At 41.8% G+C, this 72,089-nt stretch overlaps 1 protein-coding gene and 1 long non-coding RNA gene across 2 annotated transcripts; one reads left to right on the forward strand and one right to left on the reverse strand.

Moving 5' to 3' along the window:
* The first annotated feature begins 426 nt into the window (after positions 1-426).
* On the forward strand, positions 427-9,610 carry NPY (neuropeptide Y). Its single transcript, XM_064412517.1, has 4 exons — positions 427-585; positions 753-940; positions 6,081-6,161; positions 9,326-9,610. Exons 2-4 carry the CDS (start codon positions 753-755, stop codon positions 9,348-9,350), a joined length of 294 nt encoding a protein of 97 aa, XP_064268587.1. The 5' UTR covers positions 427-585; the 3' UTR covers positions 9,351-9,610.
* Positions 9,611-10,879: 1,269 nt separating this feature from the next.
* Positions 10,880-31,040, reverse strand: LOC135296316 (uncharacterized). Its single transcript, XR_010358391.1, has 3 exons — positions 30,348-31,040; positions 29,365-29,496; positions 10,880-16,348 (listed from the first exon to the last, which is right to left on the reverse strand). It is a non-coding gene; the product is annotated as an uncharacterized LOC135296316 (long non-coding RNA).
* Positions 31,041-72,089: the final 41,049 nt, after the last annotated feature.

Genomic DNA, 72,089 nt, shown 5'->3' on the forward strand with positions numbered 1-72,089 from the left:
TTTAAGATCTCTTCCAACACAAACCGTTGTGTGAATCTTTAATTTACCCATTTACCGGGTACGATGTCTGAGCCTGTGGCATTGATTTGGTCAAGCAGTCCTGCTTTCTGGGCTTTATGTCCGGCAGCACCACTGCTACACAGCCCAAGCTCGGGCGGCTCCCGTGCCATAGGAGCGGGGCCAGCCCTTTCCCCAGCGCTCCCTTCCCGCGGGGATCGCGGGCACCGGGCAGCGCGGCGGCTCCACGGCTCCACACACCCGGCTCCCGCGGGGGGGATGCCGATCCCGGGATGCACGTTTGGGGGCAGCCCGTGGGTGGGGTTCCGGGGGCGGTGCGGGGGCTGCGCGGGGCTCGGCACCGCCCGGCCCCGCCCGGCCGCGGCCGCCGTGCCCCTCCCGGGGCAGGGGCAGGCGGAGCGGGGCGGGGGGGACCGGAGCCGGCGAGGCGTGATCGCCCGAGGCCCCTCCTGCCTGCCGGGAAGCCTTAAAGCAGCCCGGCGAGGCGCGGAGCCCGCACTCGGGAGCCCCGACGCCCGGGCAGACGCGTCCCGCCGAGCCGAGAGCCGCTCCGCTGCAGCCGCCGCCGTGAGTGCCGCGACGGGGCGGGAACGGGAACGGGGACGGGAAAGGGGACAGCGATGGGGACGGGGGCTGTCCCGGCCGGTCGGGGGCTGCGCCGGGGCGGCCGCGCTGCTGCCGCCGTCAGGGCAGGCGCTGACGGCAGCTCTCGTCCATCCCGCCCCGCCGTGCAGATGCAGGGCACCGTGAGGCTGTGGGTGTCGGTGCTGACTTTCGCCCTGTCGCTGCTGGTCTGCCTGGGGACGCTGGCAGAGGCGTACCCCTCCAAACCGGACAGCCCCGGCGAGGACGCCCCCGCAGAGGACATGGCCAGATACTACTCGGCGCTGAGGCACTACATCAACCTCATCACCAGGCAGAGGTAGGCAGAGCGGGACGGCAAACATCTCCCTTTCCCGCTCCCCGGGCTGATTTTTTCCTCAGGGGAGGAAGGTGGGGTGCCCCTCACACTGGGTGTCTCTCGTTGCCTTCCCCAAGAAGAAAGACATAGTGCAGAGATTCCTTTTAGAGAGTAGTGCCCGTGAAACCCTGAGCTGCCAACAGGTCCTGAGCTGAATTTCCACCGCCCAAGTTGGCAGAAGGGGCAGGGGTGTCCATGGTGCTCTCTCAGCCTCTTCTAGCTCTGGCACAGACAGGCTGGCAGGTAGGAGCATGAACCCAGGGAGGGACCCCAGAAAGGAAGGATAACTAACCTGGGAGCTGGAGACAGCTGGACAGGGCGTGAGGAGCAGTTTCCCACTTCTGTTGCTGCCACTGAGTCCAGTGAAGATTTTGGTGAGAAAAGGTGCCCATTGTGGAGATGTAGTAGTCCAGATGTTTTGTGGTTTGTAGGCTACTTCGTGCACTTGTGAGTGTCAAAAAACCCCTAGTCCTAACAAAAACCTCCCAACATCAAGAACTCAAGCCCAATCTAAGAGAGAAAGAGTGTGAACCCAAGCCTCCCTGGCTCTAAATTGGCTTTCTGGGTTGATCGTGCTTTTTAAAGTATGAGTAAATGCTCAGCCTGAAAAAAAACAGCAAGTTATTATAAAAAATCATCTTTAATAAAACATGGTCTGTCTAGCTAGGCTGTGTGATGGATAGATGTTTGCCCTGAGGTCACACAATAGTGTGTGACACAGAAGAGCTTTGACATATTTATCTATTGTTTAATATCAAGACCAGATGAGAGGTCTAAAATTAGGCTTTCATTTGTCCCTCTAGAAGTCTGAATAATTAAATTAGAAGGATGGCTATCGTGCAACTGAGAGCTTTCCCAGCAAGTCCCTAACATTGTCTGCCACTGCCCTAAGAGCGTAAGATGCTGATAGTTCTTCGGTTCTGAACTTTTAAAGCAATATTCACAACTTTCACATGGAGGCATGCTTCTGTGTGGCAGTCTGCACTCAAACAACCTTTTGTCAGATTACTGTTAAAATAATCCAATCCTCAAATTCTGCCTCTGCTGCCGTTTTCTCTTGCATGCGGTGGGATCTCCAGGCTGTGTCTCATCCCTTCTTTTCTTTCTTTCCTCTCCCTTTTCAAAGGTAGCTCGTGTCCAAAGCCAAGTCATCGTTCAAAACAAAAAATCCCAAATCCAAATGATCACCCCCCCACCCCATCTCTGTTCAGCCTTCACTTCTGGTGTGTGTCCTGTGTGCTTGCTTTAATATTGACTCTGTAGCTTTTATTCCAATTCTATTGATTGTAAGTACACAGCTCTGAGATGGAAATCAGTTTCATTCTTTTGTGTGGATTTGGAAATGAACTGAAATAGTTATTGTTTCTGATGGATAAAATTTAAATTTTTTCTTTATATTTTCCTCACATTTCCTACCCACCCTTGTATTTAAAGGAGCAGAGTTGACCTGGAAGTACAAGAAAGTTGGCAGAAAAAAGCACTACAAAGACAACTTGGTGATACACATTCAAAAGCTGACTGCACAGGTTAACTAAAAAAACTAAAGATGTGCTGTATTTACGCTGTGGGGAATTAACAGTCCAGAAATAAAGCCATTGCCACCTCCATTTTGAAAGCTTAACTGAGCTGCTGGAGGTTTCTTGTTTTGGCAGTGACGCAGTCACTTGCAAAATGAATTAATAACTTCTGGAGCATTTTGGACTGGTCTAAGGATGATTGGTCTGTTTCAGTAGATGTGCTCAAAGTTTTATCTCTTCTTACAGATTTTTATCTCTGCTTTTTTTGTGCATGGTACTGCCTGGTTACCTGTGACAGGGGGAAGATGAGGTCCAGGGGCTCAGCCTGCTCCTTCTGTGGGTGGGTGAGCAACCTGTGCTCAGCATCTCACCTGACCTGGTGCCTGTAGCTGGTGAGGTGGAGCAGTAAGAACATGTTGGCAAAGGAGGAGATGAGGAGATAATTTTTTTTTTTTCCTTCAGGTTCATCTGCCCTGCCTTGATGTTTTTGTGATTATGAATACCACCACCCCTCCCTCCCCACCACCTCCTGGCTCATCTTTCTGCCTTCTGCTTTTGGCCTGACTCAGGCATTTGAGTGCCATTCCCCTCGGTGCTACTGTGACCCACAGAGTCTTCACCTGAGCTCAATGAGCTTCTTCCTTTCAGACCATCCTTCTCTTCTTGTATTTAGACCTCATCCCTCTGGCTGTTTGCTCCCTCCCTCCTTTGAAATTATTTTTCAGATCCATCTCAGCTTTAGACATTGGTGTCTGTCAGCTTTAATACCCCTTTGACGTTACCTGAGGGAAACAGGTGCTTGTATGGTGCAGGTCATGAGACCACTTTCAGGCCTCTTGTTTCTGATGAGATCCCTGTTCCTTATGTGCCAGGTTTTTATAACCTAAAGAGAGCCCAGCACAGATGCAGACTGCTGCTCTACAGATGTCTGTGTGTCTTTGGATTAGTTCCACCTTCATTTCCTGAGCTGTTGTGTGGTCCTTGCCTCATACCTCTCTACCACACTGTTCAGGAGGCTTTTTTCAGAGTCCATCTTTACTCCTCTTCCTGCTATTTGCTGCTGCCTGTGGTTCCTCTTGCTAACAAACTATTTTCTTTCTTTTGTCGCTTGCAGTTTCTCAATGAATCTGTGGTTCTTCTGTGCTGTAGCAAAGCAGTCAGGCCATTCCTGCTGGAAATGGCTTGAACTCTAGGCAGGGCAGAGAGTATATTAAAGTGTGTATGACTTGGGCAGCACTGCTGCTCCTGCTTCATGTCAACACCCTTTAATGGGCACGGGAGCAGATCTCCCTTTGCTTTGGTTTCTTGACAATTTTCTGAATCAGACTCATCCAATTTTCTGAATTGGACTATGATGGGATTTGAATCCTAATACCAAATTTTCCATAGGAAGCTTTGAGATTTTGCTGAGCCCGACACACTGTGTCCTTATTCAGACTAAGTATGTTTGCTCCTTAAAATCTCTTTGACTTCAGCTGGAGCTGTGGCTTATCAGCATGCCCCAAACTAGCCCTTGATGCCTCAAATGGAGTATAAAAGCTGACCAGGTGTTTTCACCTGGCTTGGAATCCTGATATTTTAAGTCTTTTAAAGCAGCCATGTTTTTTGACAAACATGTATCTCAGAGCAAGGAGCATGGCATGAAGCAGCTGGAGCAAAGACGTCTCCAGGCGTTTGCATCAGGAAAAAGAGATTGACTCTGTTTGTGACCCCTGTTTAGTAAGTCAGTAGCATGGATGCTTCCCAGGGACAAAATGACAGCGTAGACAGGAGACTGACAAAGCAGGAGTGGATGTTCTTTGGGCAGCCCATTTGGTTGCAGTCAGTGAACACCTTTTGTGCAGCTTTGCTGTGTGAGGACCTGGTGGGTCTGTCCATCACAGGTAGTGGCATGGAGTGGCCAAGATGCTGAAGGAACTTATGTACAATATGTTTGTCCCCAACACAGTGGTCCTCGTTGTTTGAGTGAATCTCTGCACTCTGGGTGGTTGCTCCCTATTTCTTATTCAGGCAAAACATCCTGAGAGATTAGTAGGAGTTTTGTCCAAGTGTGAAGTGCTAGAGGAAGTTTTGGTTTGTTAAATCAATTTCTTTAACATAATAGAAAATTAGCTTCCTCCTCAGTTGAAGTCCAGGTCACATCCATATTAATTGGAACAGGGAACTAGAAAGAAATCCCTTGGTGGTGATGGAGTGCAAGGTGTTTGATTCAGCACCATGCCTGATTGCACTATTGTAATGGCATTTTACTGTGTCTGGTTCTTTTCGAATACCTGCTTTCAGTCAGCTCAGATTAAGAAATTTAATTTTCTGAAACGAATGCTTTGTCTTTCTGGAGCACAGGTGATGCACTAAAATGATTAAAGCAATGTAAAAACATAAAGGGTGGAAGAAAAGGATTGAAAAGTAAGATGATTCTCCTTTTAAGTGCAATCAATGCACTCAACAGTTAAAACCATTAGTTTTTTAAAATGTAGTTTGGAAGGTTCATTTTTTTTGTCTTTTTTTAATTTTTTTAAATTTTTTTTTGTTTTGTTTGGTTTGTTTTTTGTGGTTTTTTATTTTTATTTTATTTTTTTGCTAATCTAAACCACTGGGATGACTGGAGTCACTGGAGAAGCATCATGATAATAATGGAAAAATGCAAGTCCTTAACTACACCTTTGATTTTTCTGAAATCAGAACATCACGCAAGCAGCATTCACAAAAGCTGATAATGTACTTTGTGACACAGAATGAAATTGCACATACAAGTTAAAACTGCGATCTTAATTCTTTCCAACCAAGGGAGTGTTTGCTCATAGGTATCACTCCTGGGCTAATGAATCCTTGTTGTGATGTTAGCAGGCTGCTTATTGCTACCTCTGTTTTCCCAGGAAAAGAGATCAAATTCCTTCCCAAGTAATGGAAATTGCAGTACTTTTAACTGTTAAGTGATGTACTGTATTCAGGATTAAAAAAAAAAAAAGGCAAATAGCCAGCTGCTGTGTAAATAAAGGACAAAGGTAGCCCCTGATATCTGGTCTAGTTGAAGAACTCTGAAAGAGCAAGTTTTCATTCTCATAGCCACATAGCTCAAGATAGCTCAGTGTTTGCAAACTAATGAGCTATGTGTTGGGTAGCCCCAAATGTGTTGGCTGTCTTAAAAAATCTTGCAAAATTTCTGATGACGGATAAGTAAAATCTAAACCAATGAGAAAGTTCATGGGGTGATGGAACTGGGTTTGCAGGCAAGAACATGCTTGGAAGTCACATCATGCACAGCTTCTTCCCTCTTCCTCCATTCTCTCGTCAGTAAGGTGCAGGGTCCTAGATTATCCAGGAGCAGCCATCAAATTGAGAAATACTCAGTTTCTCAATATAACAATGTAAAATAATTATGGAAAAAATGTAGCAAAATATGGAAATAAAACAAGAATTAACATTTGCTCTCATGGCTAAGCCAAATTAAAATTATTGGAAGGTGGTATTTATATCTGCTCAATTTTTTTTCCTGAAAAGAAAATCACTAATGGTTCTGTGCTCAGTCTTCATTTGTAAAAGTGAGATATACAAAAATGTAACTTTTAAAAATTTTTCCTCAGATATGGAAAGAGATCAAGCCCAGATACACTGATCTCAGACCTCTTGTTGAGGGAAAGCACAGAAAACATTCCTAGATCCAGGTATGTATGAAGAGCTCATTTTGATTTAACGGTTTCATTTGTTATCAATAAACATGATTCATAGGGAGAAAACATGGCACCAAAAGCTGGTTAATCATGTCCTTACAAAACCCAAACCTTTAATTCCTTTTTTTTCCCAAGAACTAGCACCATCTATGAATGCAAGAAGTGCCTTACCAAACTCCTCATTTGCTGATTTTGGGAGCAGGCTATACCTGTTATTCACAGTGAGGGAAGCACTCCCACAATGCTTGCCTCATTCTGAGCATTTTTACATACAATTGTAATAATGTCTGATGATGATTCCTTACATATTGGAGCTCCAAAGATGACATATTGCTGCTTGTTTGCTGCTCACTTGAGTTTATTTTTTTCCTCTAAAGATGTATAAGTGATAAATATGCACCTATATTAACTCATACACAAACGCACAGCAGTGACTTTTCTTTAAAATACAGTATTTCACACTGATTTTGTATCTAATGTTTTACAAAGGGGAAAAAAGGCCTTTTTATTTCCATTTGCACTAGGCTAAAGTAACAGTAGTGTTTCAAACAACACTGGGGTTGCAAATGTACATAATGTATTTATCTAGTTAGGTAATGACAATTTAGCCATAATGTAAGATACTGTAGTAGTGACTACAATTTACACAGCTGAAAATTATGTTGAAAAGGTAAGATGCAGGAGTAGTTTTGGCTCACAAAGGAAAATACTGGTTTTACTTACAATCCAGCATGACTGAGCTGAGTTTAAGCCTGTACTGATTGTCTGAAGTTTGCTGACAATACTTCTACTGCAGAAATAAATGTTTTATGCAGTTGTCTTTTCAGGAGTCTTCAAACAAGTGCTCTGCAAAGGCTCAACTAGACTAGTTGAGTACTTAAACATAATAGCCTGCAGCATTGAATTTAGGGCATGGTCACTGAAAGGTGACCCAAAATTCCTACTGCCATCCAGGGAGGTTGCTCATGAGACCTGCAGTTCTTCATGTAGGGAAGAGTCTTGTCTGATGGTTTGATGACTAACCACAGCTGTGGGGATGCAATTTTCTCTGCAGATGCTTATCTGAAAAACTGCATGGAGTGCAGTGAAATGTATTAGATTATTTTGTGTTTGGTAATGACAAGGGAGAGCCCTCACATAATGGGAAATTTCCACTGTCTTGAATTTGAGGCAACACACAGGGTAGTTAGTACTCATACTCTCTAATATATCTCCCTAATAGTCTAATACTCTCAGTAATTTTCACCCCTTCATCACAAAACTTTATGATTATTATTATTGTTTCAATAATGCTATTTATAACACACCAGGGAGCAAAAATTCATGAGCAAAATAACCAACTAGTCTGCAGTTAAGATCGAGAATTGATGAGAAGCAGATTTTTATTTCTTACCCCCTGTAACAGCACTTTAAACTGAGTATGGTATTTTTCACTCACTACTGACAGTTATGGGAGTACTGGGAACAATGATGCCTAGTTTCCTATGGATATGTTTTCTAGGATAAAACTCTGTATGGATTCTGGAGCCCACTCCAACTTTTTCTTCCATGCGAGGACACAATTAAATTTTCTTTCTATCCAGTCCTGTATTTCATGGCACATCAGGAGCTAAATATCTCTAAAATCAGTGTACTTCTCCTTGACTGTACCTCTCCTTAAAATTGTCCAAAGGGTGTGAAAGCTGGGGAGGAAGTAAGGAGAGGCACACAGGGCTGGACAGCTGGACACACAGCACGGCTGCCTAAGCCTTCTTGCTGGAGGGAGCCAGGCTGAATGAATGAAAGGCAGGCTGCTATTATTCCAAACTTAATTTAAGTAAATGTTTTAGAAATAGTTGCACAAAAAGCTAGTTATGGAGCAAATGTAATTTGCACTCAGTGAATCAGTGACACAGAGAGATATCTCATGAGTTTGTGGGAACTGAACTTTGTAACTAAGCACTGAGATAATGATAAATAACTTAATTGTATTCAGTCTGACAGGCCTGGTTTGACATTTCACTTTTGCTGACTAAAATACGCCCCAAAGGATGTTGTAGTCTGGGTGAATGTCTGACCATATGAAGAAAGTTTAGAGAGGTTCTTTAGAGAGAAACTAATTGCAGAATAGGAAATTAAAGATTAAAAAAAGGAGGTTCTTTGACCTGAGTGCCAGTAAGTTCTTATTACAGAAATGTGTGATATGACATGTTTCTGATTTTGTCTGTCTTGTGGAGTGATGAGAAAATGTTTAATACTCACTAACAGGCTGGATATCTCCTGATGCTGCCTCTTTAAAAATTAGGTATTTAGTATGAAGTACTTATCTAGGTTGCCTCTGCAGTCAGTCAGAGGGATGGGTAACTCCAGAATGAACTTTCATTCATTTCGTGCCTAAAATGGGCACAGTCTCAGTTGCCCTCTAAGGTGCCCCTCTCTCTCCAGTGACTGTGGAGGCAGATTAGATATTTAATCAAGACCTGATGTGCTACTTTTAGATGGGAAAAATGATGGCAAATGAGTTCTCCTGGTCTTTTCCCATGTTCTCCTACTTGTTACCTTTCCTCCTGTGTAGACAAAACCTCTGTTTGTAAAGCAGAGGATCTCGGGATAAAATCCTGCCTTCAACATCCCTTTCAATACATTTCAAGTGCTTGATATTGAGCAGTGGAATACCACAATATTATTTTAGGATGGTGGCTTTGAACTTGGGTTTTGTTTAAAGGTGCTTACAGCATGATGTGATTTTGTCTCAGTGAGCTCTCTTTGGAAGTTGTTTACTCTCACTAACTGAATTAGTGTGGAAAATATATCTTTAAGAAATTTGTGTCTCAACATGTCATAGTTTTCTATCTTAATTTCAATTTCGCTAAGTGCCATTTAATGGTGCAAGGCAGCTTTGTAGTTAGTCTCAACCATGTAAAATGTGGACCAGGGTAGCAGGATGTGCAGGCAAGTTCTGGTACCAATTTTTACAATCAAGTACAGATTTTTGGCAATTCATAATGCATCTGTTTTTGTTGGAGTCACATATACAATTTTCAACTGCAAATATGTGTATATATTTCTCATTGCTGCTATTAATGAATGCTTTAGGCAGTTTTAACATTGAATGTTTTCAGTGGGGGCTTTAATATGTGTTTAATGTGTTTTTTTAAAATTTATAATATGTGTTGCAGGTTTGAAGACCCTTCGATGTGGTGATGGGATTCTCAGCACACCTTCAGAACTTTTCCTAGTTTTCAGTTCCACACCTCTGAAGCAAATCATAGCGTCATCCCCAGTGCATGCAGCCATTGTACCAAATTCTGTAGAGTTTCTCTCCTTCGTCATATTTGTATATACCTTTATTTAAATAAATTATTTGTGCATTCCAAAATATAACATACTAAATGAAAACAAACAACCATGTCATTGGTATAACAAAGCATTGTTTTAAACTATTAAAACTGAATTATAACCTCCCTGTAGTGTGGACAACAGTGGTGTCACAGTTCTTACAGTTATTACTGTGAAAAGTAAGATAAAGACATTTATTGTGGCCTCAGACTCGGCTCACAACTGTTTAAAATAATTTATCACAGACTTCATAACTTGGGAAAAGAGTGTTCTGAGAGGTGACTTTTTCAGAATGGCCATTCTTAAAACTTTAGTGCTTACATTGACAAATGTAATAAAATTAACGGCATTTTTGAAATGCAAAGAAATAAGTCACTGCTTAATTCTGCTAACTCCTCAAAACTGGTTTGATGCTTGGCTATAAGCCTCAACTAGTAATTTTAAATGAAACAGATGTAACATCTTTGTTTGGCAATATACGAAATAGCAGAAAATAACATCTAAAGTAACTTATAAACCAAGACAAGACTGCAATTATTTGTGCCAGAAAAGAGACATCTAACATTGCCTAAGGCCTTGTAAAGGAGTAGTGATAAATCCCAACCCTTGCTACTTGCCTTCTGAGCCTCTCTCATTTGGGGTTATTAATGGTTTGTACCATAAGATCCACAGAACAGGGACAAGGTGAACTGTCTCCAGCTTTATATTTTCTTATTTTTGGATTTTGAGTGTTTAGTCACTAGCCTAATAGGGGTCTTAGACACACTTGAAGATTTTACTCAAAGTAAAACTCAAAGTATAAGAATGGCAGCACCTTCGCCTTGTTCTTAAGTGGTTCTAGTTCACAGATGTGTATCTTGCTGTACGGTCAGGTCCCAGACTGTGCATTACACAAATGCTGGTCTCTGGTTCCTGATGTACCACTTCCTTTCTTTAGACACTGTGACTAACCAATGCATAATAAAACACATAAAGGATTTCTAAACTGGAAAAGAATCAGTGTGAAGGTTTAATCTATTTAGATGGCCTTCCCACTGTTCAAATGTTTCCACATGGCTGTTGCCCCCAGGAGAGATGCATCAGTGCAACCAAGTTCCAGGATTCTGGATGTGTTTGCAAAGAGTTACCAGCTTACCAGGACTGGTCAGCTTTTGTGGTCCACTTTTGTGGTCTTCAGCAAAGCACAACACAGTTTTCCTTTCCATAAAACACTCCGGTGTCACTGGAATTGGCAAACTTAGCTTTCAGCAGCAATGCATTAACTTACAGATGTGGTGATGATTCTATAGCACTACACATGGAATTGTGATGTTTAAGAGCAATCTAGGGTCACAAAAATGGTTGGGGCCCCTGGGGTGTACAAGTTTGAAACCAAAACAGTGGGAAGTTCCAAGTCAGAACTACAATTTAATAGAAAAATTACGAAAAAGGCAATAATTACAGAAACACTGCCTTAAACTGACAGAGTCAGAATATGAGCTGACACTCTGTGATGGTAGCAGTCGATTAAATGGCAGCTACAGTCCTGTTGGAGTGATGGATGTGGTTTTGTCGAAGCAGTGATCTTGTAGAAAGATCTGATCTTTCTCTGGAGGTCCAGTGGTGGGTGTCAAGTTCTTGTCCTCTGGGAATCCAGTGGTAGTGCTCCTGTGGTGTTCCAAGTCTCAGATTATATCCAGGTAGGAATGCTTGATTCCTCCCCCTGGGCGGGGCATCTCAGAATGAGATGATGTAATTCTGTGAGACGTGCTGGGAGACCTTCATGGCCCATTAGCAGAGATAGCCTCCCAGAGGGAGTTATCAGGGATGAGCCATGGAAGAGATAAGGAACACTGCCCCACCTGTTTTAACAGCTTATGAAGATGATCACAGAATACATACTTTGGTTACACTTTTTCATTGTAACCCAAGACACAGGGTAAACCATTGCCAGCCAGGCAACTACACAACAATCTTCAGAGGGACCTCAGGATGGCCACCAGTTGCTGGAGTGAGCAGGTATTCTTCAGCCTCAGGCCAGGACCTGCTGTGGCAGATTACAGAGAGTAGTCTGCTTTGAGTAATTATTAAAATGGAAATTGAAAGTTACTAAGGTGTATGATACACAATATCTTTAATTCCTGCTAATTTTTAGTATTCCTCTCTATATACTAATGACCATGTAAATTGCAGTATCAGTAGTGATAGAAATGATAAACTAATCTTATGTTACTTGTACTGTCATTACAAATGTACCTTAGGGGAGAAAAGGAGAGTTAAAAAATTAGCACACGCTAAAGACTTGTACTGAGTTTTGACTGTACCACTCAATTACCTGAGTTTTCCTGAACTTCGAGAACACTCATCTGTATAGAAAAGCTGTTACCTGATGAGCTCTTAAAGACAGAAGCAAGGCAAAGCATTCATGCAATATTTATAATATCTGCAATATTATTTTTGTTCTAAAATCTTCCTCTGTTCTCTGGGGCAGACACAACATTGCCATAGAATTCCAGTGTGCTTAGTTCTTAGCTTCCTTGTGTACTTCATATACCACTCTTGACAGGCTAGGACACTGAAAATGTTGTATCAGCTCTACAAATCAGAGGATAGACTTAAAAAATGAGCTGTGAAATGAAGATAAATACAAGTTTCTTTGTGGTGACTCCTGCATTTTGACTTCAGGGTTAAGTTTTTCATCTTTTTCTCTCTAACCATGAGAAACAGTGCCTTGTTTTAAAACAAAGACTGAAATTTATGTTAGAATCTGTGGAAGTGCCAGGAAAAACAAGAAGTAATAACCACAAAAGTAGGTAATAATATTTTCTCCTTTATTTATTGTGGGTTTGAAATAATGACAAATGTAAGTAAATAGATGTCAAACATTTAAAAGACTGTCCGCCTTTACCTTTGGCAATTTCTGTGACATACATCACAGATACGCCCAACTTTGATTTAACCAAAGAGGAGATCTAGATGATCCTAGACCTATCTTGTCTTCCAGGACAGGAAATTCTCTCTATCTTATTCTCTTTCCATCCCTACAAACCTAGCCTACTGCACTACTTTCAGCCCTGAGATTCTCTGTGCCAAAAGACCCTCCATCTTAGTGCTCCAGTGTGGGCAGTGCTCCCTAAATGTTGTTTTGGGGTGAGGTGGGATTTACCTGGTAGCTGGCAAATAAATACCAAGTTTCAGGTGCAGCATCAAGTGTTTTCCATAGTTGTTTGTGCCACCTTCTGGTGCTCTGCTGGCCCCTCACCTTGGTGCTTAGGGTGAGGTGCACAGGAGCACTTGGCTTATGTGTGAAGGGTATTTTTAAGCAGAACTGACCATTCCTCTGTGTTTCCCATGGAATTATATGTCTTGCCTGGCCACATGACCTTCAGGGGTGCCTGTATAAATCCAACACTGGACCTTTTTTGGTATTGCCACCCTTGTGTTATCACCTGATCACCATTAGCCACTAAAAGTCAACAAGCATAAAAAGAAATCAGCAGAATCAATCACAAAAATCAATCATAGAGTACCAGGTTGGAAGGGAGCGTCAAGGATCCCCTGATCAAACCTTTCTTGGCAAAAGCATGGTATAGACAAGATGGTCCAGCAGCCTGTCCAGCTGAATCTCATAAATGTCCAACATTGGGGAATCCCCCATTTCCCTGTGGAGATTCTTCTCCTTGTAATAAATGAGTGGCTGATTGTTATTATGAAAATTTCCTCTTGTGTCCACTCAGAATCTCCCCAAGATTAACCTGTACCCATTATGCCTTGTCCCTTTCTTGAGAGTGCTTGTAAAAAATGAAATCTCCCTCTTCTTAGTAGCCACACTTTAAATACTGGATCATGGTAATAAGGTCCTCCAAAGCAGTCTTTTCTCAAGGGTGAACCAAGCCTTTTGTCTCAGCCTTTCCTCATATGTCAGGCTGCCCAGTCACTTGATTATCTTTGTGGGCCTTCTTTGGACCTCTCCAGCCTCTCCACATCTTCTCTTGTACAGCAGGGTCCAGAATTGAAGACAGTATTCCAGGTGTGACAAGCATTGAGTTCAGTAAAGAAAACAAAAAGTTTTCAGATGGATTTCAGTGAAGGTAGAAAACTAAATGCAAACAAAACATAACGTAACATACAGTAATGAAAAAAACTCTTGCTTTGTTTTGGTGAGTTAGTACCCTGAGTAAGAAAGTGCTACTGAGTGGAAATTGCCTAACTAATGCAGTAATTCATATCAGGTCAGTGTATTTTATTTATCTGGATGTATTGTTAGCAGTCATTTATTTATCTGTATTACAGCAGCACCTGGAGACTCCAGATATGGGGCTCATTGTGCTCCAGTCTGTAAGACCACAATTAAAAAAAAAAAAAAAAAAAGAATCTAGACTACTGAGATATTCCATCCACGTGCAAAGAGAGAAAGTGGTAATTCAGGCTCATAAATAAAATGGTTAGTAAGTTATAGTGGTCCTACTGCACCTGCAGCCTTGCCCTTGTAGACTCTTGGTCTACAGCAATTAAGGATGTGCTATAAAACAAGTAGTGCAACATTATCTTGTTTCCAGTTAATATGTGTGTTTGCTAAGCTCTCCCTTATCTAAGTTATTTGCTTTTCTCTAATGACCCAGGCTTTGCCAGGCCCAGAGACCTTCCAATCTATATTTAGCTACAAGGAGCTCCCACCTGCCTGTAATGAACACCCAGCTCAGAAGATTTCAGGCTTCTTTCTTTATCTCATTTTCCTGTGCATTCAATAGAAGGTCCTGGGCTGTGGGCTGCCAAGCACATGTCTCAAAGTGTGTAAGTTCTATGGAAATGTATCTGGAGTCATTCCACCTTTGAAGAAGCAGAATTGATGGGAGCAGGACAGCCATGAGGTGCTCTTGCTGACAGAACTGATGGTGGCTAAAACTGAACACAATTATAACTGGCTTCCCACAGCAGCTTTCCCAGTAAGCTGTAAAATGGGAGCAGGGTGCCCTTGCAGACAGAGTTGATGGTGACTAATACTGAACACAGCTATAACAGCCTTCCCACAGTAACTTTCCTGGTAAGCTGCAAATTGGCAGCCTCTCCCAGAGGTACTAAGAGTGTGAAATGCTCTTTGTCAAATAAATGTTTGTATCAATTAAGGGCTAGACAACTGTGTGCTAAATAGGTGACAGGCTCTTTAACAGATCTTTCTTGCTAGTTTTTCCACAAGTTCCTATGTTCTGTTTTCATAGAATCATAGAATGGTTTAGATTGGAAGGGAACTTAAAAATCACCTAGTTCCAACCCCCTGCCATAGGCAGGCACACCTTCCACTAGACCAGGTTGCTCAGAACCCTGTTCAGCCTGGACTTGATTGCTGACAGGAATGGGTTTTCCACAACTTCTCTGGGCAATCTTTTCCAGTGCCTCACCACCCTCACAGTAAAGAATTTCTTTCCTTTTTCAAACTTCCTTTCCTTTGAAAAACATCTTTTTATGTTCTGTTCTTGTTTCACTTCCTTTTGTATGGAAGACAAGGATTGCAATTTGAAGTTGTTCTGCATTTAGGATGCAGACTGTTCTGCCAGGGATGATTTTCTTGACTGTACCCATTCATTCACTCTGCCATGTTTCTGATGATTACTCTGGTTCAGCTATCACCCCCACTGAAAATACTGCCTTTCCAGATGTCTTTTCCATATCCTTTTCCATATCCTGTTCCATCAGTAGTGGCAAAGATTTATATTTTTAAACAATTGTTCCAGTACTTGTTCAGTTGCATTATAAGTCTTGAAAGTGGATTCTAATTAAGTCACCTAAACCAGGAAATAAATTCTATCAATTGAATATTAATAATTCAGAGGTTCAAACACATTTTGTTATGGTCAGCTTTTTCCAAGAAGGCAGAGTTCAAGTTAAACAATCAGATCAATCAGAAATGTTGACTTGCATTCACATTTGAAACATTTAAACTTTGACATCATTTGTTTGCTTCAGCAGCCATTTCAAATCAGTAATCAGAAAATTATTGACTTCTGGTGTGAAGTTTTGTGTTGCTACACCAGGGCCTTAACTTAAATCTGCCTTTAAAAGATGAAATGCATTTAGAGCTGCTTAAACCACATCTTAAGCTGGCTGCCTTATCTGTGTTAGCCAGCAGTACATTTTACATTTCTCCACAGGCACACTGACAGTGGTACCCAGGCCCACCGCAGCTCGGCACACGTCACAGTGTCTGTGCTTCAGTGCTTGTCGTGACTGTCACAATAGCCTGAGAGGATTAAAATATATTTCCTGTTCTGTGAGTCAGACCTGGGGAATTAATAATAAGCTCCATTTAAATGAGAAGAAATAATTTTTTCATTTCGTATATCAGGTCTGATTTACCATCTTCTTAAAAAAACCCAACAAGCCCAACCCTCCTGAAAATCACCTGCAACAAAAAAAGGTCCAGCCTAATGTTCTGTCAAGGAAATGGGCTAAGACAATTTGCTGCCATATTTAAATTTTCTTGAGCATGTTTATTTTTCTTACTCCAAGCACTCAGTTGATATCACCATGTCATCCTCCTCTCTCCTTAGGTTGCTAACACTCTTTTTGTCCTTGATAGCATTTCATAGAGAGCCTACCCCAAACTTCAAAGCTTTCAAAAGGACATTGGCTGTCCCCAGGCCAAGTTCTACAGAGAAATGTCTGCTACCCTACAGCACAGCAACCAAATGTGCAAAATTACAAGCTCTTCCTCTTCAAGTGCACCTGAGGGTCTACAGGTACACTTCTAGTTTAAAATGTAGTTAAGGTACCTTAGATTGATGTTTCTCATTTCTTCACCAGCTGGATAGCTATTATCCAAGCAACTCTGGCTTACAGGCATTGACTGCATTTATCCAGCACTCCGCTGTCCCTGTTCAACACACCTGCCAACAAAGAAAGCAGTTTTTATATGGAAAAATATGTATTTCTCTTTTGCTTTTTTACCTCTTTTAAAGTTCCTTTGAAGTAAGGGAGGTTGGTTTTGCCAGCCACATAGGTTTCTGTGCTAAAGCCATGTTATCTCAAACTCAAAGTACCTTAATCTACATACACTGCAATAGGGTGAGTTTTTCCTGGTGTTATAACACCCTCTCCAAGCTGTACCTCTTCTTTGAGAGCTCTGCTCGCACATTTCTGTCAAAGTTGCAGTGTTTTGACAATTCCCATTAGGAAATCTAATTATATAATGTGAGGAAAAGCAAAATCAGATAGAAAATTGTCCTTTGGAAATATCAGAAATTAATAAGTTGGCATTGAATTAAACCAAATTGAAACATTTTTAAAGTAGTTTTATAAGATTTTAACATAAATCTTGGGTGAATGGTGATCTGTGTGGTATATCAAGCAGCAATTAGGAATTTGGGTTTCCTCTTTTGACTATGGTGAGAAGTGACTCAAAAGGTGAATGCTGGGTTGTGGTGGTTGCCAGCCTTAGCAGAGAATCAGCTTGCTGTCAGACTGGATCAATGTAAGGTGAGCACCTCACTGTTTTTGCAAGATTTTGGCTTAGTCTCCCTGTAGGAATTGCACATTTCAAGCACTGCAAAGGTACAGGGATAACTTTGATTAATGCAGATTGCTCACAACTTTGAAAGTCAGAGTGAAGACTGTGTTGGGGGCCAGCAAAGGTGCTCTGGGCTTTAATACAACACATGGCCCATCTCTGCCAGCAGCTGTGCTGGCCGTGGAAACCTTGTGAGCAGAACCCCACTGGAGATTACAGGCAGGTAAAAAATTATTCTAGGAGATTATTATGTCCTGTGATTTTTGTGGAACACACATCTTTTTGGCTGTGTAAACTCAAAGGGGGAATATTGCACTGAAAGAGAGTTAGCAATTATCAAAGATGAAGTGAGACTAAATGTGAACTTTAGTTTCATCCTCAAGTGGCTGCAAAGTCACTGGCAGGGACAGCAACAGGTATCAGTCCCCTTCCCTGCCCTTTTCTCTCTTCCTCTTTGTCCTTCCCTGAACTTTGATTGGGGCACCAGTGCCCACATAGCACCTGCATCTATGTTCATGTGGATTTATGAAAATCATGGGAACAGATGAACATCACCAGTTAATTAGTTGTTTCATTTTCCTTTCTCAGCAGGTATATTCCTCTCTGAGTGTGAAGGAAACAGCAACATGCCTAGATGCTCAGGCAGGACAGGTTTGCAAAAAGACCTGTTATGCTACTTGCTGAAATCTCTAGGGCTTTAATTCTACATAGTGAGTAGGGGAAAGGGGAAAAGGGAGGTGATTTATGATAATATAAATAAATTGAAATATAAATAAATAATGGGATTTTTGTGCTTTTGTTGTTGTTGTTGTTGGTTGTTATGTTACTGTTTGCTTATTAAAAGTTGGAAGTTAGGGTTGGTAGATGTTTCTATTCTGCTTTCTCCCTTCCCTGTGTATGCTCAGCTGTAAAGAAAGGACCCCAAACTTTTTTCTTTCTCAAGTCCATGAAAGCACATGAGACAAAACTGCACACAGTTTTTACCTCACCAGAATGGCTCAGCTGGCCAAGCCCAAACATTCAGTATCCAAACTGGGGCCGCTGCTGAATCCCAGAGGTTTGTCAGTAATGGTAATATCAACTGCTCACATCTCGTTCAACTGTTCTCACGTCTTGGGTCCCTGGGTTTTTTGGATTATCCTCATCCACAAGGCAGAAGTAAACATCATCATAAAAGCTGTACTGGAAAGCACCACAACACCCCAGGTAATCAGTGGGTGTCCTCAGAAAAGAGCGTTGCTTTCTTCTATGGATCCCATATGGCTGGGCTGTGTGCTAGGATGTAATGCAAAATAATGGAATTTTTGTGCTTTTTTTGTTGTTGTTGTTGGTTGTTATGTTACTGTTTGCTTACTAAAATAATTCTGAACCAAAAAAAAAAAACCAAACCAAAAAACCCTCTAGTAGGATCTTTCAGTAAATAGACTAGAGGAAAATATATTGGCACATCTCAGGCTTTTTATGCCATTTTCTTAATCCATCCAATGTAGGTTGCTGTTAAAGGCATAGAACTAAAATCAGCTGACCATTGGTAGGTGTCATTGTGGCAATTTCTGTATCTGTCTAGGTAAGCAGTCTCATTAATACTGTGTACTCTGTGTATAAAAAGTCTGGCTTTCTTTCCATCTCTGCTATAATAACTGCTGGTTTAAAAACTACAATTGAGGAGAAGAATTTAAAGCATAAAAGCGACCTCTCTCCAGGTTGTACTATAAATGGCACAGAGAATATTTTCATGATGAAGAAAGACAGGCATAATAGCATATGAAAGCTACTTTATAATAACTGTACATGCATTCAAATATTTAGCATTTTGCTGGACCATAATGAGTATAAAACTGCACTACATGCTGTGGAGATGTCCTTTGCAACCTAAAGGTTTCAATAACAGGATAACTGAGACTTGTGTTAAAAAGTTCTCCCTGACATGTAGTGGATTTAGGTTTTCTTGGGAAGAACCTCAGGACTTCCAGTCTTAGAAATTATGGACTTGAATTTAATGGACCTATTGATGTTTTCCTCTTTTACACTTTTACTATGGCAGCTGAACACACTTTTACTTTGACCAAAGGCTGGCCCTGCTCTGCTCAGTGCCCAAAACTGCTCCTTGCTCAGTGGAGGAAAGAGCTCCTCTGCCCTGCAGGGTCCTGAGCACAAATGGGAGTGTGAGGGGCACGAGCAGGCAGAGGAGACTGTGTATGGATAGGGATGGAAATTTCTGTTTCACTCCTCAGTCCCTGGTTGGCCTGGTCCCCCAGGGGCTGCAGAGAAGGGGGATTTCAGAGGAGCATGGTGATGAGTCCTCAGGGACCATCACTGTTCAAGACCTTTGTCAGCAGCAGGGACAGTGAGTTTGAGGGTACCTTCAGCGAGTTTGCTGATGACACTGAGCTGTGTGGAGCAGTCAGCTCTCTGGAGGGAAGAGATGGCATACAGAGAGACCTGGACAGGCTTGGAAGTTGGGCCTGTACAAAACAAACCTCACAAAATCCAACTAGACCAAGTAATAGGTTCTGCACCTGGACTGGGGAAATCCCAAGCACAAGTACAGACTGGGTATAGAATGGATTAAGATAATCTCTGGGGAAAATGACTTAGGGGTCTTGGTGGACAAGAAGCTCCACAGGAGCCAGTGATGTGCACTGGCAGCCCAGAGAGCCAGATGTGTCCTGGGCTGTATCAAAAGCAGTGTGACCAGCTGGGCTTGGGAGGTGATTCTGCCCCTCTGCTCCATTCTCATGAGACCCCACATGGAATATCGTGTACTGCTCTGGGGACCCCAGCACAAGAAGGACATGGATCTGCTGGAGCAAGCCCAGAGGAGCCCTGAGGATTAGCAGTGGGCTGGAGCTATGAAGACAGGCTGAGGGGAAGAGAAGGCTCCGGGAGACCACAGAGCACCTTCCAGTACTGAATAGGGGGCTTATGTCAGAGTTGGAAAGGCACTTTTTACAAGGCTACGTAGGGATGGGACAACAAGGGGGAATGGCTTTACACTGAATTTGGATTTGGATTAGATATAAGGAAGAAATTCTTCAGCATGAGGGTGGTGAGGCACTGGAACAGGTTACCCAGAGACATTGTGGAGTATTCAAGGCCAGGCTGGATGGGGCTTGGAGCTACCTGATCCCGTGGAAGGGATCCCAGCCCATGGCAGGGGGAGCTGGAAGTAGATGACCTTTAAAGTTCCTTTCAACCCAAAACATTCAATGATCCTATTAAACAAGGAGACAGAGTGACATTTCCTGGAGTGGGAATTGCTTGAAGATAGACCACAGTCCTGCAGCTTGCTTGCCAGGGAGCTGTCAAAGCCAGTATGGCTCCCAGCCCAGCAGTGAAATGGTGAAAGGCAGCCTAGCAGGGAGCCAAAAGTAAATTGTACGCAGCTTCAGGGTAGGTACAATAGATGCAGCCCATCAGTGCCAGCTCAGCTGGCACAGCACCACCAGTCAGTGCTGCTCTGGGCCACCCCAGGTGATTCTCAGGGCAAAACACTCCCCCCCATTCTGGGTACACTGTGGTGTATCTATTGCCACTGAGATAATTAGATCTAATATGCTTGCATGAAGTAGGATTTTTGCAGCCTCCCCATTACTTGCTGTCAGCCTGTGAAAAACAGCCAGTTCACAAACCTGAACAGTTTTGGTGGTGGTATCACTGTAAGTGATGTTAACAGGATCTGGATGTTACACCTCACTGACCAGGGAGTGGATGGCATATTTTGGCAGATTTACCCACTTGCTCCTTAATGAAGAGAATGTGATCAGACATTTTTTGTGTATTGTTCAGAGAAAAGCTCAAAGGGAAATACTTGGAGAGTGCAATGACCTATTAAGTTGCCTGATTTGTGGCTGCAGCAGCTTCCTTTGTGCAAGCACTGGCAGGACTGGTGATTCATGGGCAGGAAAAGATCACTCTTGCATTTGGTTTGCTGCAAGTTGCTCTTTTGTACCTTCCTCTCTCACCGTGGCATAGGCAGCTTTGGGGCACTCACAGGAGCATCTGAGTGCTGCAGGAGAGGCAGGGTCCTGCTTGGGCTTTTGAAGAGCTGTTCTGAGGCTGCAAAGTACCCATCAGTGCTGGGCAAAAAAAGTAGTGAGATGCTGTGTTCCTCCCAATCAGGTTAAGCCAAGAGACCAGAAACATGAGTGTTTAAGGAATATCAAGCAAGTTTCTGTGTTTTTAAAGAGGAGTTTGGAAATCTACTTCCAGAAAGGCGTGGAGGGCACCAGCCTGTGCATCCTGAGCATCCCTGCTTATGCACAACTCCCACAGAGAAGAAACTGGGCTGGGGGTGGAAGGCAATGGTGAACCTGAGGCACAACTTGGCTCTGAGGTTTGCAGAGTACCAGACTGATACTTACACATCTCTGATATGCTTTTAATGCAAAACAATGAACATCATGTACTAAGCATTAGCATTGCTGGAAATGCTTGTAAATCATGGGCCTGTGTGCTCCCATACTGAATGGTAGAGGGTGTGGGTGACTTACAAGGACATTGATAGAATGGCAATCTTCAGATAATTTCTGGAACAAAACCTAAAAACTGCCAAAGTACTTCAGGCAAATTATAACACCCACCTTACATTTTAATGCCACCTTAAGCTGTATTCTGCATCAGTCAGCTGTGGGAGGAGATGACATAAACAGACAATTAATGTTTCTTTTCACTAGCAAGTTAAGATTGAAAAATGTGGTCACTGAGCTGTCTTTTTCTGACATTTTCTTAACAGCTCTACACTTTGAAGAGAAGTTTCTGTCAGTCCCAGTGCTAGAGCTGTGCCATAAGCAAAGGGGGGAGCCCCTCCACTGCACTGGGTGGACCATCAGCATCCATGAGCACCACATGTATTTCCACTGACTGCAAAACTGCCTTCTTGTTGTCTGGGGACATGTTTTGCCAGGTGTGGTGGGATAAGTGTTTCAGAGGGTTCACACTTCCCTGGTTGGAATCCAAACAGGGTTCTTTTGGGGAAGCCCTGCACTCAGGTTCACCTGGAGCTGGATGGGGACAGAAGACCTGTTTAGCACCAGGAAGCTGTGGTGGCTCGTTTGAACACATCCTTTGGGCCTGTTTGAGCTGTGTTTTTACTTGAAGTATTGTGCAAGTACAAATAACAGTCTGTGATGGAATACCTGAGTGTGCAATGTTTTCTGGAACAAGCCCCACCTTTCCCCTGGTGCCCATCGTGGCACAGAAGCTACCTGGAAACACAGGGTTGTCTCCTACTCACCAGTGTATGCCAGGCACCTGGAAGTGAGTTACACCAGTGATTTTAGTTCTTTGAGCTGAATTCTTTAAGACAGCTCTGGGTTCCATGGGTGTAATCTGCACTGTCAGCAGTGATTCTTTGGGTACTGACAAGCTGAGTTCAAGATATGCTGTCTTACAGGTGGGTGGTGGGGAAAAAAAGATCTGTCTTTTATAAATATATTTGGATAATTGCAATTACTCAAATCACCCTCACGTCCTTTCCCACTCTCTCCTGAAGACGAGAGTGTTAACAAAAGAAGTCTGCTATTTTATTGTTATTGGGATAACCAGATTCCTGACTTTTCAATCACAATTCAGATTTTTTTCTAAATGTCATACACTGAGTGTGATTGACTTTCTGCCAGATTTTTATTAGATAATTGGCACGGCACTTCTCCCATCAGTGAGACACTGTGGGGAAAATGGTGCAAAGGAAGGAAAAATGGGAAGATGGTAGAAACAAATAGGAAGAAATGATAACTGAAGTATTAAACAAAAAATACTTTTTTTTATATATAAAAGAAGTGTGAATCACAGCCCAGCGCTGGCTTTACAGCTCAGTTTCACTCAGTTAAACAAGCCTCCATGTGTGATTTGGTTCTGATGTAGTTACCCTTCTGCAGTCCCCCCAGTAGACAGTCTCCTTTTTTGTTTAAAGCACTCTTATTTGCCATCATGAATAGCTGACCTAAACCTAAATCAGCACGATTTCAATCAGATATATCCACGAATCACTAATTCTGTCTCCTGAAATCTTGGATGTGTGCTGATAGCACAATCCAGAAACTCAGTGTCTCTACAGAACAGGTTCCCCAGTGTCCTTGACGGAGCTGGGGCAAGCTGCTTCCCACACTTTGTGCTATTTGAGCAAAATCTCGTGGCAAGGCAGGGGCAGACGAGCACGCTGCAGTGAGGTGAGGCAGGGGGTGGGCTCACAGCGTGTCAGACCCCCTGCAGCAATGCCCTGGTTATGTGCTTATGCCTGTGCAGCCCATGGAAAACACAGAGCCTCCCTGCTTGGGTATGAACGTGCACGGAGGTGGTTCCCGTGCACCCACTGAGGGACTTTGGGCACAGCAGCTGTTCAGCTGCCTGTAAACAGTTGCTCCTTGCTGACTGGAAAAGCAGCGCTCTGGAAGGATTTGTTCCCATTAAGCTGTACAAATTTTCCACAAAGAAATCCCACCCTTCCCCACAAAACCCCAAACAAGCAAATACAATAACCCCAAACAAACCACAAACCAAACCCAAACAAAACCAACCAAACAAACAAACAAAACAAAACAAGAAAAACAACAAAAAAACCTAAACCAAAACAACAACCACAAAAAAAACTCCAAACCAAAACAAGCAAAAACCCAAACCAAACCCAAGAAAACAACCCCTGACAAAAGACAACAGAAGGGTTTGCAGCAACCCAGGCTGTCAGAGGTGTAATAGTCTGAAAACAATCGAATGGCTCTAAGTAAACAAGTTTGATAACTATCCTTAACATTTCAGCAAACAGGTATCAAAACCCCTTAGTGGAGAGGGGATGATATGCATGTATGAATATATATTCCTTCCACTAGAGTGAACAAAAATAAGATGAAACCAAGCCAGAAGGCTAGAAATGTAGATGACCACATATTGCTCATAGTATAATAAAAGAAAACCTGGCTTATTTATGGTATAAAACCATTAGTCATGCTACCAGAAAGAGTGTCACAAACAGAGAAATCTAATTTTGGAGGAAGCTGTATTTCCTAAATTGTAGTAAGGAAAATAATGGGATTTATGGGCATCACATAACTTGACCAAATATAAAACTGTGTAGCACCCTATGGCATGAGAATTCTGCATCCAGTACTGATTGTTTAGCTGTGCTCTGTGTGTTTATGTACAGTGTCCAAGCATTTGCTGCACATACACCTGAATCTGTACCCAGGCACACACACACTTGCATGCATACATGCAAATATTATTTTATTGGCATTTCAGGGGCATATACTTTCACTTCTGTTTGTTCTTGCAATCTTGCTTCTCCACTTGCTTGCTTTAGCATAATCAGACAACTGCTGCCATTCCCCTCCCCCAGGTGCAAGAGAGGAGGTCCTGTCTGACAGCAGAAAGAAATGGGAAGAATATTCAGCAGTTCTGGAGAAAAGCTAAATAAAATGGCCTGCTTTCACCAGTGCTGCAATTCCTTCCTTCCTTCCTTCCTTCCTTCCTTCCTTCCTTCCTTCCTTCCTTCCTTCCTTCCTTCCTTCCTTCCTTCCTTCCTTCCTTCCTTCCTTCCTTCCTTCCTTCCTTCCTTCCTTCCTTCCTTCCTTCCTTCCTTCCTTCCTTCCTTCCTTCCTTCCTTCCTTCCTTCCTTCCTTCCTTCCTTCCTTCCTTCCTTCCTTCCTTCCTTCCTTCCTTCCTTCCTTCCTTCCTTCCTTCCTTCCTTCCTTCCTTCCTTCCTTCCTTCCTTCCTTCCTTCCTTCCTTCCTTCCTTCCTTCCTTCCTTCCTTCCTTCCTTCCTTCCTTCCTTCCTTCCTTCCTTCCTTCCTTCCTTCCATTTTTTGGGGGGGGAAGGGGAGACAAAGAGGATATTCATAATAAATAGGAAAAAGTATTAATCACATTATTCTAGGAAGTCAGACCATAGATCTTAATATTTTCAAAGATCATTTAATCACTTTGTTCCCTTCTCCCTGAAGGGAATCTGATTACCTACCCCTTCGCTGCATCCTAGGGCTGTACAGTTTTTTGTCAGTCTCTGTATGCTTAACCTCTTTGTCATAATATTGATTTCTAACAAAAATATCCTTTCTGCCTTACTTAACTCTGATATGTCACAGAGCCATGTAACTATAGCTATCTTTAGATCATTGTCTAATCTTAGTATTTGAAATTGAGTTACTATGTCTAATCAGTTCTTCCCAGAAGTGCCTTACTAAAGCCAGAGAAGAGTTCATTAACAGACCCATCTGACTTGAGATTTGCCTCCTGCAGGCTCCCCTCAACCCCAAAATTACCAACAGTATTTTGAAAGAGACCAGTGATGACAGCCTTCTCCCCATCCCTCTCTGGAGAGCAAGGCAGAGCCTGGGCAAATGGAGGGGCTGTGTGCAGTGTCTGCAGGGTGTGAGGGGCTGCTGAGCTCCAGCAGCACAGGAGAGGCAACACCAGTGATCTGTGGTGTGGATGTGATGGCTGTCAGGGACAGTCAGCTCCACTGTACAGACTTTGTCACCAAACTCCTAGGATCTTGGATGCAAACATGCAGGCAGTCAGCTGTTGGCTGGAGGTACGTGTGTCCATGGCAGCTGTGCTCCCCAGCATGATCTGAACCCAGACACCTTCCAAGCAGCTCAGCACAGGCTGCTGGAGCCCATCCCATGGGCTGGTGCCTTCTCTGATCTGGCTGCCACTGCCTGCTGTTGCTTGTCCACTCTGCTCTCATCTCCCCCTCTGAAGATCACGTGCCCCAGGTGTGACCCTGTCCCCTCACCTTCTGAGAGCCCCCCAGAGCCATGCAGCACTGCCAGGTGTGCCCTGTGCCCACCCAGCAAGGACTTAGAGAGTGCTCCAAGGATGGAGGCTGCTGTCTGTGCAGCATCCACCCTGTGGAAGGGGCAGGCCACCTCCCCAGGACATGGCCTGGAGGACAATATGCAAGGGAAAGATCTGAAGGAGAAACTGGAGCCCTTCAAGAGACAGAGGAGTCTGGAGCAGAAGGAAACTCCCCCTGGACTCTCTCTCACAGGGCTTGCTGTGAGTAGAGCTGCTGCCTGCTATTCTGTAGCTCTGGGGAGTTTTGGCAGGGGGGGATGATCACAGAGCACAGGCCCTGTCCTGAAACTAGCTCAGGCATTATAGATGAGATCTTGGCTGAGTTCAACATGCTGACCAGGACAGCAGAGGTATTTAGGGAAGTGTAGGTACACAGTTTGTGGTAATTGGGAGTGGGGCTGTGGCCGAGCCTCATCCCCAATGGGCTGCAGCTGTGAAAAGCCAGTGAACAGTGTTGAAAGCAATGAGCCATGGAGTGCCCAGCTGTACTGCCCCATCACAAAGGGAACAGAAGGCACAAAGGTGCAATGCATGAACATGAGGGGTATGAAAGATTGGGCTAAAGAACAAGAAGGGCAGATGCTTGCAGCCTTTTGGGGTGATGCTATGTTGTTCTGTATGGGCAGATGCCTGAAGCCCTCTCTTGTGGTCTCTATGGGTTGAAGCTTTCTGAAATTGTATGATGATCCTCTGTGTATCATGGCTGTCTCAACTAAGATAGATGTTGTGACAGGAAAGTCTTCTCCAGCCTCTGTGCCATGGCTTTTCCCTGAGCTACTGCATCCTGCCCTTCCTTCCCTTGCCCTCTCTGTGACCACTGCTTCATCCGTGGAAATCACTTCTGGCTCAGATCCATCCTTGAACATTTCCCCCAGGAGCCTCTTGGAACAGCACTGCATGTGTGGCCTGCAGTTTCTGCCACCCTGTGGTGTCTCTGGTGCACACCTGGTGCTCTGCACACACACACACGTGTGCATGTGATCGTGCTTTGCTTCTGGCTAGACAGCTGATGGAGCATTTCCCTGTGCCTGCTGGATGCAGAGGAGCAGAATGGCACATTGCTCCATCATTCCAGCATTAGAGAGGTAATTATGTCAATCCTTGTGAGTACCTACTGTATCATTATCATCCTAAGCTTTATTTTGGTGTTCTTTTTCAAGGGACATCTAATTAGGAGTAACAAACTTATACACCGGACAAAGTTCATCAATTTGTAAACATTTCTGATTGGAGTATGCAGTGCTTTATGAAATGCTGGTAATTAAATCCAGATAACAATCCCTCCAGCCTTTCAGAACAATCAAGCAAAATGTTAATTAAACAATCACTGTCCTCCATGTAGAAAAAAAGTAGTTCAGGTCATGATAATTAATAATCTTTTGCTCTATTCTCCAAGCAGTTTTTATGACTGTGGTCTGTGAATATTAAAAATAATCTGGTGATGAGAGACCAGATGGCTAAGGAGGTTGAAAATGGCATGTGTTGCTTTTCACTTGAGGATTACGTGCTTCATTCAGATGTTGCTGCTTTTGATGGCTTTTGAATTGCCTAAATGAAATGAGTTGGTGAACCACAAAATTACTCCAGAACAGGCCATAATTTGCACCACTGAGGAGGAATTCCTAAGGCTGAGAAGGATGTAAAGAGGTTTACAGCTGATTACATGTAGCTTTAATTAATTATTCTAGACACCATCTTCTTTTGGGAGATATTTTTATATATATATATATATTTTTATATATATATACATGTATATATGTATATAAATAAAAATATTATACAGGAGATCTATTATATTAGGAATAATTATACTATTCCTAAGAAAATAAAAATATAGTAATTGGAATATATATATATAATGCATAATTTTTCTAATGATTTCCAAACTATTAATAATAATTTTAGATTACTCATTTTAGTTATTTCAAATTATTCCTATTATTTTAGGAAATCTGGTGCAAAGACTTCACTGACTCCTGTGAATTTTGCATCAAGCCTTTAGAAAGCGGTATGATTTACACAGATTATGAATGTTTGTTTGTTTCTTAACCCACAAAACATCTCAAATCCATTGCCTTTTACAGGAATTAGATGTATTTGTGGAGATATTGCTTTGTTTGTGATCTCCTCATCTTCTGGGACCTTCAGTTTCTAATGCAGAGTCCTTTGTAATTTGTAGGGAAATAATGTTTTAAAAAGTAGGAATAAAAAGTGAAATAAATCACTCTCATATAAACAGTGTCAAAGCTGGGTTTTGTAAAAGGGGGGACAGGGCAGTGCAGCAATTTTATGCCCAGGCTGAGCCCCTTCATTATTAAAGAGAGTAAGGTCACTCCATTTTACCTTCTTGTTACACTCCTAGCTTTGTAAGCATCCCTGCGTCTGAGGAATTTGTGTTTTGTTGAAAATTCTGGGAAGGCTCTTTTGTGCTGTAAATTAACTTTGATGCTCCTCCCATCTTTTTTGTTTGTTTGTTTGTTTGGGTTTTGGGGGTTTTTGTTTGGTTTGGTTTTGTTAGGCTTAAAACCTATGCTCTGAACGTGGTTTAAGCAAAACTTGAGGTTCCTTATTCCATACTCCCACTACAATTACACGTTGGAACAATTCCAATTTGCTGAGTATTTTCACTACTGCATCTAAAGGGACACTGGGGTAAGCTCTTCCACTGTCATTATAAGATCTCTTTCCAAAGAGCTATGCAAGGAAAATCCTGTGAGAAGCATCACTTTTCCTTGTCCTTTCCAGCCTGAATAGTTCTGTGATAAGGGACATGGTTATCAAAAAAAAAACAAAAAACCAAACCAAACCAAAAAAAAACCAAAAAAAAAACAACCAACCAAACAAAAAACTAAAGAAAGCTGCTTTTTGTGGAAATAAAAAATTATGACTATTAGAGATTGGAAAAACTGTGTTCTCCTGTTTGTAAGACCACCATGCTCCGATCACTTTGAAAAGCTTTTCAGGTTGAGACTCACGAGGTGTAATTAAGAAGTTAAATTAGTTGCTTCAATAAAGAACATCATCACTGAAAACCCTTTTCACTTAAAGGCCAACTCCTGTTTTGGAGCTGCCTCTCTCTTCATTGGTCACATGGTGATCAAAGATCTGATGACCAGGAAAGTGATTCCTGACCTCTGGAAACTTCAATTGCCCCTCATAAAAGGGAGATGAGGGTGTTTTTCTCTATATCACAGAGTTTTTGTGAGAGTTGACATTTGTGAGGCATATCTGAGCACCTCAGGTCATTCTGTATTGATTATATGATTCTCCACTTAAGCCATGACATTTATATATAAATTTATAGATGTAGCACTGCTTCTTTTCTCCCAGGGCTGATTTTTGAAATCATAGAATTCTAGAATGGTTAGGGTTGGAAGGGTTCTTAAAGATCTCATCTAGTTCCAACACCCCCTGCCACGGGCAGGGATACCATGCACTAGACCAGATTGCTCAAATTATGTATATTTAATATAGCAATCCTTCATACAAAATAAGTACATTTATAAATTCTGTAATTCTGCTTTGACTGTTTTGTTTCTTCTTCCTTTACAGGCACAGAGCCAGCAATGCACAGTACATTTAAGATTTTATAAAATGTTTTACCTGGTGCTTGGTCACAGAACCGTCTCATTTTCTTCTTGACAATTTCCACAGAGAAGAATATCTCAGAAGAAAGGTATTTCTAGTATTGGCTTCAGCAGCTCCATTTTTAAGAGATAAACCAGAGCTACATTCCTGTTGTGAGATACATATGCCTTCAGTAACAATCACTAAAGACCAGGTTATTTTTCTGTTGTTCTCACACTATCCATAAAGCTGGCCCCATTCCTACCTCTCAAGATCTGTTTGTGAGTACATAAAGCAGAGTGCCTGGTGCTGTCTAATATGTGGAAAGGTATAGGTATCTCTGTTCTTAGACATTTACATAGAATAAAAGGGGGTTTTCCCCTCGCTATTTTCTTCTGCTACACTTCTGATTCTATTGTCAGTAGAATGTTCTCAGGATTCTTCATCCTTCAAGGACATTCTTTTGTAATGGCCTTTATGAGAGTAACTTCACAGCTCAGCCAGTTTTAAGAGTTAAATTTGTTTCAAGCACTGACGGACAGGATTTCTTTCAAGATGTCTTATAATAGCCAAATCACTTCAAAGAACTCATCATGGGACTACAGAAGTCAGAGGTTATTTGATCTCTTTAAATACATGCTATGGAAATGCTCATCCTCTGATGAAAGCCAGACCTAACTTTAAAGTCAGGAGAGAAATGTAGAGCTATCCATGATCCTGCAGTGCAGCCTGTTTTCTTCCCACAGCTATGGGTAACAGTGGGAGATATGAAGTCTCCCTGAGAGAGACCATAGTTATTTTTAACCACCTGTACTTTTTGTTCCTGGCAATTACAGCTATTAATCCTGATACCAAATATTTGGATGCCTCTAGGGAATGGATTTTTCTTTGCAGTGCCACCAGATTTGTGCTGGAGCGTCTGATCACAGTCAAGGCCTCAAGGCCACACTGATCAGTCTTGTTCCCACTGACACTAGCAATGGCACAGCATGTGCAAAGTTCCCTACCCAACCTTCTACCAGGTTTCCTGCAGGCTCTGTTTCTGCTCCCAGCACCTTGAGCACCTCTGTTGCTCTGCAGGGGCCTCTATGTCAGGTTTCATGGCTGGCAGTGATGGGGCAATCCTGCTCAGGCCTGGAAGGGTGGAAATGCACAAAACACCTGAGTCTGAAGACATTGCTGGGCTTCTTGACGTCTTCTTCCCAAGCATTAAGAGAAATTCAGAATCACACGTGTGTGTTGTGGTGAGGAGTCTAGAGGGTACGTCAAATAAAGAGCATCTCAGGGAGCTGGGGGCGTTCAGCCTGGGGAAAAGGAGGCTCAGGGGGGACCTTATTGCTCTCTACAAAAGCCTGAAAGGAAGCTGTAGCTGCCTGGGGATCAGACTGTTCTCCAGGCAACCAGTGACAGGGGAAGAGGACATGGCCTCAGGCAGTGCCAGGGGAGAGGCAGGTTGAACACCAGGAAGAATTTCTTCAAAAAAAGGGTTATTGAACACTGGAATGGACTGCCCAAGGAGGTGATGGAGTCACCATCCTTGGAAGTGTTCAAGAAATAACTTGCATGTGGCATTTAGTGCCAAGTGCACTTGAGAAGATGGTGATTGGTCAGAGGTTGGACTTGATAGTTTTGGAGGGCCTTTCCAACCTGACTGATTCTATTATTCTGTGAAATACTGTAGATATGTCCTCAGTTTCAGTCCATGCTGGCAAACAGAGCAGCATCCAGGAGAGAGATGATCTAAGGAAGACTTCTGTCTAATCATCCTCATTTGCTGGCACCCCAAAGAGAAAAAACAGAAACTATGAATTTTCACCTTAATCTCACTCTCCTCCTGCATGCATTCCCCTTGGGAGAAGTGTGATCACTTCCATTCAGAAAGATGCTCCACCATTTTATAGAGCTGGATTTTAGTCTCCATTGCCAGAGGCTGGCTAAATGTGTCTTTCTGTCTTTTTTGCCTTGAAATCAATCTATCATCTGGTCTATTTAGTCTCAGCAATTTCTCTCAGATGATCCTGGTTTGGCTGAAAGGGAACTCTGTGCAGGCCTTCACTACAATAAAACTCAGCTTCTTGCACCTCAGAGGAAAAGAGTGAAGCTTTATGGCAGTGGTTATTTTTAATGCCAGAACAGAATGAAGGGTAGTAATGCCTAGTGGACTTAGAGCTATGAATCTGCTTACTGGCACAGCTCAGAATTGACATTATATCTGCTTTCCTGACCATTCAGGGAAATTTTTATCTCTTGGCTTTCAAAATGCCTGCTACCATTTACCTATCTAGGCAGCTTATAGAAATAATCTTTATTTCAAAGTGGTCTATCAATTTTGTCTCTTTTGGACTCTGCTGTGACTCTTCTCAGAAGTGCACAGGGACAGGACAGGAGGACAGGGACACATGGCTGCAGCAAGAAATGTTTTCTTTGGATAATAGGAAGAAAACATTTTCTCATGAGGATAGACAAACTCTGGAGCAAGCTACCCAAAGAGACTGTGAAAGCAATCCTGGAGACATTCAGAGTGTGACTGGACAAGGTTTTGAGCAGTCTCATCTAAAAGTTCTTGCTTCAAGTGGAGGGTTTTGACCATGACCTGTGGAAATCCCTTTCAAAAGAAATGACTTGTTTATGACTTATATCCTCCTTACCCTCTCCTGAAATCCCTAGGAGAGCATTGGTGCCTCCTTTCCCTGAGTCAGGCGTGCAGGTGTTTGTTCCATGTTGGCCCAGTAGCCAGCATTATAAGTCCTTTCTAGGACTGTGAAAAACCAAAGTGAGCACCTATATGGCAACCCACTCCAGAAGACCTTAGGTCTTGTTAACTGTTAAATTATCTGGAACAAGCTATCAACAGTGTTCTGCTAAATCAGCTACATCTTACTTAGTAATTGATTAAATGGTGTAAGAATTACAGGGTCGTTGCCTAAAAAATTAGGAAGTATTCCTGGAAAGTCACATCACTCTAAGGAGATGGACCTTCCGTTTTGTGTCCACAAACGCCTATACTGTCAATAGTCTGAAAATGCCACCAGGAAGACCATTAAGGCTCTATTACAGAGAAATAATATCAGTCCCTAAACTTACAAAATATTACTGAAACTTTCTCATCCACCTGAGGTGTTTCAAAGTGAGAAATCTTTTCTCTCTTTGTAATTTAATCCCATATTTCAAGAAGTGATAAAAACCAACTGAATTTCAGCAGTATTACTCTGTTCTTAAGCAAGTGGAGTACATAACACTGTGTTAAGTGTAAGGCAAAAGTATCAATCTTTTCCAGTTACCCACCACCAAAACACCATGTACTGTAATTGTTCCATTTATTTCCAAAGAATCACCACAGCCTTGAAAGCATATTAGAGTTTTTCTTCATGACAGAAATATGATCTGTACCATGGTCTCTTTAAGTTCTTATTGGTATTTTCTCGGGAGATGGGATTTGAAACAAAATTAGATTGTGAGACACTGCAAGATTGTACAAAAGCACTTTTCTAAAAAAAAAAGGTGATTTTTACTTTTCTCTGTGGACAGCTAGAAAACACAACAGCCTGATTTTGCAGGTTTTATTGTGTTACTCTATTTTTTTCCTGTTGGGTACTGGAAAAAAAACCCACACCACATTTCCAAATCATTATTTTCGGAGTTGCGCGTTGCTAGCAATGAAACAGGCAGTGCTAACTCTGCCAGCATCTTCTTGACAATAAATGCCATTTGAAATGATTATGTGAGCTAGAGAGGTTGGAATATGTGCTTTGCTTCAGTTGCCTTTCTCCCTGAACGCTGCTTTATGCATATAGATAAAATGTGCTTAGGCTTTGGCTGATATGGCACTTTCTACACGGGGTGAAGCATGAACTTCCATCCCTTCCCAAGGTGTTAGATGGCATCAAGCAAGGTAAAATAAGAGCCCTACTTTTTGCTGTATCTTTTGGGGGTCAGAGGTCATTGTCAAAAAAAGTTGTAGGCTTCAAAATAAATTTGTTATTTCAGCTCAACACCTAGGCAGCTCCAGTGCCCTTGCACCATTGAAATATTGAAGATTCTTAGGCTGGAATTTGGATGGCCACGAGGTGACAGGTAACAAGAGAAATGAGTTTTTCCTGAGTGAATATAACCTACATTTTAATACATGGCATCAATTCTTGAAGTATTTTGCTAAATCAGTCACATGCTATGAGGCAATACTGCATAGAGAAGAAGAGGAAAATCCATTTAGAAAGCACATAATGAGGTAAGATTTCTGGTGGTGTACATTGCTGAGGAACGGAAAATCATTGAGCTATAAAACATTCATGAGAAATGCAAATGATAAGGTTCTTGTTCAAAACTGTAAAATCAGTGTTTCTGTTCTGAACTCTATTTTTGGAAGTTGTTCCTTATTCCTGAAAAATTGCTTTGTGCTGGAAGGTAGCAATAAAGATGGTAACTCTGGGGAAATGTTGTCTTATTCTTCTGGGTTTGGTTCCTGTTGGAAAAAGTTAGGAGTTTGTTAGTAGAAGATCCATTTAGCCAAATAATAAGTGCTCAATTTCTGATTATATTTACATGCTACCCAATAATCTACCAGCAGGAGATTGCATTTAGGAAGAAATATGTTTAAGAGAATCACCCATCATGATACAATGGTTATTGTCAGTCTCCATCATGGAATCACCATCCCTGAAAATGTTCAAAAAACCAGCAGTGGCACTTGGCAATATGATTTAGTGAGCATGGTGGTATTTGGTTGGAGGTTGGATCTGATTATCTTGGAGATCTTTTCTAACCTCAATGATTCTATGATTCTTCTCTGTGGCTCCAGCTTTAGAAGCCAGAGGCCATTTAAGTCTCAACAGCACCTGGCTTGATCCACCCTGCACCTGGGGCTTGGATATCAATGGCCCTTCATGGCAATGTTGGTGGTGCTCTGGGGAGGATCTTGGGGAAAGCCAGGTGGAAAGAGATGACTCTGCAGTCTGGTGGACAGAGTCTGCAGAGTCTCCATCAGTTCTGAAAATGAGGAAAAGGTACTCAAGGTCATTTAGGACCAGATTTTTCTCCTTAAACCATTTAGTCATCTTAACGTGGGAAATTAAGCTCAAACACCCTCATGATAAGCTCTCCAGATGCCTGCCTGCAACATTAGTTTGCGAAGTACCTGTAAAATCAGGACCCTTGGCAGAACTGCACAAAGCCTAAGCAAGTTTCTGATTTAGGACGTGAATGTTGTGACAGGAGCCAGGTGCATCCCGAGCAGCTCCTCTCCGAGACAGCGCCTCCTCTGGCATCAGAAACCATTTGGCCTTACTGAGAAGTGTGTGGCCTGAACCTCAAAATTTCCTTCTACATTTTGTACTGCAGACAATTGCGTTGCTAACACAAGGGAGCTTGAGAGTGTGTGTCAGCCCCATCCTGATGGGAAGGAGCTGACAGGGCTGCCGTGAGGGATGAAGGAGTCTCACAGAGTTGATGCAGCTGAAGATCTGAGGGTGAGTCTGATACAGATGCCATTTCTGAGCCTGTCCCAGTGGCAGCATTGAAGAAATCTGTGTACATTCTTTACCTTGGCAGGTCACTTCCATTTATTCTCATAAAAGTCTATTGTGCAGATATTAATATCTGCAGCACTCCTTAATTTCTGCTGTCATGATGCGCTTTTATTACATTAGAATGACCTGAAATTGTGTCCTAGTCTCATAGATCCTATTTTCACAGCTTGCACTGTGGGTTTAATTTCACAGTTTTTAGTTTCCCAGCTTAAAAATATGAACAACTTATGGAGCAAAATTAACAGTTTATTAGAAATATCACTCACTGCAAAAGTCTTAAGGGTAATTCACAGCTCTATAAAAGGTCGTGGTATAAATAATTGCTTGATGAATATGGACCATGTCTGTTTGTCATTAAACACCAGCAGAGAGCTAATGCACTTTAATAGTCCTGCTAACTGTTATCTGACAGGCATAGAAACCACAACCAAATGCAACAATTATGCTGAACAATTGCTTCTTACTCTTTTTTCTTTACACAAAAGGTAAAATAATGACATATGCTGTTGTCTTCACCCATCAGTAGTGGTCACGACTTTTACTCCAATAAAACATGGTAACCAATAACTTAAATATTGCAATGTTGTTGCACTGTTTATCAAACAAAATGTCCCATTAATTCCACTCATTTACATGTGGAAAGGCTGCATTCACAGTGCATAACAGTGAAAACTGTTACTCCCCATCCTGTTTGTAGCAAACATGTTCAAGGTCCCTGGTGTAATCACTCTATTAAGTAGGCCCTCGTGATCCACACATATCTGTGTAGTTCTCCATTTAGGACTGGAAGATGTAGATTTGAATCTTATTCAAGACAAAAGCTTTTAGTGAGATTTCTCTAATAACTGCAATTACTTCTGTTTTAACTTAGGTCTTACTGTATTCAGTTGTGACTGACCTAATTACAGCACACCTAGTCATTCTAATGAGGATAAGGACAATAGTCCGTTGTGTATGGGAATGGGTGCAGAAAGATAAAGGACACTGATAGAGATGAATTCCCCCTTTGAAAATGTCTGGCTCTATTCCAGAAGAATTCTGGTTAAAGAGGTTAAAAGGTACTCCATTCCCTTACTCCCATTTTCCTTATAGCATCTGCCCCAAAGGCCAGGGATAATTAATCTGCCTCATCCCAGCTGCCCTAGGAGAGGCTTTTCTACACACCCGAGGTTCCTTGAGGTCTGCCCCAAGCACCCATAAATCCCCTCATCTTCCACCCAGCCCATCCTGATAGGTCCCTGTGGAGTCCCATTCGGTTTTCTCCATAAGAAGATCCCTAGTAAAGTGATTCTGTCATACTTGATTGACTTGCTTTGTGTTAAGAACTTCCCACAGATAAGATGGGTACTTCAGCTGACCTGGATCAGAAAGTAAAGTAATTATTTAGCCCTAGAGAAATTAGGTGGTGCTGTGGCTCAGCCAACTGGAAATAAGGCTTTAGGGTGTGGTCATTTCATTGTTTCATCAGCCACAGTCAGCTCCTCAGACTACTCTGGCACCTAGATGGGATAGTGAATTATTAAGTATTAATAAGGAAAATATTAAAAGGGAGCGTGTGTACAAAATCCATGAGAAAAATTAAACTTTTATTCCGGTCAGGATCCTGATGTGCCTGAAGCCACATAATGAACGAGACAAATAAAATTGCTTATTAATTGATCTCTGTCCATCCAGGGCAGTAGGTAGCCCAGCACTACCATGGAATAAAGGGTATGTGGCCTTGTAATTAAGTGCTGTGTCACAATGCTCATGCAGAAGACCATGTTGAAATGAAGTAACATAGGCACACCCTTGGTTTTGGAATTTATTGAACTTTGCAATATTGGTAGAATTGTATTGGCTAATGCAGTTTCTTGGTTACTGTGAGGCAAATGTCTTAAGTGGATGTTTCAAAGTAAATCAATTTAATAAAGAAACTACTGATTAGAAATGGGAACAGTATTATCAGGGAGTTGATCCTTGTTCTGATAAAATGGGATTACATTTATGAATCTGAAATAACATCAAGTAGTGCCTATTCTGTTTTCAGAGGCAAGACAGAACCTATGGCATCATAATAAATAATTACACTTGAGGAATTATGACTTGGTTGCAGAATCTGGTTGCCCCAGTATTTTGTTCAAACAGGATGAGTAGTTTAAGAGAAAGAGATGACACTTCACTTTTAATGAAAGGATTTTGTTTGACATTTCTTTTCCCTGGACCTACCCTGGGAAGTGACACTTGCACAGTGAGAAATGAGCAGCTTCCCAAAAGGAGAGGCAGGTTGTGCTTCTCCAGCAGGTTTAGAAGTTCCTGCCCTTCCAGTTACCTCCCTATTTTTCCTTGCCAGTTAAAGTTCACCAAGTTGGCAGGATATTAAAAAAAATGTCCTACCTGCAGCTTACCCCTGTGCTGTGGTCAGCAGGGACTTGCACAAGGGCCATTGATAAACCCTGTATGAAGAGATTGCTTCCTGCAAACACATTTCATGTTTCTGATTTTAGCTTTTTTATTGCTTTTTCCTATAAGCTCCCTGGAGTCTTGGACAGCTCAGAAATACCAGGCTGGCATTTCTAGCCTTGACTGTTCAGTCTTAGCTGAAAGGTTTACAAAAATCTAATGGCTTACCTACACAAGCAGTGGAATTACAGAGCTGCCAGGAATGGCATATGGGCATTGTGGCCACCCAAATATATTCCTTGGCAAGAGATTCTTGAAATAACAAAGGGAAGTCTCCAGATGTTGCTGTCTTTGGTTGAGTGTAAACAGAGAAAAGAAGAAACCCCAGATTGCACCAAAATCTGTCAAAAATATTAGGCCAAGTAATGGCAGAATTGCTAGTATAAACACAATGTAAATACTCTGATGGGTTTTTGTTCCCAACCAGGTCTAGAAAGGATTTTTTATAAAATGTTGTCTAAACTGTCCAGGAAGCTCAACAGAGGTAATCAAACAATTGTATCCTAAAACAAAACTTGTCAATGAAGTGCAAGTTTTTTATGTAGTATGGAGAAAAAGCATGGCTACAGGATGCTTTCACTTTCCCATTCCTGGAAGTGTTCCAGGCCAGCTTGGACAGGGCTCTGAGCAACCTGGTCTAGTGAAAAGAGTCCCTACCCCTTGCAGAGCTGTTGGAACAAGATGGACTTTAAGGTCTCTTCCAACCCAAACCTTCCCATGATTGTATGATATGGCACAACGGCAAGTGGCAGGGTAATCAGGAGACATGTAAGGATCACAGTATTGCCCAGGCTGTAGGACTGAAATTAGCTGATCTCAGCTTCCAGGTACAATATTTTGGTATACTGGAGTTTTGGGTTTTTTGGGGGTTTCTTTGTTTTGTTTTGTTTTGTTTTGTTTTTTGTTTGGTTTTGTTTTTGTTTTGTTTTGGTTTTTTGGTGGGGGGAGAGGTTGATCTGTGGTTTTGTTGTTGTAGGTTTTTGTTGTTGTTGTTTTTCTTTTTGTGGGTTTTTTAAAAATATACTTGTAGTGATGTCAGCAGAACAATGTATCTTCCCTTAAAGTCGTGAATGTATCTTCTCTTAAACTAGTGATGAATGTTTTTTTTGTAGTAAGGTTTCAAACAGGTTCTTATCTGTGCCAAGCATTTTTCATTGAAAACTTTCATACCACCAGTCAAAGGTCTTAGAAAGCTGAGCTTATGATGTTTCCTTAAGATCAGGAGAGCATTCCCTTGCCGCAGGCATTGTGACCTAGACTTGTGACCTAGATCAAGGTTCTGTCCTTGATAGATGAGTGTACAGATTGTCACATTCATATTTTCTGAAAAATCCCTTTGCCCAGGATTTTTCTCCTGGGAAGCTGAGAAGCCTCAGAGAAAAAGGAAAACAATATTATCTCATTTGTTTCTCTGGTGTTTTGCTCCTTTGGAATGTGGTTGGAGATTGTTTACCAACAGGTGATTGTTTCATTTGTTTCTGGTGTGAATTATTTTGACTCATTGGCCAATCAGTGCCAAACTGTATCAGGACTCTGGAGAGAATCACAACTTTTCATTATTATTTTTTTAACATTCTATGAGTATCTTTTTGTAAATATTCTTTAGTATAATATAATATAATATAATATAATATAATATCATAAAATAATAAAATAGCCTTCTGGGAACATGGAGTCAGATTCGTCTTTCCTTCCTTCATTGGAGTACCCCGCAAATACAATTCCAGATCATCCTTCAAAACCTTTAAATACTGTCTACATCCTCATTAAGCAATCTGTTCAAGGCTTTGCTTGCCTTACTCCTTTTGTTGGTATCCAGTCTAGAATCCTTTTATTCCAACTCATTATTTCTTATCTTTCTCAGGATGGGCAGGGGACAGAGTTTATACCCATTATAGATTCCTTTTACTTCAACTCATTATTTCTTGTCTTTCTCAGGATGAGCATGGAAAAAGTTTACTTACGCTTTGTTTTTGTCTTTTATACAAGAGAGGTCTGGCATAATTTCCTTCTCACCTTTCCTTCCCTGGACTAAACAGTCCCATTTTCTTTAATCTCTTCTCACAGCATAGGTTCTGCTTTCTAGAGTGCTTTTTATTCTCTCCATTCCTCTTTGGTCCCCTCCCCCACTTGGCCAGTGTTTTTCACAGCTAGTGCTAACAAAAGCCAGACCCTTATTACTACCAAGTACAGACAGAAATTTCTTCCTCTGGCTCAGAGACAGAAGCCTAACTCAGGTACACCAGGTTTGCCTGGTTTGCAGCTGTGTGGTAGTTTTGACTCATGGCCAGTGTGTGGTTCACTGTAAAGCTTGGTGTTTTTTCTGTATTACTGCTGCCTAGCCAGACATTTTCCATCCTGCATTTAGAGAAATAAATGTAGAACTTTGTGTGTCCTTATTGAATTTTTGCCTATTACTTTCTGGCCATTTTCCTAATTTATCAAGAATGTTTTAAATTCTGGTTCTGTCCTCCTTCATGCTTGTAGCCTTTTCAGCAGTGGTGTTGCTTGAAAATTTAATAAAGTATACTTGTTAATTCATCATCTAAGTCATTAATGAAAATATTGAATAATACTGGATGGGGGACAGATCCTTGGGGGAATCTTTCTTGATACATCATTCTGTGCTGATTGTGAACTATGGGTAGCTATTACCTAAGTATGGGTTCCCCAACCACTTATATACCACTGATAACACCTCCAGCTGGTATACATTTCACTCACTTGTTTGTGAGTTTGTTGTACAGGCCAGTGAAGACAGGGTAGTGACAGTGAAGGTGCTAAAGCAGTAGCAGGGAGTGCCTCTGTCCAATTCACATGGATTGTTTCCCTGTCATAGGAGGAAATGAACTTTCCTTGACTTATTATTGTCAGAACCATGTTGGCTGTCATTTATATCCTTTTTATGGTTACAAGTTGCTTGATTAGTCCCTCTAGATTTGGGAGAGGAAATCAAGATAAGCTGACTAGTCAATAATTTATATTTCCTCCAGATTTGGGAGAGAAAATGAAGAGAAGCTGACTAGTCAGTAATATTTTTGGCCCTATATCTCCTCTTTTCAGCAGTAGGAACAGCATTAACCTTTCTCTGCTATGAAATCTCTGGTTTTAACTAAGCTCTCTGAAGCTCCCTATCATCTCTGAGGCTGCTCTGGCTGGCTCCTGAAAGTTTGCATTGCAGAGTGATTCCCAGAGAGGTTGTGGCCACAGCCCAAGTCCTGCCCCATTCCCACCCCTCCCCCAGGCATAGTGAGCAGGGAGCTGGACCCAGGACTATGCTCAGGCTGATCTTTTCTTTCATGGGATCACAGCAGCAGGAGTGGCTGGCTCCAGGCTGGAGGAGGGGTTGGCAGAGCACTGTGGACACCTCACCTGGCTCAAGCCATTCCTCCTCAACTGGATGTGTGACTGGAGCCCAGTACCCAGTGTGACCTTCCTGAGCCACCAGGACTGAGAAGCTCTAACCTTCACCAGCACTGCCAGTTTACCCATTCCCTGCTGTAGCCTGATTTTTTATTTCCAGCTGCTGGTGTTAGCTACATTAACTACGTGGTCCCAAGTGACCCTTAGTGACTACTGAGGATACTTTTCACCACGTAATCAGTAGATAAATTTCCTGCTCCATTACAAGTTTAGATGACTCTTAAGTCATTTCAATATTATCAAAGCATCAGTACACCCTGTTTATCTGTGTCCCAGGGGAGCTGTATCTGGTTTTGCTCCTAAGCTTTTATGGTTGCACCCCTGCACAATTATCCTTTCAGTCTGCCGTTAATAGACAGAGGGTTTCTGGGAGCTTTCTTTCTTTCTCTGAGGAAGCAGAAGAGCTTGTGGCTGGCCATGCTAGTCTGTGACTCTGTCTTACAGCTTCCTCTGCCAGGATGGAGTTTACACTTCTGTCCTTCATGTAGCTTCTGCAAGGAGATGCCCAGCCTTGCAAACTCGTTTTCTTCTAAGGTTTCCAGTAGGATTTTACTTCCCCGAAACAGGCTTTTATGCCTATAAAATTCATTCTCTTTACATTATAAGTTTGCCTCTTTCTGTGGGAGTTGTAAAACCCCTCACACCATGCATTGCCCTTTATCTTCCTATTTTCATCACCCTCTTTCTGCCTTGACCCAATGCCTGAACACTTAACTCTGTGTTACTGGTAGAGTTTGACAAGGTGCTAACGCACAAGGAAGTGTTTTCAAGGAAAAAAAAGGAGAGATACAGCCAGGGAGACACAGTTTTGTCTGTCTGAAATGCAGACAGAGACTATTTCAGCCCACCACTAGGTAAGTGGATCAGCTTCCAGGACAGCCACATGAGGCCAGATTTACCAGACAACTCCAACGGGAATTCTCTTAGGTCTCATCTGGATGCATTGATACTCAGCCATTGCTTATGAATAAAAAATGAAGGTAAGGCTAGTACTCCTTTTATTCATTCCACCATATCTCACTTTTTTCATATATATAAATATATATAAATACACATACAAAATTTTCTCCAGAAGTAAAGCTATTTTTATTTGACTTCTTCCTCTTGAAGCCAGGACAGCCACGTGCTATGGCTGCTGATAGCAGAATGCTTTGTTCGTGGGTCTAAATGACAGATTTGTAGCTTACAATAAAACTGCCTGCAGGTTTATTACTGTGCTGTCATGCATTTCAAAAGCTACAGTAGAGTGAACCGGAGCAATGCCCCAGCCACCATTTGCCATATTTACCTGATGATAAATGTCAGGTCTCTGTTGAGTTCCAGCAAGAGAGCAGATAATGGCAAGTAAAAGAGCTTGGGTATAACAGCATCACCAACAATCTGACTGCCGGTGACCCACCACATTTTTTTATAATGTGACAAGATTATAAATGATGTCTACAACCACTCCTCCTACGACAAGAGCTAAAAGATAACATCTTCCTTCCATTCTTGTGTACCCATGATCTTCAGAGAGTTCAGGATGGGGCCTGTTTGTACTTGCCTTAAATTTGAAGACTTAAGAGTCACAGCTTAAGCCTGTCTGCCAACAATGGCTCCACAGATGTTCACAAGGATTTTTATGATGGTTTCAGAGGGGCTATATTTTGCTCAGTTTTTGTGCTGAGGAATGTTAGTCCCTCTAAGTAAACAGGATGCTGTAAGGGCTGTCCTTTAAAAACAGTAACAAAAGCAAAATGTCTTAGTATCAGGACGCTCACAGTAAAATCACAAAAGTTAACAACACTGCAAGTCCTGCCAACACCAACTCAAATTATCTGAACATTGGTTGTCTCTTGTGTCTAGTTGTGGAGAGATTCCCCAAGGTACCAGGTACCACCAAACAGAGAAAATATTAAAGGAAGTTGCTATTGAAAGAAATACTGCAAAGACTTTTCCAGTTTCTTAGCTTTTAAAAAAAGACCCGTAAATTTTGTGTGTGTGTTTATTTGTGTTGTTTGCATGCTTATCACACATGCACAAATGTTGCAAAACTCTTCAGAGAGTCTCAAAGAGTTGTCAGTCTCCAATATGCAAAGTAGTTCAGTAGTATGATGTCAGTAATCAGCACTAAATCAAGCATTTAAGATTTATATTGCTAAAGCACCCTCTAGTGGGGCAGGGACAGAACAGTCCAGAGATGGGATAATGGCTCCACGTATCAGGGAACAGACAAGTAAAAGGCTGGATACTGGTGGGATAGGCAAACACACCGAATCTTTACTTTGCAGAATCACAGAATCATTTAAATCAGAAAAAAACCTCCAAGATCACCAAGTCCAGTCTTTGACCCCCATGTCAACTAGACCAAGGCACTGCCACATCCCATCATTTCTTGATCGCCTCCAGGGATGGGGACTCCACACCTCCCTGGAAGTCAGTTCTAAAGCTTAACAGCTCATTCTGTGAAGAAATTTATCCCAGTGTCCTACCTGCCTGTCCACTGGTGCAGCTTGTGGCTATGTCTTCTTGCCCTGACAATGTTTCGTCAATTCTCCTACTGTCCATGCAACAGGCAGAAGTCACAATAGTATCTGAAATGTGGCTATGCAATTTTACTGCATGTAATCACAGAATGACAGCATCGTTTTAGTCAGAGACCTTTGGAGGTCATCTCATCGAAGATCTCTCTCAAAGAAAGTTCAAAAAGATCAGGTGGTTTGGGACCATTTCCAGCTGAGTTTGGATAGACCTCCAACAACTGCTCTTCCCAATATATTCCAGTATTTGAGCATTATCATGGTGACAAAAAATATCCTTGTATCCAAGCCACATTTCTCTTTTTTCAATTTCTCTTTATTGCCTTTCAGCCCACAGCTGTGCACCTCCAAGCATTCCCCATAATTTCTCAGGGTCTTTACAGTGTCATGATCTTGAAATAATGGAAAAATATTTGCAGTCACTGAAAGAGAAAAAACTTTTGGGCCAAGGCCTGGCTGAAAATGAGTTGAGGTTTGTAGGAAAGAAATTAGTCTTTGTTCACTTATTCAGGGAAAGAACATTTTTAGGCAATTTGTAAAGAAGCACAATATCTTCAAAGATGACCACTCATTTTATTTCTCTTTTTAAAGTAAGGAACTGTGAGTTCCTGACTGAGGGTAATCCCTTAGTTGTAGGTGGGCAGGAGTGGGGACCCCAGGGTGTTCACACAGCTTTGTGGGCAAAAACTTCCCATGATCAGTACAGTACCTAATGGCTTTAAATAATTATTCATGTTTTGAGAGAGATGGGTGTGACCAAAATCAGAAAACAGCTGGGCCATGGAGAACCAGAAGGTCACCAAAGAGGGTGATGGACCCACAACTGGTGGTGATCCCTGCTTGATGCCTGGCCCTGTGTGCTACCTGACTGCAGCAAACAGGTGGAGAGGAGACATGATAATCTGACTCCTACATTTGGGGGTGCACAGCATAGTCTTGGCTATATTTTGGGTAAGAAGGTTGACCAGCCATGCTATGGGACAACTTTAAGGGCACAGCTTTGTATATTTCTAGGAAGTCAGAAGCATTGAGGTCTGCTGTTTTCTTTTACTTCCCTAAAAGCAGGCTTTGAAGTTGCTGATGTCTGGATAGATGCAGATCCCAGGTGAGCACCTTCTCTAGACCTGCCTGGGGCCATGATCAATACCTGGATGCAGCTTCATTGCCACACTGTGCATGCCTGCTGCCTCCCCTGCACTGCCCACAGCCTGCCAGCCTTGGGCAGGATGTTTAGAGGAAAGATTGGGTGAAGAGTAATCATAGTTCTTTCAAACTGGGTAGATAAAACTAGAAGTGTATAATTAGTGGTTCGGTGGCTGAAGGAAAGGAGTTTTGTTTGGTGAGTGGTCAGCACCTGCTGACATTCAAACTCATGGCCTCAGTATTTGTGTGTTTGCCTGTAGGCACCTCAGCACGAAAACACTCACCCAGGCTGGACACAGGGACCGAGCCTCCCCTGGACTTGGAATCCATCCTGTGTTTTCCATTTTCACCTGCCACCGCCCACCCTACCGAGCTCTGCATTTCTGTGACCTTGCTTGGCAGGAAAACCAGAGTCTCTGCGGGTGGCCAGCTGCCAGGGACATTCATTTTTTCCAATTAGTGGAAAACAGAGGGTGTTACTTCTACCCATGATTTAAAAACAGCACCAGAGCAGAAGGCCATGGAGGACATCCAATATCCTGGTCAACATGCCACTTTTGGAAGTCAGGAGTGCTCTCCTCTGTGGAACAGAAACACACCTTTCCCCAGACCTTTTGGAAGAACTCTAGCAATGATGGTTTGAAAAAGGTGGGTGGGGGAGCATGGAGCCCCTGAACCATGAGTGCCTTTGGCCCTCTTCAGGCAAAAGTAGGGAGGCACTGAGCACCTTTTGCAGCTGAAGTGTTCAACCTGGTGCACTCACTGCCTCAAGGAACTTCCCCAGGTGCTCCAACATCCTCAAGACCTGTGTTCCTGTGCTCCTGTGCTCCACAGATCATGGTAAAAGATGATCTGGGAAAGCACATGAAATCATAATAGATATCAGGGCACTCAGGAGACTCCATTTTCTTCTCTGATGGATTTCAGGAGTCTTTCCCTGGATTTTCACCTGACTCTAGCTCTCCTGTTTGGCACCTTTCTGTTACACAATTTGACTTTTCAGATGTTCCCTTTCAAAGCAGTAGTTTGGAACTGGAATTAAAGAGGATGGCAAAAGGCCTTAATCAGAGACCTGGCTTTATAAGTATGACAAGTACTTATTTTATTGCACTGTTTAATAATATATTTCTTTTCTGTAGCTGCAGTGCTGAGGAGGCAGAGCAGCAGCAGGTAGGACTGTTGTTAATTCTACACATCACTATAAATTATTAACCTCAACGTGTGTAGAAGTGAAATTGCACCTTATTTTAGCATTTATAGCAACAGTTTATCAAGCGTGGTTTAAGCCTATATACAGTTTCTAACACTAGAGGGAGTACATAATTTATTTTATAAAAATAAACAAGTCTTGTGTTTTGAATAGAAAATCTATCAACGGGGGAAAAGCAAAAATATTCAAAGAGAACTCTATTCCTTCACTTCATGTTATACTCAAAAAAAAAAAAAAAAATGAAGCTGAGAAGCTGCCTTATCTAACTAGGTTATGCAACTGTGTCTGTCAAAGCTAGTGTGGGGCAGATAACCAGCCAGCCTGTGCTCAATTTGTGTTTGTGTCTATCGAGTCTGAACACATGGGGTGAGTAAGTAACCCACGGGATAACACACACAGACATCTCTACCCACAGGTTTCTATCTCTGGTGCTGCTGTGTTCCCAGTGTTCCCCACAAACACCACAGTGTCTGAACAGCTATGTTCTCTCCAATGTGTTTATCCTCTCAACATGCTTGGGAGGTAGGGAAGAAGTATATCCTCTTTTATGGCTAGAAAGTCAGGTGCAGAGAGGGTGAAAGATGCACCCACAGCCTGGTGGGATGCTGTGGCAGAAATTAAGGGCATGGCCTCTCTGTGCACCCTGGTTCAGGTTCCCAATTCATCTCTGGGTACAGCAGGTTGTTAAGTTGCAAGGTGCCTTTGCCTGGCTGTTTTTTCCTGGCCACAGGTGCAAAGGTTGCCCAGTGAACTCTGTGTTGTGTTTTTTGTGTAATTGGATAGATGTGTCACCGTGACCCTCTGTCCAGTCCCGGTTAGCAGGAGCTGAGTCAGGCTCAGGCTGACGTGGAGACCATGCCCTTTGCAGGGTGCTGTGGGGGAAAGCAGCTCCCTCATTCCTGTGGGGGCGAGAGGCCATGCAGCACAGCCCCCACTGCTGCTGTGACAGCGGCTCTCACACAAGCTGAGGCAGATCATCTTGTCCTCATATTAAATAGTCACAAAATTGAGAGGAATATACAAATGCAGTAATTCAGGACAACCTGGATGGTTTTGCAGTCCAAAGTCTTGATTGTCATGTGAGATCAGTCACTCCCAGCCTGTGACAGTACCTATATCCATTACAATGTCATTATCTGATACAGAGATCTCCTAAAAGTCTCTTTATCACAGGGAGGATTTCTTTTATGTGGTAGAAACAAGGTCAGTTCTGAGAATGCTATCACCTTATTATCACTGTACCTGACAACAACTTCTCAGAGTCCCTTCTGAAGTCTTCCACTGAGGCCTCCTTCAGCCCATCTGGCACCACACTTGTTTCAGCAACTCATCCCATTAGGGTTTATTATGCAGTGAAATTGCACTGCTTTTAATAGAAGTTCTAATACCCTTAGCAAAGGATTTTGTTTGTTATGAAGTGGTTTGGGGACAGATATTCCAGTGTAAAATACTGTAATGTTTGTGGGTGGCTCTTGTCTCCCAGCAGTCACAGACACCCAATACTAAAGCCTTGGCAATGAAAGGTGGTCTATCACACTTTGGCCCACCCACAAACACACATGGCCAGGTTAACAGAGCTCAATGAAAACAGACCAAAATAGATCTTCTTCCCTCTCCCCAATTCTCCTTCAGAGCACTCAGTGCTTCCATCCTTGCTAATGTTTGGTTGCTCAGGCTCCAGGGCTTCCTGAGAAAAAAACCTCAGCAGCATTCCACTCCTGGGAAGAACCCTATTTATGCTTAAGATTTAAGGAGCTGAGTCTCACTCCCACAAATGTTTTCTAGAACCGGGTAATGATTTGTTACTGAGGAAAATGCCCCTTGGGATCCTGAAAAATCCATTTAATGCAGTGCAGCTGCATTTGAAGATTTCTTTTGTTTGCACACACAAAATTTACAGAGAGTTTTTTATGCCTAAGAAAGGCAAGATCTAAGCTATGCAGGGGGGCACCTATTGTTAAGCATCAGGACCTTCCTGTCTCTTTTGCTCAGATATGAAATATTTCTCTTCCTTTCAACTGCTACCCATTGAAAATACAGGGTTTTTTTTATTTCCTCCTGTGTACATACAGAAAGAACAACAAAAAAATTGTAACTAGGTGATGAAACACAGTATTCAGTGTCTACCCAAATACCAGAGCACATACAGTCTATCATCTCCTCAGTTTTATGTGGAATAGGAACCACTATGTGAAGGAAACCACTGCAACCCAGGACCACGAAGGAATCGAGGCACTTAACTCCTCATTGACTTCAGCTTTTTCTGCATCTAATCACCCAAGTCTTCAGCCCCTCATCTGCCAAATGGGGTTGTGGAGCCTGGAGAAGCAATAGCTTTGGGGATACCTTACAGCACCTTCCATTACCTAGAGGGGGCCTACAAGAGAGCTGGAAAGGGACTTTTTACAAGGGCCAGTAGTGAAAGGACAAGGAGGAATGGCTTTAAACTGAGAGTGGGTATTAGGAGATTAGATTAGGAGATTAGGAGATTAGATATTAGGAAGAAATTCTCTATTGTGAGGCTGCTGAGGCACTGGAACAGGTTGCCCAGGGAAATTGTGGATGCCCCATCCCTGGAAGTGTCCAAGGCCAGGTTGGAGGGAGCTTGGAGCAACCTGGTCTGTGGAAGATGTCGCTGCCCTTTGCTGGATGTTGGGAACTAAGTGACCTTTAAGGTCCCTTCTGAACTAAACCATTCTATGATTCAAATAGGGGAAATATCTCTGCATGTTTTGAGAATAGACTGAGAGAGACTTGAGTCAAACGGTGTAGAAAGGGTCACGGAAACAAAACCCAATTCTTACTAAAAAGAGGGTCAGTGGATGGAGGAAGGAATAAAAAACTGAGAAGAGGAATAGAAAGCCTAGACTACTTTTAAAAAAGGATTGAGCAAATAAAAGCGTGGGAAGAGCCAAAGCCTCAGGGACAAAGTGATAAATTTTTTTGTAATGCTGCATGTACAGAATATCATAATGAAAAATGCAGCAGCACTGCCAGGGGACATGGCTGCTTGGGAAGCAGAAGCTGAACATCCTGGAAGTGAGGAAATAGCACCAGTGTCCCGTGTTCATTATTCAAAGCAGAAATGTTCAGTTTTAACATGGGTTTAGTAGCAGAGAAGCAGAATTTTTCTTCTCTGCAAATGCATTTTGATGAATTTCATATGTGATTAGAAATATGTACAAGTTTGGTGTTCCGAGGCTGTGGTACACCTGTGATGTGCCCATGAAGGCACATTTATGGCCTCTGGCTGGAAATCCCATATAAGACCACTGCATCTTCCAGCTTCCCCTTGCTGCAGCAGCTTCTCCCAGTGAAGGAGCCCATCTCCCACTTGTACACCTTGCACTGACATCTTCCCCTCAATTGTGTTTAGCTGTATGCAAACTCATGTGTCCATAGATATTGTATCTATGTGTCTGTCTCTCGTGGATCCTGCTTTCATGAATCTCTTCTAAATTCTTATTATGTTTTGTGCTTAATTCTGCTGATGAAATTGGTATTTTTATTGGCTCCTACTGCATTACATGTGTTCAGTGACTTTTAAAAAAATCAATTAACTCAAATGGGGGGATGTCAGAATGTTCTAGTCTGTACCACGGCTCAAACAAAGCTGCCAGCCCTGCCAGCAGCTTTCAGTGTTAGAAGTTGAGTAAATGGAATATTTAACTTTTACATTTCTCCCTAGGTACATATCTCCCTAGGGAAAGGATATCAATGATCCAAAGATATTCAACAGACTGATTCCAGAGAGTTGTGGCTCTTCTCACCATGAGAAAATGTAAACATTGAGTGCTTTTTAGACTTGTTGCTGAATTTAGTGCTCACAGGAGGGTTGAACAGTCGGAGCAGTACCAAGTCAGACCCACTGTGGGGAGCAAGTACCACCAGCTCCTTTCCTGGGTCACTGCTAAAGCACTGCTCCTAGGCTAAGTGCAACATGCCTGCTGTCCTGGCTGGCACCCCTTCAGCAGAAGAGCACATATAAATTTTTAGAGCTTGGAGCACTTAGCATTTAGATTGAAATAGGAGAAAGCAATTTACCTTTGCCTACTATTGCCACATGGCAAAATTACCCTGACCTTGACAGCATCTTTTGTTTGCCTGGAGCACTCTGAATTCAGGGGGACGTTTGCTGCGTGATGAACACAAATTAATTGCCATCATGGTTAAAATGAAACCCCTGAATGAAAGCTAAGGGAACATCTTTACCTCTAACTGGATTCCTCAAATCAGACTCACAAATGGAACTCAGTATCTGAGAAAGCCCTGGCTTTCAGATAAGATCATTTCAGATGAGGAAAAAATCCTCTTTCTGGTCATGGGCTGCTCTTCAATCAGCATCCAGAAGGACTATGTTGCTCCAGAGGCAGAACAGCACAGACCTTTTCCTGATATAAATGCAAAATAAGCCAACATATCCAATGATGTATAGAAATCTGTGTTGTAGAAAGCTAATTTCCAGATAAGAATTTAATTTTCTGTATTCAGGAACTATTCAATAAGAAGTGGGGAGAAAGAAATTAAAATAATTTAAATAATTGTATTAAGCTACTTTCTTCCTCTCCAGATACCCCATTATCTAATCTTTTACATTCTAATAAGCAGTGATCAGGCACCTAGTTTGTCCATGGCTGATGTTCTATGGAAGAATTTTAACTTAAAAACAACAAAATAAACCTTCTACCACAAATTCTTTTAAAATATGATTCAATATGTGTGACTGTAAAAGTAATTCAGTTTTTACAGAAAGAATTGATGAAAATGTGTGTATCATGCCTGAATTAACCCCCCTGCAGGTGAACTGCAGGTGGAATTTTGCAGGCAGCAATCAACCCATTCAAGGTATTAGCCAAAGATTTTTGCCTGAAAGATGATATTTCTCAATTGCCCTTCTGGTAGAATAAAAATAAAAAAAAAACAAAACAAAAAAAAAAACACAAAACAAAACAAAAAAAAAACCCAAAAAAAAACCCACAAAAAGCCAACCCCCCAAAAAAAATCACCAAAAAACCCCCCAAAACAAAACAAAACAAAAAAAAGTACCCAGGAGCCTCACCAAGGAGGAAAAGCCCAAGCAGATATTGATTGTAGCCAATAGAACCACGAAAGGCAGGATCACTTCTGTTATCTGCCTTGGTTTGGCAGAACATGGGTAAAAGCCTGAAGTATTAAGGAGCTTCACCAAGGGAAAAAACAAGAGAAACTCTTGGAAGATCATGAAATCATGAACATTCTAAAAGAATTTTGAGATCATCAAGGCCGGCCATCAACCTAGCACTACCACCATCATTAAATGATGTTCTCAGGTGTGATATCTAGATGTCCTTTGAACACTTCCAGGGATGGTGACTCCATCACTTCCCTGAATAGCCTGTTCCAATAATCTACAAAGCTTTCCACAAATTTTTTTTACCGATATCCAATCTAAACCTCTGGCACAGCCTGAGGTAATTTCCTCTCATCCTGTCACTTGTTGCCTGGAGAAGAGGCTGATCCCCACCTGGTCACACCCTCCTTACAGGTCATTGCAGAGAATGACAAGGTCTCCTTTGAGTCTCCTCCAGCTGCTCCCCATAAAACCTGTGTTCCAGACCCTTCCCCAGCTCCATTGCCCTCCTCTGGACAAGCTCCTGCACCTCAGTGTCTTTCTTGCAGTGAAGGGCCCAGAACTGAACACAGCCCTCAAGGTGTGGCCTCACCAGTGCCGAGTACAGGGGGACAATCTCTGCCCTGATCCTGCTGGCCACACCATTGCTGATCCAGGCCAGGCTGCCATTGGCCTCCTTGGCTACCTGGACACACCCTGGCTCTTGCTCAGCTGCTGTCACCAGCACCCCCAGATCCATTTCCTTCAGGCATCTTTCCAGCCTCCCTGCCCCCAGCCTGTGGCACTGCTTGGGGCTGTTGTGACTCAAGTGCAGGACTTGGCACTTTGAGATACTGCTGTGTTTTTGCTATTCAGGGGAAGAGAAGAATGCACACACTTTTCTCTCTGAAAGAACGATTTTCTTTCCAGTAATTTGGAACTATGAATGCACTCCTAAGGAGGGGGAATGAAAGGAACATTAACTCTGAAGAGTGATTTAAGAAAAACATAACTTTGAGAAGGACAATTTTGGCATTACTGAGTTTATAACATGCTTTTAAATGTAAGAATGGTTAGTGAGAAGTTCTCCTTCTCACTTTATGAAGAGACATAAAGGAGGTGTACTGTGAAAAGAAAAACCTCAGGAGGTTAGAGTCAGATCAACATACAACCTGTTAGATTTGCATGAGGTAAAAGTTTTCCCCATCACTTGAAGGAAAGGAGCAATTTTTTACTGAAATTCTGAACAGGGATTCTATCTGGTATGTTTTTAAATGCTATTTTATATGAGAAATTGTAACATTTCAACCAAGTAAAAAATAAAAAGAAATTACTATTTTGTGGGTTTGTACTCTCAGAGTTTAATGAAATATTTCACATTTCCACTGTGAGCCTATATTTCTTCACAAAATAAATGTAACTTTTTATTAAAAATGTTAAATATTAAATCTGTTAAAATACAGACCCTTTAACACCATCACCACCACTTTGAGCAGCATCCATTGGTCTTTCCTTGGCTAAGGAAATCCAGGAGACTGTCTTCAACCTTAAGAGCAGGAACTCTTCTGCCCCCTCTGCCAGGCTTCTAGGAAGAAGAAAGGTAAACAGCCACCTCTGATCCATTGACATGAAGGGATAGGAGGATGCTGTGGGTTCACAGAAATTGTTTCTGCTGTCACAAAGCCTTTTACCCAGCCCACTTGATTACTAACAAGAAAAGAGAAAGCTGAAACAGAAGAGAGTTCAAGGATGCTTAGCTCAGGAGCTGGCTGCCATAGTGGTTATCATTTTGCCTTTTGCAGGATGATTGCAGTTGATCACCTGCCCACAAACATGAGGGAACGTAAATCTGGAATTTGTGAATTCATCTGTTGTGTTTTGAGAGGAGGGAGGCTTTTGGCAGACAGTCAGTGGAAATAAACTCTCTCTCCAGGGCTCAGAGCCATGTTGCAACTGGTGGAGAGTATTTATGCCCTCTCATCCACTCTTCAGAGAGGCTGCAGTTCAGCCAGCTGCGGGGCTCTGAAACAGAAGTATTGCTTAGCAAGAGGGGAAAAGTCCATCCACCTGACAGACAGATCTGCCAAATATTTTCTTGCTCTGAGAAGTTTTGGGCATAGGCTCTTTTCAGGTACTTTAGGAGGATGTAGACATAAAATCTCAAGAGCTGATGTCAGATCAATTCTAATCCTTGATGCCATCAGTTTTGTTTCTTTCATGAGAAGATTCCGTCCTTTTGGAGGAAAAACCCCAACATAAAAACTAAAGTACTTTTCAATTTAATTAAATCTGTGAGCTACATCCTTAGTATGACAAAGCAGTGTCACTGAGGAGGGAGCATCAAAAGCTTGCCAAGCTTAGGTCAATTAGATAAGTACCCCAAGCACAGCTGCTAATCTGAATCACTTAACTAGTTTTAACCACTTGAGACTGAAGATGAAGCTCTGTATTTCATACAAACAGGCGTTCCCATGTGATTTGCCATACTTTTTTCTTCCATGAAGAATGGAGATTCCCATTTCAGTATCTGTTTCCATTAAAATATTAATAATATCTTTAAAAAAAAAAAGAAAAGAGAGAAAGGTTTGGCTCAATTTAAGTTTAAGTTCTAAATAAACTCTCTGTAGGGTGTGGAGCTCTGATGTCCTCAGGAGTTTTTACAGTGAGATATAAGATAGTGCCAATAGAGAACTTCAAGTATTCAAACTGCACTCTCTATAAGCCCAAAGAGAAACAAAGTGGGAAAGTGTGGGTTCAAAAGGCTAAGGCTGGGATTGGCCTAGCTGGCCTTAAAACAAGATGTCTAAAGAAAATTTCTAACAGTGGAGTTTGAGTAGCAGGTCTGGGCCCCTTAAAGGGGCCAAACATTATCTGTGGCTGTTTTAAATCTTCTGGTGGGATGAGCACCCTGTGAATTGGGCTGTGACCAGTGGGCTGGCTTTCAAGGCTTAATGCTTGCCAGCAGCCTCTGAGCGAGGCCAGTTCAGCTTGCTGTAAGGAAAGGTTTCTTTACACTTGAAAACAGTATGTTATTCCTGAGTTCTGTGACATGTTTCTCCTCCAGGCTCAGCAGCCCCTGGGTGGACTCATCGTGTCCCTGGGTGAGAAGGACCACTCTGCACTCCTAGGCGTGTCAGCTGCTGGCAGGAGAGAGGCATCCCCAAGCCATCACCCACCTGGAGGAAGTTGCCTGCAGATCACAGCATCAGGCAGGGGAAGGGAAAGGCTGGGGAAGTGCACAGGCAGTGTTCTTCAGGCAGGCTTTGACATTTCAGCAACTCTACAGAGCAGCTGCCCCCTTCTCTTTGTTGTGCTTGCCCAACAGAACTCCATCTCTCTCTCCTCTGGCTTTGTAGCCAGAGCCATTCTTTCTGCATGGCAGTGGGAGACACAGGCATGGATGGAGGTGCAGATGTGTGTGTGGTGTTATGGTCCTGCTGGTGTGGGTGCTCACACAGGAACACCCAGATGGGAACAGACACCCCGATTGTGTGTGTGGCTGACTGCACAAAAACACACAAATGATCACACCCACTCAAACCAAAAACTGAGCTAGCTCAGGATCATTTTTCTATAGGATGCCTAGTGAAGAATAGGAGCAGAATGGACATACATGGCATTTCCTCCAGACATCCAAAATTGTACTTTCACAGTTTTAAGTTATTTTCTGTCAGAATCTTCCTGGGATAGATGTGTTTTTTTGTATTCACTAGCTTCCAAAGACATCTTTCCCATCTGTCTGTCTCCAATGTCCACTCCAACTTGTAGTGGCTCCTTGTAGCTCCGTGTTAACACCACTCTGCCCCCCAAACCCTCACATCCCTTTTATTGGAGAAGACAGGCAATGACTGTTCCTGGGCATCCTCACCATACACTTCACACTGTATACTTCTTTCACTGAATTCTCTCTCTCCCAGGCTGAAACATTCTGTCCTGGTAAAGTCATTGCCTGTACTGAAGCCTTCTGTATCTAAGCAGATATTGAAGCTGCTTGTGCATTTCACTTTGCTGAACTTTCTTTTGTTTTGCTATACTATTTTTGAGATTAAAAGACCCAAACCTTACAGACTAATCATAACACAGGTGAGCCATGAGTTTGCACACTAGTACAGTGTTCTTCTTCTTATATTCATTATTCCTATCTTACTGTGCCCTAATGCTTTGTTTAAGGTTAGTTTTTTTGACCCCTACTGAGTCCTGAGCTGGCATGTTCATAGATCTGCAAAATAGGTCCCAAGATCTTGCTCCTGACTACTGATGGTCATCTCACAGCATGCTATTTTGGCTGTGAAACTAGGATTGCTTTTTCTCCCCTACATACACCTTTACATTTGTCTATTCTGCATCACATTTACCATGCTATTGTCTTGTCACTAAGTCTCATTAAAGTACTACTAAAGCCTTACTTTTAGAGTCAGCCCTTGTTCTTTATAACATAAATATTTTGCAACTGTCAACAAACTTTCCCCCTTGTTCACTGCCTTTTCCAGGTTGCTTATGAACACCCTGACAGCAATTGTTGCACTACACAGCACTGCAGAAGTCCCCTCCTCTGCTTATTATCTTTTTATTATGCAGTAATTTATTTCTCTTGATAGGGAAGCCTTTGGACTCCCTCAAAAGCCTGTAGTGGGGGAATCAAGAAACAAGTTTGCTGAAAGCGTTTTGATATCCAAGTAGACTTTATCAACTGAATTGCTCTTATCTTGTATGTACATTGATCTTGTCAAACAACTCCAATCTGTAAAAATGGAAAAGGTCATGCTGACTCTTTCCAAGCAAATCAGATTTATTGAAGTGTCAATGAATTTTGTTCTTCATTACATTTTCTATTAATTTGCCTTCTGCAAAGTTTTCAGACTTCCAGGTCTGTTCTTTCTCACATCTCCCCCATCTCCCCTGGAAACTTTGTTAATAAAAGTTGGCCAGGCATTTGATATTTGATAACAACTCCTTGGATATCAAGGGAGTTTTAAGCATAGAGTTATAGCCTGCTACTCAGTCATTTAGTTATTTCATCCTTGAGGTGCATTGAAAGTCCTGGGTGATATCACCTGGTTCTTGGCAACCTGTTGCTCTCCATTTTGTTTCAGTGTTCCCAGACTTGGTTTCTGGGAACAGCTTTTTCAGATAAACTTGCTAACAGAGTCACCCCTTTCCAAAATGGTTTTGATGTGATAATCTAAAGCATTTATTTAGTTTCTCTAATAGCAGTATTGTCTCTGAGTGCTTCCTTCAAACTCTGGTGATCAATGGGCTCCCCTGATTTTCTGGCAAGCTTCCTGATCCTGATGTTCAGGAAAAAGAGATTTATTGCTAGTTGTGATTCCTTTTGCTAGAAACTCATCAGACCCCTTTTTGGCTGTCAAATTGTCATTGTACATGTAATCTTTCAGAGTGTCTGTTACTTTCTAATTTATTCATTTGGATCCAACTTCAGCTGTTTGAAGGATTTGCAGCTATTCTTCTAATAACCTCCCTTATCTCACCATTTTCAAAGCTACCATGCACTGCCCATTTTCAAGCCTAGTTGATGAATAATGTGTACTGGCCTTGTGCTTTCAGCACAGCATCCTTTAGCAGACTTCATGTCTTCAGGAAATAATTAATTTTCTTTGTTGTCACATTGTTTCTTTTAAACAAAATTCCTCATTTACATAAGTTTCTCCTCCAAGCCAACTCAATAATTGCCTGTTTTCAGATCCTTAAGCAGTTTCTCCATGCAATAGTTATTGACTGTTTCATATTACATTCTTGCACAATATCTGGACCATCTGCATGTAAATTATTAAAGTCTGGTGTTTGCTACTGCCCTTCCTGCCTCTCTGGCATCTTGGAATTCCCTCCTTGGAATTCTGCAGCTGGTGTCAACATCTTGGTAACAGAGGCGGGATCATACACAATGTTCTTCCCCTGCTATAATGGTAATACCATACTAGATCTGCAATTTCAATCCCCACATATTTTATGTTTCCTACTGATAAGGTAATTTGTTAATTTTATTGATTCTAGCACAGCTTACTCTACATGCTGAATATATGGTATTACAGAATCCCGCTTACCATTCTCTTTCCATGCTGATGACTGTTATGTTGATGCCTTCACTTAGGCTACACATGCCTGTTCTTTTACCTTATTTCTTAATTAGGCATTAAGTGTTCTGCCTTTCTGCCTCTCTTTCCCTGGCAGATGTGGTTTCCAGGATCATTTCAGAGACAGCTTCTGTAGAAATTCTGATTGTCAGCACCTCAGAGCTTCAGCCTGACCTCTAGCACCTGGCATCACCTCTCTCCCACTCCTCCTTCTCCTTGCCTTTCCTTTCCTACAGTACTGCTATCCACATGGACCACAACCATCTGTTGCTCTCCTGCACTTCTAAGGAGCTGATCGAGGCTCCTCATTAAGTCCTCTCCCTAAACACTGGATGCTATGTCCACACAGAATCTGTGCTTCCCTGAACAGATTTTCTTGTCTGGATGATCCCACTGACCTTCCCTGGCTTTATCCAAGCCCACCTGTTAGCACAGGCTGCAGGTGCTCTTTGCACAGCATTCCAACAGCTGCACAAATGCTGCACAAATAACTGGAGCCAAGTGCATCCCAGGTCAGAAACTTAGCTGCACCTTTCAGGAGCCTGCAGGTACTTCAGTGTGGATCTGTCAGTGGAGCACCTCTCTAACAACATAACTGGGTGGCTCTGACCCCTGAAGGGCTATTCAGGTGTAGAAAACTAAGCAGTTGAACAGGAATTTGCAGGATTTGGGTCTGGATGTGTGAATTTAAGGCAAGGTTTTCCTTCCTCAGTTCTGTTAATTAAGCGGAACAACTCCAGCAGCTCAAATAAACATGTGGGATTTTAATAAAATGCACAATTACAGAGCTGATTATTGGGATGCTAGAAAATACCATGTAGATCTTTTCACACATTTCTCTGACTCAGTATTTTCCCCTCATTCCATTTCCTCTGGCAGAGGGATGGGATGTCTAGGCAGGCTGATCATAATAGAAACATTACTAAGAGCGACTGCTTTGCGTAAATTTTCACATGCAAAATTTCCTCTGTGTAGAGGAGACATAAGGAAGGAGTAGTCAGTTTTGTTAGCACCTTTGCCTTATCTTACATGGAACTGCCTGTACTTGTAACACATGAAACCAGTTTTAAACAGGAGCTGCCAGGCTCAGCAGTTGTTGATGCTGAAAGCTGTTGTAATTTGTGTTCATTTAATTAGCTCAGTGTTGGTGCTGTCCTGTGTACACTGCTGACCAAGCTCCTCCATAGGGCTGCTATAGTGCTCCTAAGTCCTGTGATGAGATTGTGCAGAAAGCATTAACCTTCTTTGTCTGACTCTTTTATTTGCACTCCCCCCCCCCCCGCCCCAGGCTTTCATTCATCTCCACTGCCAGATCAATTAAAAAAGGAGGAAAAAAAAGCATTTCCATTGGCCAGTCTACCAGCACATGTGTCTAACACGAGAATAAATGCTTATAAATGCACAAGAGCTCAAATACTGTAAGTTATGTTTTAAAGACAGTGTTCAAGGTTTAGCAGCCTGATTCCCACTGACATTAATGGAAGGCATGAGGCTAAATCATAGTGCATTGCTTTCAGATCTGACCCCAGAAGACATTTCCTGATGGAAAGGGGCACAGCCTGAGAAATAAAAGTTTACAAAACCAGAGAGCTGAAATAATTGGATAAGAACTAGGAGACATAGGTGCAAAACTGAATGAATTACGATTCTGATAAACTTGCGTGTAAGCAATAAATCCCTCAGAGGAGAGGAGAAAAGAGAGAGTTTAATCACAGTGGCAACATTTATGTATTTTTACTTAGTGGAAAAGTGACATCATTTTTATTTACTAGATCTGAAGATACTGATGTCCTCTTGACAGGGAACACTGAGTGACAGCCCTCAAAGCCTACAAGCTGCAGAGCACACAGCCTCCCAGCAGGTGGCTTGGGCACAGCAAAACAGGCTGGGACGTTGGGGAAAAAGAACTTAAAATAGCTGCAAAAGAGTATCAGACAGTTCATTCATGGCTTATTGATGCCACAGATCTTAGTTACATTTCATGGTCTGAGGCATAAGGCAAAAGATCTTTCCCAGCCTTGAGTCCTGTATCAATATTTCATGACGATTCAGTTTAAAGTATTAGGGTTTTTTGTCTTTTATGATCTTGAGTCAGCAGTGTGATGCCAGTTTACATAGCTGGGCATCTAGTCCTCAAGGTTTGGAAGATGAATTCGGCCTCTACTTGGGGATTTGTGAGTGGGAATGGATCCCATGGAGAGAACAGGCAGCAGAGGATGGATTTTTTGTGGCATGCAGCTCAGTGAAATGAAAGGCATTAGTACACACCCACTGAAGGAGATCTCATGAGCTGACATGAGGACAGTCCTTTGAGGCTGACAGAACATTTTCAAATTGCTGTTGGAAATTATTAGCTCAAGTTTCTCAAGTTCCTGAAGTCCTGCTCCTGTGTCACTTGGAAGGTTTTTAAAATAGAACACCTTAGGTTTAGGGAGGCAGCCTGATGGAAGAGTGAGACACTAAAAGCAGGCAGGAGACTGGTTTTTCAAAACAAACAAACACTAAATCCTTTCTTCCCTCTGTTCTTCCCACACAATTTTCTGAAATACTATATTGTTTTGATAATTTGTAATTTGCAGCAAACCACAAGAAGCATTGCCAGCATAAAGTAAGCAAAATCTTAGGATTCAAAATATGAGCAAGTCACCATAAAAGTGATGGAGCCAAGGAGAAAAATTGTATTTTGGAAAAGCAACAAAAGAATAATGAAGACCAGACCTAGACTGCTAACATTTGTGACACTGGTGTACAGAGAAAAAGTATCATCAACTGTATAAGTCAGGAAGCCAACAAGAAGTATCCAGAGAAGGATGTACAGAAGATTATTCAAAATGGTAGATTTCTCTCTTACAGCCAGAATAACAAACGTGCCAATTTTCAGCAATCCTGAAACCCTGAAACACCCCGGCAGCCCTGGGAAAGAGCAGTGCCTTGTAAGAGCTCCGTGACAGAGGGAAGGCTGCGTGCCACAAAGTGGGCAAAATGCCTGCTAGATCATAAAACAAACAGTTGTTGCAGAGTTGAATGGTATGAGCAGGAAAATGAAGCTGTTTGATGAGCTTCCTCTTCAGCAAGGGCCCATGCTTCTCTGCTCTTCTCTAGTTGTGTGCTTAGGTGGGAACACACACAGGGTTTATCTCTGGTTTCACCTGACACGATAGCTCAGCTTCAAGGGCAATGGTGCTCACACATAAAGAAGAATGTATCCCATCAACTGTGGGAATGTTTAGTAGAATATAAAAATATCCTTTTAAGCTGCAGCCACACAGGCTTGATCATTGTAATTATGGGTAATGGAATGGCTGTGGATCCTGCTCTATGTTTAGTAGTCGGAATCAGAGCATTAATGTTTTTAGACAAAGATAGGATCTATTTCTCTTCCCAGAGTGGCTCCTCATTCCTCTCTACTGAGCAACCCTAACATTCATATTCATATACTACATTTCTTCTTCAAAACATTGCCCTTGGTCTTACTTATTTCTGTGTGAATTCTGTTTTCAATCTCCTAACAGTGCCCCAAAATTTCCTACCCTCATTGCAAATGTGCTCTGGAAAGAAGCACTGCCACAGGAAATGTGAAAAGGGTCAAGGCAGAGCTGAAAAGCAAAAGCGACATACCTAATCAAAAGGGAGACCTCTCTGGTCATAAGCTGCTTGTGGAGCCTCTGCCAAATCCAAGAGCAGTGTCTGATTTGACCTCTTATGTTAATAGCCTTAGCATTTCCAGCCTTTTTCTGACACTTGTCTCTGTTACATCTGCTGTAAGTGGTTATCTATTTAAATGAGCATTTTTTACTTGGAGTGGATTTGGTTTCGTTCTTATATTTAAAAAGTAGCTCTTTCAAAACAACCAGGAAAAAACTCGGGAAAAAAAAAACCTCTGTGTGGCAGGAGTCCCAAAATTCATCTCTGAAAACACACAGAGCTGCACTCTTTTGAAAGGGCCAGTTCCGTGAAATCCTTGGCAGCCCCTGCAGGGCACCAAGTGCCTTCAGTTCTCAGGATAGTACTTGCAATTTAAAGCTGCTCAGGGGGCTGCAGGATGAAACTACTAGTGCTAAAAAATATGCCCCACTTTTTGCCCATGCACATACCCAACATGTCAGTGCTGCAGTCATTAAAAAAACTACAGCCTCTCACAGAAGGCATGATCTGATATCCTTGGGATTAAATCTGGTGCTTAGCCTTGTTTTTCAAGCAGAAAGATAAAACACAACCATAATAAAACAGATTAGTGGAGCAAATATGGGGTTTCTAAAATAAGCGACAATGTAAAAAAGCAACAATAAAGCAATGCAGAGCTCATTGGTGGTTTTTCTGCTTCTACAGTGACTCCAACGAAGAAATTGCATCTGGTGATGACATCTTTGTATGTTCAGTGGTTATTTATTCCACGGAAGAAAAATTAGCAATGTAGTCATTCTGAAAATACTTTCTTACTGAGCATGAAGATGTTGCCTTGTTTTCTAGGGATGAAGAATTCAATTTTGCAGGGGCTGAGTGACCTCCTTTCTCCATGAGTTTACCTGATGGCAGCTGAGGATGCTTAGCACATCACAGAAATGCACTTCATTTCCAAGAAGAGAATTCCTGACTCTTCTGAAGTTGATGTGAGTTCTGCCATCAATCTGGCTAAGATTTCTTCCATGGTCTGTAAAACAGATCTGTCTGCACGTGTATTCTTTGACACTCTGCTGGCCTTGGCCACTGTCATGGTGTGTATGAAACCACAGTCATCTCTTGAACATTACCATATTTTACAATGGTAACAAAGAACTCTTTTTTTCCTAGGACCTCCAACAAAATACAAACATCCAACAAGCCTAAGCTCGTCTTCCATTCACAACCCCCTATGAAGTGTGAAAAAGGAGGAGGAGAATGTTTGTGATGATTTAGGTATCTGCAGGCCAGCTCTGAGGTGCCTTGCAGAAGGACTGGCCCATTTGTAGAAAGGATCACATTCATCTGAATATGTATAAATATAAATAGTGCTCAGAAGCTACTGCCCAGCTTCATATCCTGCCATCCCCCTTCCACATATTGAATTAGTGCATTTATAATGGCATCTCTGTTCATTTAATAAATTTAAATTTCAATTACAGACCACAAACAATTAGTCATACAGACTAGATATGACAGATGGGCCTCATCCATGGTTGATTACACTAAAAAATGTTATGTGAGTCTATTTTTAAAATACTATCATTCTAATATCTTCGCTGCATGCAAATAGCTGAGAAGTTTGTAATATATTAACAAGAAATTTGGCTTCCTGACAATATTGCAATTTGCACAGAATATGAAGTTTCTGTTATAAAGGGGTTCATTATTTTTTACTTTTATCTGGGGTTCTTTAGTGAAAATTGTGGAAATGTTTGTGTAAAGACATGTAGCACAGTGTGATAATTTGGTTAGTCTCATTTCTCTACATGAGCTTGATTTAAAACATCAAACCAGAAAATATATCCAAGATAGACAAATACTTGTATGGAATATAGCAAGGGCGTGCCTGAATTGTGTGAGAGGTTTTATGTTTGCTTTTGACTTCCTTAGATATCTGATATTTTGAAATTCAGCCTTGAATGAACAGCTATCAAAAATATATATCTGGTGATGAAAACAAAGGTTCCTCCCTTCCTCCTGGCATGAAATGAGTAAGTTGTATATGTTGTTGCCTTTGAAATGCTCATGTAGACTCATGTAAACTAAATAAATGGAGGATTTTATATTCCTTCAAAAGGACTTGAACTAAGATTTAGATAGTCAATAATATTTGCATGCTTTATTTATATTTTTTAGCCTCTGAGACTCACATCTAGTCAAACAGAGTGAGGGAAAGTGATCACCAAAATGTTACATAGAGGAGCACGTTTGAGTGGCATTAGTCTTCTGATTTCTATTCACATGTCCTTTCAACCCTATGCACAAATGCTTCTTTTTGTAGATGGCTAGCAAACTGAATTACAATGCCATGCTAGAAGGACTGATTCTCACAGAAAAAAATATTTGTCTGAAAAGAGAACCTTTTTTAAAAAGAGATTTATTTGCTTTTCTTGAAACAACTTTAGAAAAAAAAAATCCTGTATTAAAGACAAAAGCGTAGGAGAAAGTCCTATTGAGGAACAGCAATAAGAAAATCAGGAAAAAGCATATCAGATAACACAAAACTACCTGGAAATCACTGACCTTAAAAGATTTAAATTACAATCAGAAAAATTAAGGAGAAAGGGCAATTTTAATCTGAGATGTAAAAATAAACTCATTCAATTGTACCCTGTGTTTCATATTTATGGCCCAAACCTTTGTCCTTTTCATTTATTTGTACCAGTCACACTAAACCTTTAGTATCTGGAGAGCCACTTTGTCATTGATAGTCTCCGATGGCTACGAAAGATGAAATATAGATAGAACACAAATATCAGACCAGAACTTCAATCTTACAATATATAAAGCACTTCTACAACTCCAGAGTAATAGAAAGGGCCATAAAGCAATTTAAATGATCTCCTGAGGAGCCTTTCCATCCCAGCAGAACCCTGGGTGACAGCTCCTGCCACAGAGCAGCTGGGTGAGGAGGAGGCAGCACGGTGTAAATGTTACTCCAGGCCAGTGGCCTCTTGCTGCTCAGCAGCCCCCCTAGCTGTGACCACAGCTGAGGTTGTTCCAGGGGCCAGTAACTTGATGGTAACCCCTGGGAACACCAAAAGAAAGGAATCAAGAGACAGTGTTAAGTCCCTCTGTCTATTCTCTCGTGCATCTGGTACTGTGCCGAGTGCAGCTTAGCTACAGGGGTGGTGACAGGCCAGTGTGTGTAACCCTATTCAGAAAAAATCATGGTTGGTAATTCTGTTAAATCACTTTATCCCTGAGTAAAGCAAACATCAGAGCAGATTTTCGTATTCTTATTTTTACAGTTTTCTTGCTTGGCTGACAAAATAAATAGAATTTATATGCCTGTCTGTCCATCGGAGTCTATGTGGGTTTTCATGTTTAAGCTGGCTGCATTCCCTGGAGTAAATGCCATGTTGCCATTAATCACTATGTGATGATGTGCACTAAAAACAGTGTCTGTGTATGTGGCAAGAGAGGAGCTGCCTACCACTCTGGAATTATATGCTGAATTCACTCAATTGCACGGCTTGCAAAAACCTCTTTTTCAGGAGGGGAAAAAGGGCAATGTATGAACGGAGCTCCAGGAGTGTTCCCAGGGCAATGTTTAACCCATGATTTGCTCAAAATCCCTCAGAAGTTCTTCATTCTGCGTCAGCAGAAGGATCTGTGCTGTTGCACTACTGACTGCACATTTTAACAAGTTGGATCCAGGGCTCCATGGGCGAAGGTTAAGCCCTTGTAACTGCTGAGGCAGCTCCAGGCTGAGCTGGGGCTGACACGCTCCAGTTAACTGGAGGTCCAGAGCTGTGCTGAGCTCCTGGTAAATAGCTCTCAGGCAGTTCACAGGGCAGAAATCATCGCTCTCACTGCAAAGGGCACTAAACACCCAGCTAAAGCTCAGCTGCCCCTGGCTCCTCAACACCTCTCGGCTAACCCAGGTTCTGAGAAGGGCTCCTTCTTGCAGTCTGAAATGCTGTATTCCATATCCAACCTCGAGAAATGCCTGCCTGCTTGCACTCTATTTGATGACAGACACATGGACCAGCTGTCCTTGCCTGGAGGAGGCCCTCATGCCCAGGAAGCCAGTGAGCTTGGGATGCCCTGTGTGTTGTCATCCTGTCACCCCTGTGGGCACCTGGGCCTCTGTGACACTCTGCAGGTGAGCTGAGAAAATCCCAGGGGCTCCACACCACAACTGTTTCTTTCATGTCCTAGTGCAGAGGTTGGAATGATTTCACATTATTCAAGATGTAAAAATTCTTGTTACGATTCTCCACTGAACAGATTTGTACATGTTGAATTAGCCAATCTACAAAATCCTGGTTCGCACCTGAAAAGTAAGATGATAAAATGACTGAGGAGAAAATCATTGTAATGTTCTTAAGCAGTGCTAAACTGGTTATAACAGATAAAATACTTGCTTTGGCTTGCAATTGTAAGAGGGACAGAACACTACATACATGTTTGAAGTCTGAAAGAGTGATGAAACACTAAGTTTATTTTCTAGTTTCAATCCAAATACACCAGCATGAAAGATGATACAGAACTCATGCTGCTTTTTTTGCTGCAGACCATTGTTATTCCTGTGGGCAAGATATAGGAGATATATGACATTTATATAATTTTAAACTATGGACTCTCCCTCAGCCTGTATCCTGTGGGGCTGCAGGATGGATCTTTTAAGGGATTCTCCTTTCACTCTTCTCCTCTGTCTTTCTAGTCTTCTTCACAGTGCAACCCTGTGGGGAGCACACAGTCCAACTCAGTTGTTTTTTTTTTTTTTTCTATGGCAGCTCTGCAGAAGCAAAGAGGAGGCCCTGGGAGAGTTAATTCTGTGTCAAGCAGCATTAGCTGTAGCTCTGATTTGCAGTCGGAAATCCCTGGGGTTGGTTGAGGACAGTGCTACAGACAAGAGTTGGTCTCCTGATCTCCCTCCCGCCTCACTGATTACCCCAGGCCCACTGAAATACCTTGGGGCATCTTCTTTTTTATCCAGATGATGGAGGGACAGTGAAATGGAGGAATGATGATCCTTGCCATTGCCCCAGTTTATGTCAGGCTTCCACCCCTCCCACTCTAACTCAGAGGGAGCAGTTTAATACTGAGGGTTGTAGTACAGTATTTCTGGAAAAGAAATAACTTTTTTTCTTCCATATACTGATTCTAGCTGTCATGGTTTAACCCAAGCTGGCAACTAAACATCACATAACCACTCACTCACTCCCCCTTCCCAGGGGGATGGGGCAAAGACTCAAAAGAATAAACATGAGGAAACCCTTGGGTTGAGATACAGACAGTTTAATGGGACAGAGTGAAAGAGAATAATAATAATAATGATAATAATAATGATAATGATGATGATCATGATAGTAATTATAATAATAATGATAGTGATGATGATGATAGCAACAATAATAACAACAACATCAGAATAATTAGGCTGTACAAAACAAGTGATGCACAGGGCTACTGCTCACCACCCACAGACTGATACCCAGCTAGTTCCCGAGAGAGCAGGAGCTGCTGGTCCCTGACCAGCTTTCCCCCACAGTTTGTATGCTGAGCATGTTGTCATACAGTACGGGAATATTCCTTTGGCCAGTTTGGGTTGAGTGTTCCAGCTGTGTCCCCTTCCAACTTCTTGTTACCTCTGAGTGACAGAGTATGAGAAGCTGAAAAGTCCTTGACTTAGTATAAACACCACTTAGCAATAACTGAAACCACCAGTGTGTCATCAACACATTATTTTCATACTAAATTCCAGACACTATATCAGCTATTAGGCTACCAGCCAAAACCAGAACACTAATATTTCTTTGGTTTTTTTCAACATTATTAAATATATTGATATGTGAGACAACTGGAACACAAATGTTCCCCTGTATGAAGCTTTGTATCTGCTGCTGCATGAGTTGTAAGCTCCCTCCTTCCCCATGAAGCTACACGGCTGCATTAAGGTTTTTTCTCCTGTAGCTCTCTTCTGTTAAAATAGGCACTCCTAAAGAACCATTTCAGCTGTAAAAAACTGAACAATGTTTGCCACAGAAGCAGACAGGAATACAGACATTTCTCTTCAGTCCACACTGGGGAAGCTGCAGGGCTTCCCAAGCCCTTTCTCTGACCCAGTCTCCATGGGTTTTACCACCTTGAGAGCCCTGTAGCTCTTGAAGCTCTCACTCACTGACGACAAAAGACATTTCATGGTCACCTGATAACCTTGTTTTTATATGTACATTGCTTTTAAAAGTGATTGACAGTTCAAGCTCAATCCAGCAGCCTCTTATGATTACTCCAACCACTCTGTTAAATCCCAGGCTTTTCTTAAATCCTGGGAATTGACAGCAATCTAAATACATGAATATTAACCTCAGGTCACTAGGGCTTAAGTTTTAGCAATGCACAAGTCTTCCATTAATACATTGTTAATTTTACTGATAAATGGCAGCAAAACATAATCTGATTCTGTTTCATTGTATTTATTATTATTCTGGTTGGATATGGAACTTACACAGTACAAAAAATACTGTTTATAACACTAGTTTTATTAATGCAAAGTGAGGCACCCCTATGTCCTAAAAATATGGTGTCTTGTGAATTTCTGCAGAAATAAATAATTATTTTCTCAGAAAAGGTGGACATATTCTCTATTGGAATAACTCTGGTGGAGTCATATAGTGAGGAAACTAGTAACATTTTTTTCTTTAAGGTCATTATCCCTCCAGACCACAGAAATGCAATTTCAGACACTCATTCCTTCTATTGTGCCAAGAATGAGCAATAGTTTTTGAACCACAGAGATCATGAGATAAAATTTATGAGATACTCAGAACAGTCTTTAAAGCTCTGAAGTTCTCATTCTATCTGTTTAACAATAAATATTTCCATCTCTGAGGACAGGAATACAAAAAGATTGAAGTAAACATTGCAGTTTTGATTTTAATATCAAATTGATTGGGAAATTGCTATTTTTCATTCCCTCACAGTTATCTTGTTGTGTAGACATGGAAGTTTTCAATGTGATATTGAATTTTATTTCCTCCTATAGTAAAATCTGTTTCTGAGTTCTCAGCAATGATCAGTTCTATGAGAAAGGTTTGTGATCTACATTGGTGACACAGACAGAGCTCTGTAGTGTTCATTTCTTGCTATCAGCTAGAAATGAACAATTAAGTTGCCCTGACAATACCCAGATGCTTCTTTTCAGGAGCAGAAGATTGTATTCTTTTCAGGAACTACTCAGTTTACCTTTCATCAAATGAGAAAGATTTTCACTTTCATTGTCTATTTTAAAATTCACACAGGATTTATCCTGCAAATGTCAGCTGCCTGATAACAAAAGCACATATTTACTCTGAAGCAGAAACAGCTCATATTTTACATAAGACTTGGAATTTCAAGAAAACTGTGATTCCTCTTAGACTGAACTGTAAGTCAACTGGTTAACAGTGTTTATATTTGTAAATGATTTGGTATTTCCAGTAATTTATTTTGATCCTGGCAGTGTGTACATTAGAAGTATCAATGGCAGAATTTGGAGATAGTGTATTGAGGTTTTCAGATTTCTTTCTTCTGGGTGATGAGATGAGCATGGCTGGATGTGCCCTTTTGAGCAGCACTTTCAGTTGTGTAGCTTACTCCACTGGCATCATGCCCTACTAGCTGATCATCAGGTCACTTGCTAATGTGCTTATTTGATTTGGCAAATGTAAAAACAAAAATCCTGAACAAACAGTTAAAGCAAATATTGTCAAAAGCAGCCTCTGACCTTGGGGTTCACTGCAGGTGAATGTAGGCTTGGGAACATGAGTATCTGTCTGGAGAAACTGCTCTTTAGGTGCTGGAGCACAGGCAGATGGAATCTCCCCACACACTTCTAGCTATCTCCATAGGTGCAGTTTGAATTAAACAATCCCTCTGTGTACCACGACTGTTGATAAAAATATATTAGTGAGAGTCGAATCAGGACCCCACCACCATCCAGACATGTCCAGCTGTGGATACAGATCCCAGAGTCTCAGCTTCAAGCTGACGTTACTCATACGCACGCACTCACACGCTTTCTTATTAATGGAAGCTAGGAAGAAATATTCTATATGATTATATATTCAATTACATATAAGCTGCCATTCATCAGCTGGCTGACTCATTGTCTTTGTTTCAAAATCCTTGCTTGCACTCTGCTACTGCTATTGTCAACAAACTCAATTAAAACTTCAGATTTGGCATACTTACACTTTCATTTCCTCATTAGAATACTTGCCTTGATAGGAATGTAAACTTAAAGGAAATTTCAAAGAGATTTATGAAGTTCTAAGGTTTTATTTAACAGCTTAAACTAATAACTTGTTTATGAATCTCTATTTCTCTTTAGATAATTACAATTGCTTGAATAAAAAGAATAAATAGCACGTTAATCTACTACCACCGTAATCAATTCATTTGCATGTTTAGTATTTACTGGAAATTTTGGGTTTATTAACAATGAATGATAAAAATACTCTTGTTTGTTAGAGTTAGGTCCATGTTCTTTGAGGTGCTGATCACCTTTTTTGAAGTGCTGCGGGCTCTGACGTTCAGAAATTATTCAGCAGTAGAAGCACACCGCCCACAATGCAGTTAGACTTTTAGTATAAAAAAAATGCTTTTAAATTAAATGTAGAGCCACCCTCAACTTTCTATTTAGAATTTGACTTGGGGCTCTTAATGGGTTTGAACATTGCTGTGAATGTAGCCAAATTACTCTATTAATGAATTTAATTCTATTTATGATTCTTGTACATCTAAACTCTAAATTAAATTATTTACATCTTCATACACTTTTCAGTATAGAATTGTTTTTTGAGGTCCCTGAACTATCACTTCAGGAAATTAGACTACTTTTACCAGCTATACAGCGTGCAACACCAGTCTGATTCAACTGAGAAGCAGATCAGAGAAAGACATTTAGCAGCAAGCTGCGCTGTTCCTTTCTCTAGTGAATCGTGCAGTGAATTGGCATGTTTCTAGGCATGCATTCAAAGAGGCATTTTTCAGATGCTGTGATTTGGAGTTGAGAGTGCTAAGGAGTGTGATACTACTTAAAATCTATCTGTGAGTAGAAAAAAAAGTGAAAATTTGATAGAGGTCTCCTGGGTATCTTTTGTTCTGCAAACTTAAATTGTTGCATAAGAGTCCAGATCTGTAAGCTCTTCTGTTTCACTCAAATCCTGCACAGTGATTTTAGCAGCCTTTATACAGATCATCAAACCCCTTCACAAAGGTTAATCTGCTCAAAAATGAGACAAGTTACTGATATTTGCATGTTATACCCTCACTAGTAGAATAATTTTAAATGTACTGTTTTTAATGATTAAATGATTAAATTGTTAAACTTAGTGGTGATCTGGTGTTAAACATTGGGTTATCTGGTGAAAGTCAGTGATGTTCACAGATGGCAAATACATGCAAATATCCATGTTTGGTATGAGAAATGGGGGAATGCTGCAGCAGTCAAATCAAAAGCAGATAACCTCCAGCTATATCACTGGTGAATCCTGCTTCCACTGAAGTCAGCAGCAAAACTCCGATTGCTCTCACCAGAGACAGCACTTTAGTGACCCTGCTGTAATAGCAAATTCATGTAGCACAGGGATCAAGCATTTGAAAATAACACAGAATGTTGGAGCAATCTTCTGCAACAGGCTGATTAAAATCAGGCAGATTGGTATATTTCCTGCCGCTTAAATCAGACTGATTTTAATCATCTGCTTTCGGGAGTTGTTCTGAGGATTTTTTGTACATGTGTAAGTGCTTTGCGGACTTCAGCCCCTATACCAAAGATGATGAAAAACAATGAGTTTTATGAAGAGGCAGAAGAATAATACTACTCCTCTGTTGACTTTGGGAGAAGGAGAAATGACAATTTATAGAAAAAAATGTAAGCATCCTTAATAGCATATCAGCTGAAAAATTTGACCCTGGCTGCACTGCATGTTTTTCAGCTTTATTTTACTGCTTATTTCTGTGTAAGAATTAAAACTAATTTGAGTCCATAAACTCCAGCAGCAAAAAATGTAATTTGAATAGAACAGTCTATACTAATAGGACATGTTTATTTGAACTAACAGAAGAGGTACAGGTGGTAGCACATTTACAGAAGCTAAGCCAGCTCCATTCCCCTTATTACTGAGTGGGCATGAATCTCTCAAAGATCAGTGGTAAAGCAAGCACAAACAAGCAAACAAATACTTGGAAAGAAAACAGACTGAACATCCAAAATAAAAGGAATGCTATTGTTCTCTGCAAGAGTGTTTTTACTCTTATCTGTGCTACATAACCAACCTAAAACTCTTCAGCTAGCAAATAGTCAGAGCTTTAGATGGACTTGGATGGCTTAGGGGATTGCTTTTGGGATACAGAAGCTTTCATCTCTACGTCATTGCTTCTGGCTTTCATCCAAAGGGGGTAGTGATCAAAAGCTGCTGCATGATGAGCCCTTCCATACTCGGCATGAAACAGGCAGAGGGTGTCGTGCCTGCCGACCTGCACCCACAGCCCCCAGCTGAGATCCCCATCAGCCCTTGCTTGTGACACAGGCTAGGGGTCCCCAGGGACCTGGGGTACCTGTCCCCACCACCTCTCCACTAAGGATTTGTGCACTCGTGCTGAAGAGAGCTGCACCCACAGGGTTTGTGGCACAGGGGTACCAGAGCAGGGTGTGCACCATGACACTGCATCGCCCAGTATGGAAAGGGCGTGAGGAAAGACATCCAGAAACACACATCTGGATGGATGGGGCTTCAGGCAGCAGCCTGAAGCTGCTGTACAAGGCTCTCCTTCCTCTCAAAAGTGCAAGAAATAGCATCAGTTTTGCTTCTCATTAGGCAGAAATTGTAAAGAGAGAAGGGAAGAAAAGGGAACACAAACCATTCTGGTTAATGCTAGCACTAACTACAATTATGGCTGAACTCCTGGCAGCTCTCAGTAATGGGGTTCTTGGATGAGATTGTAGATTTCAGAAGCTATGCAACATTTTCTAAATCAGATACAATATTCTCAGCTTTTTTTTTTTTCCCTGGTGTCAGAAAAGAGATTTGAAAGAGCAGACCTACCTGCTAGGTTGTTCAGGCTGTGTGGAAATAAAAGGTAGCTTGGGAAGGCAATGCAAAAATTTGAAGTACCAGGCTGGGCTGGACAAGGAAACTGAGTTACTGTAATCAAAAAAATGGTAAAACTCCTGGTGTGATCACCCATAAAACTTACTGCTGGCAACCGTGAAATTGCTGCTATATCAACAGACATCAAAGACACAAATACATGCTTTTAAAAGGAGTTACTATTTTAAGTACCAGAAAGTCTTGGAACAAACAAATTAATCTGATTGACTCTGCTTTATATTATAGATTATTATTGGTTAGATTTTGAGAAAACTTAATTTTACAATGAACAGAGCCCTCTGCAAAAAGAAGAGGTGAATGTTTTAGTAATTTATCTTCAAAGCTGTAAATAATAATTGTTTACATGGCTTAAAAAATGGTTCTCAGAATTATGATCTTATGAAATGACAGAAATGTTTGGTATCAATTACCTCATGAAGGAGATGTAATTTATGCTAATGAAATCTACTGGGTACGAATGCATTTTTTACAGACTGTCACCCACTAATGCGGATGAACAAGAAGTAGAAGAGAAAAATCACCTGAATTTCTGCCACTAAATAGGTACAAG

Source organism: Passer domesticus, chromosome 1 (genome assembly GCF_036417665.1).
Source record: "Passer domesticus isolate bPasDom1 chromosome 1, bPasDom1.hap1, whole genome shotgun sequence".
NCBI lineage: Eukaryota > Metazoa > Chordata > Aves > Passeriformes > Passeridae > Passer > Passer domesticus.

Coding starts and splice junctions, on each gene's coding strand:
- NPY (XM_064412517.1), top strand. CDS start 753: ATGCAGGGCACCGTGAGGCTGTGGGTGTCGGTGCTGACTTTCGCCCTG. Junction 941..6,080: donor AACCTCATCACCAGGCAGAG/GTAGGCAGAGCG, acceptor ATTTTTCCTCAG/ATATGGAAAGAGATCAAGCC. Junction 6,162..9,325: donor GAAAACATTCCTAGATCCAG/GTATGTATGAAG, acceptor TATGTGTTGCAG/GTTTGAAGACCCTTCGATGT.